The 72089-nt window shown below is 43.5% G+C and overlaps 1 protein-coding gene across 2 annotated transcripts; it reads right to left on the bottom strand.

Moving 5' to 3' along the window:
* Positions 1-30773: 30773 nt before the first annotated feature.
* On the bottom strand, positions 30774-41601 carry LOC123486382. 2 transcript variants are annotated; one of them, XM_045217697.1, is made up of 4 exons: positions 41555-41601; positions 34107-34167; positions 32300-33686; positions 30774-31117 (listed from the first exon to the last, which is right to left on the bottom strand). In XM_045217697.1, exons 1-4 carry the CDS (start codon positions 41577-41579, stop codon positions 30851-30853), a joined length of 1740 nt encoding a protein of 579 aa, XP_045073632.1. In that variant the 5' UTR covers positions 41580-41601; the 3' UTR covers positions 30774-30850. The 2 variants fall into 2 exon arrangements, with proteins under 2 accessions (XP_045073632.1, XP_045073633.1); XM_045217698.1 differs by lacking the exon at positions 30774-31117 and having other exon boundaries at positions 31449-33686.
* Between the last annotated feature and the right edge of the window lie 30488 nt (positions 41602-72089).

Raw genomic sequence — 72089 nt, 5'->3', positions numbered from 1 at the left:
CATAAAAATTGATATTTACCCAGGCAAGTCAGATAAGAACAAATTCTTATTTACAATGACAGCCTACCCCGGCCAACACTGAGCCAATTGTGCGCCGCCCTCTGGGACTCCCAATCACGGCCGGATTGTGATACAGCCTGGAATTGAACCAGGGTCTGTAGTGACGCCTCTAGCACTGAGATGCAGTGCCTCAGACCGCTGCGCCACTGGCCTGCACAGAGCCCTGACCTCAACCCCATTGAACACCTTTGGGATTAATTGGAACGCCGACTGCGAGTCAGACCTAATCGACAAACATCAGTGTCCGACCTCACTAATGCTCTTGTGGCTACATGGAAACAAGTCTCTGCATCAATGCTCCAACATCTAGTGGAAAGCATTGCCAGAAGAGTGGAGGCTGTTATAGCAGCAAAGGGGGGACCAACTCTATATTAATGCCCATGATTTTGGAATTAGATGTTCAACTAGCAGGTTTCCACATACTTTTGGTCATGTAGTGTACTTTGTAGTTTCCACAGTTCCGGAGTATGTCTTTAATTTAAAAGTCCCAAAATGTATGTACCGATCACAGATTTAACTCATACATTGACAAACCCAATAACTTTATTAGGCTGAAGGAGGGCTGGCCAAAGCAGGTTGTATGAAAGAGTTGACAATGATGACAACATCCATTTACTGTAAGAAAGCACTAATGTCATCTCTTGGATGAAAAACTAAAGTTTATTAAAAAGCACAATGCATAGAAAAAAAACACAATAAAAGTATAATACTGATAATATTCTGTAAAATTCATAAAGAAATATGTTAATCTATCATCGAATGACAGAAATAATGAATCAAAGATAATACATTTCAGACATTGATAACATAAACAATAAATACAAAATTGCCATGATGGTGCCGCTATGGAAGCCATGGATCATCGATCCCATACATTTTTTGTACATTAGTTGTTTTTAATGGTCCAATGCAGACATTTTTATCTCAATATCAAATAATTTCTGGGTAACAATTAAGTATCTTCATATGATTATTTTCAATTAAAATGATCCAAAAAAAAAACATGTTTCTAAGCAAAGCGCAATTTGACAATCAAGAATTTAGCTAGGAATGTCTGGGCGTGGTCTGAGTGGAAAGGGGAAAACTGAATATTAGGTAGGTGTTCCTAATGTTTGGTATACTCAGTGTATATAAAACACAGGAAAATCACGTTTTTGAGAGCGCTGGGACTTTAAGTCGTTTTCTTTTGCCATTTTTCTATCAGCTTTTTGTTTTTTGATTGGTAATTCAGAATCCGTAATTAATTGGTCATCCTGAATGAGTTTTAAGTTTGAATTTGCCAGTTTGGCTCACTTGCTACCTACCAAGCTAGCTTGGAGACTGTTTGGATGTGAATGGGTTAGAATGCCACAACACCGGCTTGGAGAGAAGCAGAAGAAGTGAGATGACTGCATGAGGAGATGGCTGGGACTAGTGGATAAGATACTCTGACTGATAATGTTATGCTTCTAGTGCCTTTGAGGCAGCATAATAGCATCACCCAAGTGGGTGCTACATGGAGTTAGTGGAGAGGAGTGGCTAGCCAGCTAAGCTAACTGTCACCAACCCAGAGCACGGAGGACATGGGAGGGCAGCTGCTGACTGTCTCTCTACTCTGACCGGTTCCCTCCTCCACTCATAGGATCATCAGACCATCAATGCTTCCTCAGTTCTCAATGCCATCAGATCTGCTTCCCTGATCATCCATCATCTTGTCCAGTTCCATTACTCTCACAATTTATACATTTGTTTATGTTTTTTGTTTGTTCTTCTATAAGCAACTCAGCTTTTAACTGCCATTTATGCAACATACGTCTACTGAACTAGGGCAACAGGTAGCCTAGTGGTTAGGAGCAAGCAAAAGGTTGCTGGTTCGAATACCCGGACCGACTAAGGGAAAAATCGCTCTGCGCCTTTGAGCAAGCCACTTAACCCTAATTGCTCCTATAAATCACTCTGGATTAGAGCGTCTGCTAAATGACTAAAATGTAAAAATAATAATAACTAACCAACAAACAATACAATTCTGTCACGCACAGAAGAGGACCCAAGAGCGCAAGTTCAAATTCAGAGTTCTTTATTCAAGGTTACAGGCGGGAAGAGGAGTCCCAGGGGTGTCAGGGGTCTTTCAGGGTCCTCCTGTGGGTACCTGTGCTCCGGGGGTCACCAAATGTCCGGGGGTGTCCAGTCCAAGTGCTTAGTGTGTGTGTTCCCCAGTGATGGAGCGGCGTATCGGGCTGAGGGTGGTGAAACGTCTGGGCACGCTCATCTGGTGGTCGGAGACCGGAGGGGCTGAAGATCGGAGAGTAGTCGAGGTCCAGAAGGCAGGTTGGGATAGACGGGGCAGTAGAACAAGGAGGCAGTCAAGAAAGGATCGGTATCACAAACAGGAGTCAGAGCGCAGACAGGCAGGTTACTGGTCCGGGTTTGAAGACGATCTGACAGGGCTTGGCTGAAAACCAGGGCTTGATATACTGGGAGTGGTAGTGGGGAAATGCAGTTCAGCTGGCAGAGTAATTAGAACAGAGTGAGGCAAGGTGAGGATGGTGAGTGGGAAATGCAGTGCAGCTGGCCAGGTAACAAGAGCAGAGCAGGGCAGGTGGAGCTAGTTAGGCTGAGTAGAGAGAGGGAGGTGAGCAGAGTGGAAGATAATTGAATGCAATTAATGTTGCTACCAGGGAGAGAGAGTGCTCATGACAGGACCCCCCTCCAAGGGACGGCCCCAGAAGTCCCAAGAACAACATCATGCCGGGAGGGTGGAGGGGAGCAGGCGGCGGGTCAGAACTCCTCCGAGCGGTCCGAGTGAATCTCCTCATCCTCAGAAGGAGCTGGAGGGTCACGGTCGGGAGACAGGACAGGCACTGAGACAGGAGCAGGGCGGGCCGGACGGCTAGGAACCCCTCTTGGACGGCCCCTACGGATTGCAGGCTGATCAGGATGTAGTCGGTGGAAGTCAGTGATAAGGGTCCGGTCCACTATCCTCCTGGCCGGGATCCAGGTCCTCTCCTCTGGACCATAGCCCTCCCAATCAACGAGGTACTGGAGACCCCTACCCCTTCGCCTAGAGCGGAGCAGCCGCCGGACGGTGAAGACAGGACCGCCATCTACGAGGCGCGGAGGAGGTGGCGCCGGAGCTGCAGGGACCAGGGGACTTTCATGGACCGGCTTGACCTTGGAGACGTGGAAGGTGGGGTGGACCCGCATGGAAGCGGGCAACTGAAGTCGGACCGCCGTTGGACTGATGACTTTCTGCACAGGAAAAGGACCAATGAAGCGAGGGGCCAGCTTTCGTGATACAACCCGCAGCGGCAGATCCCGGGCAGACAGCCAGACCTTCTGACCAACCCGGTAAGTAGGTGCTGGGGTCCTCCGTCGGTTGGCACCGACGGCGTAGCTGGTTCCAGACTTCAGGAGCACAGTGCGAGCCTGGGCCCAAGTGCGGCGGCAGCGGCGGGCATACGCAAGAGCAGACGGACAGGTGGCATCCGCCTCCTGGCTGGCAAACAGTGGAGGTTGATACCCGTAGACACACTGAAAGGGGGAGAGCCCGGTGGAGGAACTGGTGAGTGAATTATGGGCATATTCCACCCAGAGCAGGTGTTGAGCCCAGGCCCGGGGATTTTGGGAAGCCACACACCTCAGTGCCTTCTCCAGCTCCTGGTTCATGCGTTCAGTCTGGCCGTTTGACTGCGGGTGGAATCCAGACGATAGGCTGGCGGTGGCCCCAAGGAGATGACAGAACTCCTTCCAAAAGGTTGCTGAGAATTGCGGGCCCCGGTCTGACACTATATCCTGGGGTAGGCCATGGATACGAAACACATGTTCCAGGACCACCTGGGAGGTCTCTTTAGCAGAGGGTAGTTTGGGAAGGGGCACGAAGTGGGTCATCTTACTAAAGCGGTCAACAATGGTAAGGATGACTGTGTGTCCGTCAGAGGGCGGAAGGCCCGTAACAAAGTCCAGTGAAACGTGGGACCAGGGCCTCTTGGGTATGAGTAGGGGTTGCAGCAACCCAGCAGGAGGCTGGTTGGGAGTCTTGTTTCGGTTACAAGTGGGACAAGCTCGGATGAATTCTCGGACATCCCGTCTCATCCCCCGCCACCAGAACCGCTGGCGGACCAGATGAAGGGTGCGAGTGATGCCGGGATGACAGGCCAGACGGGATTCGTGCCCCCACTGAATCACAGGTGACCTGAGATTTGCTGGAACAAACAGACGGTTGGGGGCGCTGGTGCTTGGACCTGGCTGGTCCCGAAGAGCCTCCATGACCTGCTTCTCGATCTCCCAGGTGAGGGCCGCTACGACCAAGTGGCTGGGAAGAATGGGAGCTGTCATGGCGGTGGTCTCGTCCTTCTGAAACATCCGGGAAAGAGCATCAGGTTTGATGTTGCGAGATCCCGGGCGGTAGGAGAGCGTGAAATTGAAGCGCGTAAAGAACAGAGACCACCGCTGTTGACGGGAGTTCAGCCTCCTGGCTGTTTGGATATACTCCAGGTTCTTGTGGTCTGTCCACACTACGAATGGTTCCTTTGACCCCTCTAACCAGTGCCGCCATTCTTCAAGGGCGAGCTTGACAGCCAACAGCTCGCGGTTCCCAATGTCGTAGTTGCATTCGGCAGGGGTTAGCCGACGGGAGTAGAAGGCACAGGGGTGCATCTTGCCATCCTCAGCTGCTCTTTGAGAAAGCACTGCACCCACTCCCACGTCCGAAGCATCTACCTCCACCACAAACTGCCTTGCTGCATCTGGCATCTGGAGGATGGGAGCAGAAGTGAAACATGTCTTGAGGATATTGAAGGCCTTATCAGCAGCTGATGTCCATTGGTACGGTTGTTTAGTGCTGGTTAGCGCCGTGAGGGGTGCAGCCACTGTGCTATAGTTTCTGATGAATCTCCTATAAAAGTTGGCAAAGCCCAGGAACTGTTGCAACTTCTTCCGAGACTCAGGAACTGGCCAGGAAGTGACAGCCGACACCTTCGTGAGATCCATCTGAATGCTGCCCTCGGTCACCACATACCCCAGGAATGAAACGGTCTTGGCATGGAACTCGCACTTCTCTGCCTTCACGAAAAGAGAGTTCTCCAGCAGGCGGCGCAGGACCAACCGGACGTGGTGCGTGTGTTCTGACAGAGTCTTTGAGAATATTAAAATATCGCCAAGGTACACAAATACGAACGTATTTAGCATGTCCCTGAGGATATCATTCACTAGGGCTTGAAAAACTGCTGGGGCATTGGTGAGGCCGAAGGGCATGACGAGATATTCATAGTGGCCGGTTGGTGTGTTGAACGCTGTCTTCCATTCGTCTCCCTCCCTCATCCGCACCAGATGGTAGGCATTGCGAAGGTCCAGCTTAGTGAATACAGTGGCTCCCTGCAGCAGTTCGAAGGCAGACGAAAGTAAGGGCAGTGGGTAGCGATTCTTAACCGTGATGTCGTTCAGACCCCGGTAATCTATGCATGGACGAAGAGAACCGTCCTTCTTGCCGACAAAGAAGAATCCCGCTCCTGCGGGGGGGAAGACGACGGTCTAATTATCCCGGAGGCAAGAGAGTCATTAATGTAGTCCTCCATGGCCTTTCTTTCCGGGGCTGACAGTGAATACAGACGACCCTTGGGAGGTGCTGTGCCAGGCAGGAGATCAATCGCGCAGTCATAGGGTCTGTGTGGGGGGTAGAGATGTCGCCTTGGATTTGTTGAACACCTCTTTCAGGCTGTGGTAACAGGCCGGAACATTGGATATGTCGGAGGTAGCGCTAGATCCTTCCCGGTGAACGGGCAGGGTGGCCCCCCCTTAAACAGGTCTGGTGACAACTCCTTCCCCACTCACGGACTGTTCCTGTCTCCCAGTCGATGTGGGGGTTGTGCTGACGGAGCCACGGGTATCCAAGAATGAGTGGTTGGCCAGGTGAGTGTAGGAGGTGAAACTGGATGGACTCCTGGTGGTTTCCTGACAGCAGGATTGTCACAGGGGCGGAGATATGAGTGACAGTGCCAAGATGATGCCCATCCAGGGCTCGTGCAGGAATGGGTTGTGTCAGTTGATGATGGTTCACGCCCAGTTGCTGTGCAAGCTCAGGGTCCATGATGTTTGCTTCGGCTCCGGAATCCACAAGGGCGGCCACTGTATGAGTCTTGTCAGAAAGCTGAAGGCGGAGATGAAGCAGGGTCTTTCGGATGGAGGGAGACTGAAGGCTTGTTGAGCTCACCCGGATCTCCCCTACACCTGGTGAGCTGCGGCTTTTGCCGGACAAGTAGCGACACGGTGATTCTCGCCACCACAGTAGAGGCAAAGGTTGGAGCTTAGACGGCGCCGACGCTCCTCGGGAGTCAGAGAGGCACGGCCAATCTCCATGGGCTCAGGCTGATTGAGTTGGCTATGGGACTTGACAGGCAGGGGCTGGACAGAAGCGGTATCGACCCGAGTACGGATGGCAGGTTGACTGAGACGGCCCTTCTCCCTCCTCCGGGTCTGTATACGGCGGTCAATGCGAACGGCAAGGTCAATGGCGGCATCAAGCGTTGAGGGCGGGTCATGGGAAACAAGCTCGTCCTTGATATAGTCCGCCAGGCTATGGAGGAAGGCTTGCACCAGTGCCTCTGGGTTAAACGAGCTTTGACTGGCCAGGGTACGAAAGTCAATGGAGAAGTCTGCCACTGTCCGATTGCCCTGACGGATGGTGAGCAGAGCTTGTGACGCTTCGGCTGTTGGCGAGCCTAGGTCAAAGACCTTTAACATCTCCTCCTCAAAGGCACTGAAGGAGGCACAGGCTGGGGTTTGCCGGTCGAATTCCGCCGTTCCCCACAACCGAGCTCGACCGGTGAGATGTGTGATGACATACCCCACCTTGGCTCCCTCTGTTGAGAAAGTCCTGGGCTGTAGTGCAAACTGGATTCGGCAGCTGCTCAAGAATGGTCTTACTTGCTTCTGGTTGCCATCAAAACGTTCCGGGTTCCCAATCCTTGGTTCAGGAGCGTGGGGATCTGGTGGCAGCACTGCCGGGCCTGCAGCATTGGGACCTCCAGCGGAGGGATGAAGGAGTATCGGTGGTACAGGAACAAAAGGACCAGGGGGGGTGCAGGTGGAGTAGCCGGGCTTGAGAGTAGTTGCAGGGCTTGGGCTAGCTGTTGTTGCTGCAGTTGGAACTGTTGTTGCTGCTGGTTGAATAGCTGGAGAAGGGAAGCGATGTCGCCAGCCATCCGATTTATGTCTCCCTCAGAGCGTTCCAGTCGCTGTAGGGCAGTCCTCTCTGGCTCTTCCTCCATCGTGGTCAGGGAGTGCGCTGGGTCCATGATGGTCAGATCGTTCTGTCACGCACAGAAGAGGACCCAAGAGCGCAAGTTCAAATTCAGAGTTCTTTATTCAAGGTTACAGGCGGGAAGAGGAGTCCCAGGGGTGTCAGGGGTCTTTCAGGGTCCTCCTGTGGGTACCTGTGCTCCGGGGGTCACCAAATGTCCGGGGGTGTCCAGTCCAAGTGCTTAGTGTGTGTGTTCCCCAGTGATGGAGCGGCGTATCGGGCTGAGGGTGGTGAAACGTCTGGGCACGCTCATCTGGTGGTCGGAGACCGGAGGGGCTGAAGATCGGAGAGTAGTCGAGGTCCAGAAGGCAGGTTGGGATAGACGGGGCAGTAGAACAAGGAGGCAGTCAAGAAAGGATCGGTATCACAAACAGGAGTCAGAGCGCAGACAGGCAGGTTACTGGTCCGGGTTTGAAGACGATCTGACAGGGCTTGGCTGAAAACCAGGGCTTGATATACTGGGAGTGGTAGTGGGGAAATGCAGTTCAGCTGGCAGAGTAATTAGAACAGAGTGAGGCAAGGTGAGGATGGTGAGTGGGAAATGCAGTGCAGCTGGCCAGGTAACAAGAGCAGAGCAGGGCAGGTGGAGCTAGTTAGGCTGAGTAGAGAGAGGGAGGTGAGCAGAGTGGAAGATAATTGAATGCAATTAATGTTGCTACCAGGGAGAGAGAGTGCTCATGACACAATTCAATACAAAGCAGATTATATTGCTGTAGCTGCAGATAAGATCCATAATCATTACACCATATAACTGTTTAAAAAACTGTTACAGTAATACACAATTAAACCATGATTAATTAAAAACAATGTTTTTTTTTGTTTTTTAAAAAAAAAACACAAATCCTTCATGTAAACTCAGCAAAAAAAGAAACGTCCCTTTTTGAGGACAGTGTCTTTCAAAGATAATTCGTAAAAATCCAAATAACTTCACAGATCTTCATTGTAAAGGGTTTAAACACATGCTTGTTCAATGAACCATAAACAATTAATGAACATGCACCACGGTCGTTAAGACACTAACAGCTTACAGACGGTAGGCAATTAAGGTCACAGTTATGAAAACTTAGGACACTAAAGAGGCCTTTCTACTGACTCTGAAAAACACCAAAAGAAAGATGCCCAGGGGCCTTAGGCATGCTGCAAGGAGGCATGAGGACAGCAGATGTGGCCAGGGCAATAAATTGCAATGTCCGACTGAGAGACGCCTAAGACAGCACTACAGGGAGACACGTGTAACAACACCTGCACAGGATCGGTACATCCGAACATCACACCTGCGGGACAGGAACAGGATGGCAACAACAACTGCCCAAGTTACACCAGGAACGGACAATCCCTCCATCAGTGCTCAGACTGTCCACAATAGGCTGAGAGAGGCTGTTCTGAGGGCTTGTAGGCCTGTTGTAAGGCAGGTCCTCACCAGACATCACCGGCAACAACGTCGCCTATGGGCACAAACCCACCGTCGCTGGACCAGACAGGACTGGCAAAAAGTGCTCTTCACTGACGAGTCGCGTTTTTGTCTCATCAGGGTTGATGGTCGGATTCACGTTTATCGTCGAAGGAATGAGCGTTACACTGAGGCCTGTACTCTGGAGCGGGATCGATTTGGAGGTGGAGAGTCCGTCATTGTCTGGGGCGGTGTGTCACAGCATCATCGGACTGAGCTTGTTGTCATTGCAGGCAATATCAACGCTGCGCGTTACAGGAAGTCATCCTCCTTCCTTATCAAATCAAATCAAATCAAATGGTACACTTCCTGCAGGCTCATCCTGACATGACCCTCCAGCATGACAATGCCACCAGCCATACTGCTCGTTCTGTGCGTGATTTCCTGCAAGACAGGAATGTCAGTGTTCTGCCTTGGCCAGCGAAGAGCCCGGATCTCAATCCTATTGAGCACGTCTGGGACCTGTTGGATCGGAGGGTGAGGGCTAGGGCCATTCCCCCCAGAAATGTCCGGGAACTTGCAGGTGCCTTGGTGGAAGAGTGGGATAACGTCTCACAGCAAGAACTGGCAAATCTGGTGCAGTCCATGAGGAGGGAGATGCACTGCAGTGCTTACTGCAGCTGGTGGCCACACCAGATACTGACTGTTACTTTTGAATTTGACCCCCCTTTTGTTCAGGGACACATTATTCAATTTCTGTTTATGTCTCAGTTGTTGAATCTTGTTATGTTCATACAAATATTTACACATGTTAAGTTTGGTGAAAATAAACACAGTTGACAGTGAGATGACGTTTCTTTTTTTGCTGAGTTTGCAATGTGTTATTGTGTGTGTGTGTGTTTGTGTGTGTTTGTGTGCATAATCCATGTTCCCAGGTTTCTCCTGCTCCTCCTCTGATGGTGTGTCCCTCCAGCTCCCTCAAGGACCTGTAACAGATCACCACACAAAGTGATTTATCCCTCCAGCTCCCTCAAGGACCTGTAACAGATCACAACACAAAGAGATGTATCCCTCCATTTCCTTCAAGGACCTGTAACATATCTCCACACAAAGTGATGTATCCCTCCAGCTCCCTCAAGGACCTGTAACATATCACCACACAAAGTTATATATCCCTCCATCTCCCTCAAGGACCTGTAACATATCACCACACAAAGTTATTTATCCCTCCATCTCCCTCAAGGACCTGTAACATATCACCACACAAAGTGATATATCCCTCCACCTCCCTCAAGGACCTGAAACATATCACCACACAAAGTTATTTATCCCTCCATTTCCTTCAAGGACCTGTAACATATCACCACACAACGTTTTTTTAGAGGTATACTTTAAATAGATGCAGTATACTTTGATATCAAAGCATTAGCTCAATAAGTATAATACAGGTGTAGTATCTTAATATGATCATCCTGTTGTTGCAGGACATTTCCTGCACAGTATGAAATGCAAACTCGTAGTGTATTCAAGGTTTAAAAGAGGATTCTAAAGTTTTGTATTTCCACTTCAGAATTTCAGACTTGATTTTCCCTAAATACAGATGTATCAAGCCCTACAAAAATGTCCATGCATTCTAATACACACAATAATTTACATATCCTTTTGCTGCAGGAGTATTTTCATTCTGTGAGAAACTGGTCAAATTTAGATCCTACACCTGTATTAGTGTCAATAGCATATGGCTATTAGTCTTACCTGTGGCTTTGTGTTGCTTCACTTGAGAATAGACTGAATCTGCTACTGGTGGGGTTGCTGTTTATGTAGGAGGATAAACATCAGCATAATATAATAGTTATATCCAGAATAATATCAATAATAATATCCAGAATAATATCCAGAATAATATCCAGAATAATGTACAGAATAATATACATTTATTCAATATGGGTCAAAGAGGAGTGAGGTTCTGATAGGGGGATTATGGAGGGAGGGATGTCTAGTCTTACCTCTCTTCTTCTTGGCTTTGACCTTCTTTTGGAGGTCAACCTCAGCATAGGTCACATCAACAGGTCCAGCTGCTGCTGACAATGGACATTTCCAGTCAACAAATGAAGGAATTAGCTTAATACATATTCTACCTCTTCATTCGAAACAGAAAAACATAATCAGGTTCAGAGAGAGGTAATATAGGTGTAGAGAAGGGGTGGGCAAATTATGTTTGAGAAAATAAAATAAAACGTTTGTCCACCTCTGGAGTAGAGAGAATACAAATACAATAGTGAAATGTAGAGATTCCAATAGGCCGGCCTGAATGTTTTGACAATATTTAGGAGATAATTTGATATGGGAGTGCAAATCCAAATGTATGTTAACATCAACACTATAATCCATAGTTCATCACACTGATGATTGTCACGCCCTGGCCTATAGAACTCTAGCTAGTTTGGTCAGAGTGTGAATATATTCTAGGTTTTGTATTTCTATGTTTGGCCGGGTGTGGTTCCCAATCAGAGACAGCTGTCGCTCGTTGTCTCTGATTGGGGATCATACTTAGGCAGCCAGTTTTCCTGCCTGTGTTGTGGGATTTTGTTAGGTTCATGTTTAGGCTTGTGTGTTAGCCTTTGGACCGTCACGGTTAAGTTTGTTGTTTTGGTTACTGTTTTGTGTGTTTATTAGTTAATAAACATGTTCTCCGTTCACGCTGCACCTTGGTCCGTCCGTTCCTTAACGTACGTGACAATGATAAAAAGGTAATGTGATCAGAAATGATTTCTCACCAGTTTCTTAGGACATACTTAGATATAGTTTCATACCCTTTCAATAGATTGTTGATTAAGTCTTACCGGGGGCTGTGTATGGCTTCACTAGAGAATAGACAGGTTCTGCCTCAGGTGGGGTTGCTGTTTCTATAGGGGGTGAGGATAAAACATCAGCATAATGTTACAGTTATACAGAATAATATACAGTTATACAATACACAGTTAAAGGTATGAGGTCATGATGATCCGTTACATAGAGAATACAGCTTTTAATATGGGTCAAAGAGGAGTGAGGTTCTGATAGGGGGAATATGGAGGGAGGGATGTCTAGTCTTACCTCTCTTCTTCTTGGCTTTGACCTTCTTTTGGAGGTCAACCTCAGCATAGGTCACATCAACAGGTCCAGCTGCTGCTGACAATGGACATTTGCAGTCAACAAATGAAGGAATTAGCTTATTGCATATTCGACCTCTTCATGACAAACTCAGAAATTACGAATTAAGGTTTTAATGACTGCCAACCTGTATAATGGTTCTTACCAGTGGCTTTCCCTGTCTTCACCTCAGAGTAGACAGGATTTTCTTTTGGATAATCTCTCTTTACTGAGGAGGAAGAAGTACAGAGAACTTGTAAATATATTTATATATATTATTATATGTGTGTGTGTGTCATATATAAAGTATATATATACACTACTGTTCAAAGGTTTGGGGTCAGTTAGAAATGTCCTTGTTTTCCATGAAAACATTCATGAAATGAGTTTGAATAGGAAATATAGCAAAATGCATAGCAAATGTAGTCATTGACAAGGTTAGAAATAATGATTTTGTTATATAAATAATAATTGTGTCCTTCAAACTTTGCTTTCGTCAAATAATCCTAAATTTGCAGCAATAACAGCCTTGCTGACCTTTGGCATTCTAGTTGTCATTTTGTTGAGGTAATCTGAAGAGATTTCACCCCATGCTTCCTGAAGCACCTCCCACAAGTTGGATTGGCTTGATCACCACTTCTTACGTACCATACGGTCAAGCTGCTCCCACAACAGCTCAAAAGGGTTGAGATCCTGTGACTGTGCTGGCCACTCCATTATATACAGAATACCAGCTGACTGCTTAATAGTTTTTATATAGTTTGGAGCTGTGCTTTGGGTTATTCTCTGTTGTAGGAGGAAATTGGCTCCAATCAAGTGCCATCCACAGGGTATGGCGTTGCAAAATGGAGTGATAGCCTTCCTTCTTCAATATCCCTTTTACCCTGTACAAATCTCCCACTTTACCATCACCAAAGCACCCCCCAGACCATCACATTGCCTCCACCATGCTTGACAGATGGCATCAAGCACTCCTCCAGCATCTTTTCATTTGGTCTGCGTCTCACAAATGTTCTTCTTTGTGATCCGAACACCTCAAACTTTGATTCCTCTGTCCAGTGTCTGTGTTCTTTTGCCCATCTTATTCTTTTATTTTTATTGGCCAGTCTGAGATATGGCTTTTTCTTTGCAACTCTGCCTAGAAGGTCAGCATCCCGGAATGGCCTCTTCACTGTTGACGTTGAGACTGGTGTTTTGCGGGTACTATTTAATGAAGCTGCCAGTTGAGGACCTGTGAGGCGTCTGTTTGTCAAACTAGACACTCTAATGTATTTTTCCTCTTGCTCAGTTGTGCACCGGGGCCTCCCACTCCTCTTTCTATTCTGGTTAGAGCCAGTTTGCGCTGTTCTGTGAAGGGAGTAGTACACAGCGTTGTACGAGATCTTCAGTTTCTTGGCAATTTCTCGCATGGAATAGCCTTCATTTCTCAGAACAAGAATAGACTGACGAGTTTCAGAAGAAAGTTATTTGTTTCTGGCCATTTTGAGCCTGTAATCAAACCCACAATTGCTGATGCTCCAGATACTCAACTAGTCTCAAGAAGGCCAGTTTTATTGCTTCTTTATTCAGCACAACAGTTTTCAGCTGTGCTAACATAATTGCAAAATGGTTTTCTAATGATCAATTAGCCTTTTAAAATGATAAACTTGGATTAGCAAACACAATGTGCCATTGGAACACAGGACTGATGGTTGCTGATAATGGGCCTCTGTACGCCTATGTAGATATTTCATAAAAAATCAGCCGTTTTCAACAACAATAGCGATTTACAACCTTAACAATGTCTACACTGTATTTATGATCAATTTGATGTTATTTTAATGGACAAATAATTTGCTTTTCTTTCAAAAACAAAGACATTTCTAAGTGACCCCAAACTTTTGAACGGTAGTGTGTGTGTGTATATATGTACACATTGTAACTCATCTTAGATACACTGCTAAAAAAAAATCTCAATATATGTCACAGTTGAGAGTCACCTTTCTTTTTCTTGTCCAACTTCTTCAGTTGAATCTGGACGTAAGTCACATGACTTGGTCCAGCAGCAGAAGCACCAGCAGCATCTGAGACATAATACACAAACACCTCCACTTAGTCAAACTCTACATGTCATATTAAATGAAGAGAAGCAGGCTACTACACATTCATACGGAAAACATTACATTACACTACCATTATCATTGTTGTCTGAGGGATTGATCGTATCGTAGATGTTAGTGCCACCTGTTGGTCATAGAAGAGAGAGGCAGGTTAGTTAGGTTGATTATCCCTTAGCTTGACTAGGGACACATTGTACGGTAACATGTTGTAAACAAAGTGGATGTTGATGAGTCAGTGTATGAGGTTACAGAGAGAGGAGAGTGGTAGAGGTCTGGGCTGAGAGACTGACCATGCTGCTGATGTGTATACCCAGTATCAGGAGCCTGGCCCTGGGTAGATCCTTGGTCCTGGTGGGGGTCCTGGTTGGTGCTCTGGGGCTGAGGGGGCCTACAGGGAGAGAGATACTCAGCATAGGAAGCACAGAGAAGATGTTATACTGTACGTATCAATATAGTTGAGAGAAAGGTGTACTCACCAGAATATTGCGTTGAAATAGGAACCTGTAATGACAAACACATTGTGTTATGTACTGAACTTTCTTCAACTATGTATATTATATTTAGACATTTCTGTTCTAAACATGTAATTGAATGTTTTGTAATAAATGAGAAATAGTACAAATTTCACCTGTGCTGTTTTGATATCTCCAAAGCAGGACCAGGAGAATGACCAGTAGAACACCAGCAACAACCAGACCCACAACCACTTTCCTAGGACTGATGTAGAGGATCCAGGTGCTACGACTGGAGAGAGAGAACAGCATAACACAATCAGGCTCTGAGGTAGAAAATAAATATAGCAGTTCATGTCCTGTATGTATCTGAGTCTGATGACTTGGAGATCAGATATGTTAGGAGAGGGGATGACATGGTTTACTCTGTTCTCCTCACACACGGTCAGGGAGAGCAGCTGATCAGTAAGGTATGGCTCACTGTGACAGGTAAGGGTCTCAATCACAACCCTGCCCTGTTTTAAATGTGCACTCTGTGTTGGATTTATACAAGATTTGCCTCTAGGGGCACAAGTGAGACAAAATGCACTCATTGGACATTAGTGACCCTCCACACCCACAAGTAAAAGTTTGGGAATTTTACGTTTTGTACATTTCACTAGTTTGATAGCCTATTTATTATAGGCAAAACTGTTCTTTAAAATCATTTCAAAATGTTCCTAATTTTTATCTCTACTCTGTTCAAATTTCATTGGCAGTTTTGTTTATGTAAAATGTGTGTGTGTGTGTGTGTGTGTGTGTGTGCGTGCGTGCGTGTGAGCGAGCGAGAGAGACCTCTCAGGTATAGGTGAGAAGGAGGGGGGAGCTTCAGCATCACCAGTTGGTACCATTGTGGGCAGTGTTATTGGGGTGTTCTTCTTCGTTGGTGTGTTAGTTGTTGTAGGATGGATCATATCTGCCAAAACACCTCCATCCACTAAAGAAGAACAGCTACTGCAGATACCCTCTCTGATATTTATGAATCTATGTTTTCACAGGATAAAAAAAAGTGATAATTTACATTGTGATTTCTCATCTCCTAACAGGTTGTTGTTCTTGAAGCTGACAACCTAGTGATTGTTCCAGCAGGTGAGAGGCCAGAACCACAGCCCTCTTCCATCTCTGAAGGTGACATCAATCTACGTCACTGCAGGGAGACCAGGAGCAGCAGTACCAGCAGTAGCAGAAGAAGAAGAAGTCCATCCAGGAGACAAAGAGTACACTTCACCAGAAGAGAGGACAGAACCACAGAGGCCTTCTGAGGCAGAGCCTACATCAGTCTTCTATAGCACCTTACAGAAACCAGCTGCAGCACAGCGCCACCCAGTGGACAGAGACTGTAATAACTTTGACAAACCAGACAGTGAACTGGACAACAGGAGATACATTACCCCTCCATCCCTCTCCATAGCTAGGTTTCCATTAATTTGTCCATTGATCTTTTGTTAACATTTAGCAAGTTTGCATAGAAAATAGATGTGACAATAGAGGAGGTCCATAAAGATGGCGGCCTCCATGCACTCACCACACATTCTTTGTTTGGCTAAGTTCGGCGTATTTTACATTGCTCTCCGTTAAAATTTATTTGTATGTTAATTAGCACAATCTACATGATATCAATTTTAGCTTCAAGACGCCGCCAATTTGAAAAAGTAGATTGTGCTTCATTGGCACATTGAACCATGTCGTGCGCCGTAATTAAAAAACTCAGTGGATAATGCTAAAACAATGATGTCATATCTGAATTCTGCCATATTTATGCACGTGCGCCATTACCTACTATGGTGCATTTCCATTGAACTGACTTGAGAAGTCATTGATTGAATTGGACTTTCAGTTTACTTCTTAAATTGGACCCAATCAATTAATCAAGCATTCCAGCAACCAACCAACCAGTCAGTCAAATGAGTATATCATTATTTTTCTAATATATACTGTATGTCTAATTATTAATAAGATAAGGCATATTAAAAAATCTCAATTTCAGTAACTTCTGTCACATCCAGCAGGTTGTATGGAGACCTACAGAAGTAAGACAGTCAATTATAGCTAAAAATAGAGTGTAGGAATAATCTCAACAAACCAGACACAGTGTACTGCACAATAGGATCTAAACTACCCTACTAAACTACCCTCCATCCATCCCAAAGACTCCTACTAAACTACCCTCCATCCCTCTCAGAGACCCCCTACTAAACTACCCTCCATCCATCTCAGAGACCCCCTACTGAACTACCCTCCATCCCTCTCAGAGACTCCTACTAAACTATCCTCCATCCCTCTCAGAGACCCCTACTAAACTACCCTCCATCCCTCTCAGAGACCCCCTACTAAACTACCCTCCATCCCTCTCAGAGACCCCCTACTAAACTACCCTCCATCCCTCTCAGAGACCCCTACTAAACTACCCTCCATCCCTCTCAGAGACCCCCCTACTAAACTACCCTCCATCCCTCTCAGAGACCCCCTACTAAACTACCCTCCATCCCTCTGAGACCCCCTACTAAACTACCCTCCATACCTCTCAGAGACCCCCTACCAAACTACCCTCCATCCCTCTGAGACCCCTACTAAACTACCCTCCATCCCTCTCAGAGATCTCCTACTAAACTACCCTCCATCCCTCTCAGAGACCCCCTACTAAACTACCCTCCATCACTCTCAGAGACCCACTACTAAACTACCCTCCATCCCTCTCAGAGACCCCGTTGTTACATTGACTAAGACTTGACATAGACTCAGATACGGGAAATTGTGAACATAAAACATTTAGATCATGAAATGTATGTCTTCATGTCTAATTCCATCTAATGAATCCCCTTGTTACAAATAAATCTATAAAAACTGCCGAATTAATGAATCCCATTGTTAGAACACATCTCCAACAAACAAGTTACATTTTCCTGGAAAGAAGGTTGAGATAACAGGCTAAACCATGCAGGCTAAACCATGCAGGCTAAACCATGCAGGCTAAACCCTGCAGGCTAAACCATACAGGCTAAACCATACAGGCTAAACCATACATCCTAAACCATACAGGCTACACCATACAGGCTAAACCATACATCCTAAACCATACAGGCTAAACCATGCAGGCTAAACCATGCATCCTAAACCATGCATCCTAAACCATGCATCCTAAACCATGCATCCTAAACCAGTAAATAACATTTTTACAATAATAATTTCTCTAATACTACTGTATATCTAATTATTTACTAAAATGCACTAACTGTAAGTCACTCTGGATAAGAGCGTCTGTTAAACGAGAAAGCATATTTACAAATATCAATAGAAAGTTCAATTCAATTTAGTAGGATCTGTCACATCCAGCTGGCTATGTGGAGGAACTAATCAAAAGGTAACAATGGTGCTCTCCCAGAAGCTTGGCTGGTGTGTAAAACCCACAAATTCAGACAAACAAAAAGCTCTGAAGCTAATACTCTGCATTAACCCAAATGATTCATTATGGGTTGGTTTCCTGGACACAGATTAAACCTAGTCCTGGACTAAAAACACTCTAAATGGGGAATCTCCATTGAATATGCTTCATTGTCCAGGACTAGGTTTAATCTGTGTCTAGGCAGCTGGTCCTATATTCTACCCAATAATGTGGTGCCTGATTGTGCTGGTTACTCATTCAATACACTACATTTTGCAATACTATGGAGAGGCTGCCTGACTTTCACAGATTCTCTTAGATGGTTCGGCACATGGAAAGTCAAACCAACAATTTTCATCTCTGTGACAGTGTTGACCAATTCGGACACAGTTTTCTTTTTCACCTTTAGGCCCACGGTTATTTGGTTCGTTGGAGTCCCAGTACCAAGAGAATGGAGAAGGGAAACCATTACTCCATACAGTATGTCGCAGCAGAAGGAAAACATATATATTTAGAAAATAAAAACAAATGGCATGGACTAAATGATTAGCACCCTGGAGCTAGTACTTGGTAGCAGAGCTTTTGGCCAAGATAACTCCTGACAAATGCTTCCTATAGCCCTCAATGAACTTTCTGAACCTTTCTACTGGCAATTTTCAGCAGCACACTGCTCTAATTATTCAATGTTTGAGGGGTGCCTTCCACCAACTGCTGTTTTCAGCTCTCGCCATAGATTATGGATGTGATTCAGATCTGGACTCTTCACTGGCCACAAACAAACAAAACAAAATTTGATCTCTTTGGAAATACAGATCAGCACTGTGTTTACCGATGACCAAATGAAGCATTCAATTAAAAGAACACCATCCCTACAATCAAACATGGGGTGGTTTGATAATGCTGTGGGGTTGCTTTGCTGCCTCTAGTACTGGGGGTCTTGAACGTGCGCAAGACATCATGAAATCAGCAGATTAGTGCAGCTAGTTTGCAGTCTTTCCAGCTTCAGTTTGAAGTGATTGTGTTAGCTGTGCTGTTGGCTAGCTCCTCTGAACAACAGTGTCCTGACGAGTGAGCACATTTTCTATGCCAGGCGAAATCGCGCCTCATTAGCTAATTGTTATGGATGTATCCAAATGAACGTCTCTAGAAAACAGCTTAAACTAATGCAAATGCAGCTACTTTGCAGTTATTCTGGCTGCACTGTTTGACGTGACTGTAAGTTAACCGTAGTTAGCTAGCTAGCAAGCAAGGTGTGACACTCTGGCTCCATGGACTTTGATATTTGAGCCAGGGTTGTTCACTTTCATTTGTTTGGGTGTATTTCATTTGGTGGTGTTGGGGATGGGTGAGTTTCATTTTGTTGGTGTCTATGGTGATTGGTCTATGACTCCCAATCGGAGGTAACGAGTGTCAGCTGTCGGCTCGTTATCTCTGATTGGGAGCCATATATATTCTGTGTGTTTTCTCCTTTGTTTTGTGGGTTATTGTTTCCGTGTTGCTGTTAGTCTGTATCAGTATTTGAACTTCACGTATCGTCATTTGTTGTTTTCTTCGTGGTTGCTTTAATTAATAAAGTCATCATGTTCACTCCACGCGCTGCGCTTTGGTCCGCTTCTTCAGACGATCGTGACACAAGGGATAAGAACGTTGCCAGCCAGTATGGCAATGGAACATTTAGAATGAACGACTGGGTCGCGTCCATAGATACAGAACAAAAAGACTGAACGACTGGGTCGCGTCTCTAGCAACCGAACCGATACAACAAACGACCAGCCAACTCGGGTAGCAACCCTAGATTTGTGTCGAGACTATATCTTGTGGAAGGATGAAATAGTATGAATAAATTAATCAAAATAACGTTTTTAATGAAAATATGTCAATCATTATTTGAATATGTTGGTAACCCATTGTATAAAAGTGACAATGCCCTCGAAGCCAGTGTTTGGAGGATATATTGGCACAATTTGCCTAACAACACCAGTGCCAATATATCCCCCAAACACTGGCTTCCCAGGCATTATCACTTAAATGTATCAAATGAATCACCAGTGCACAGATACAATATAACCAAGACAATTTGTCCTGCTAAATTCCAATGCATCCTAAATATGGTCTTTTCCAATTAAAACTATGTCCCGTATTGACCACCCGAATCTGCCTCTAGCTAGCTATTGCATTGCAACAACATTTTATATCCGACTCCGAGTCCAAACTCTCGCAGTAGTTCAATGGTAAATCCATAGAAATAAGAGTCATTCTATTCCATGAATCCATGACTCATTCTATTCTATGATTCCATTCTTATTTCTATGGGTAAATCTCATCTGTAGCTGTAATCCATCTAGTCACAACCACAGAACATGGGGATGATTGAATTGACCTTGGATGGTTGCCAGGAGATCTTTGACCTTAGTCAGGTTTGCCTCACAGTCTCGAAGACCTGAGGATAACAGCTCTCTCTGGACTAAGAACAGAAAATATGTATATCAAATTAGAAGACAGTGTAGTTCTGTTGAATTAAGGCCATAACACAAAGGTATTTAGTTGGCAAACAAAACATTTGAAGTATAAAATGACTTTCCAATGCACTTCACCACACTCATATGACTAAGTTTCCATTAGGGCCAGGACTTTTCCCTGGTCAAGAAAAACCCCTCTCCTTCAGCATATACAGTACAATGATAGCATATACAATATTGAAACATGTTTTGGGGAAGCAATACTACTGCAGTGTAAATGTAATCCTAATCTTGATAACACTTTGTATTGAAATGAGAAGTTTTAGTTAAATTGGATTCAACTTCCCCTTTAACACTTCACATTAGTATGACAAATCAAATCAAGTGTTATTTGTCACATGCGCCGAATACAACTGGTGTAGACTTTACCGTGAAATGCTTGCTTATGAGCCCTTCCCTAAAATGCAGAGTTTAAAATAAAAACAAAATAGTAACACAAGAGGAATAAAATAAAATACAAAAGAATGGAGATATATACAGGGAGTACCAGTATCAGATCAATATGCTGAGGTATTTTAGGTAGATATGTACATGAAGGCAGGGTAAAGTGACTAGGCATCAGGATAGATAATAATAAGAGTAAAATGAAGAACAGAGTAGCAGCAGCAGCAAATTATGAGTATAAAAGTGTGTGTGTGTAATGTGTATGTATGTGTGTTTGTGTTGTGTTGGTCTGCGTGTGTGTGTTATGCGTGTGTGTGTGTGTGTGTGTGTGTGTAAGTGTGTGTGTGTGTGTGTGTGTATGTAGTGTATGTGAATGAGTGGTGGTTTTCTGTGGGAGTGTCAATGTAATGTAAGTGAGTGTTAATGGTTTGTATATGTAGTCTAGTGAGCGTGTGTAGCATCAGTGCAAGATAGAGTGAGTGCAGATAGTTTGGGTACCATTAAGTGACTATTTAGCAGTCATATGGATTAGGGGTTGAAGCTCTCTCGGAGCCTGTTGGTCCGAGAGCCGATGCTCCATTATCGTTTGCCAGACGGTAGCAGAGAGAACAGTCTATGACTTGGGTGGCTGGAGTCTTTGACAATTCTTCGGGCCTATCTCTGACCCGCTCCACAACAGCCCTGTCGATGTTGATGGGGGCGTGCTCTCCACTCTTTCTCCTATAGTCCACAATCAGCTCCATGGTCTTCCTGATGTTGAGGGAGAGATTTCTGTCCTGGCACCACACTGCTATGTCACTGACCTCCTCCCTGCTGACTCATCGCTTTCGGTGAACAGGCCTACCACCGTCGTTGGCAAACTTGATGATGGTGTTGGAGTCGTGTTTGGCCACACAGTCATGGGAGAACAGAGAATACAGGGGACTAAGCACACACCCCTGAGGGGGCCCCGTGTTGAGGGACAGCATGGCAAAGGTGTTGTTGCCTACCCTCACCACCTGGGGCCGGCCCGTCAGGAAGTCCAGGATCCAGTTGCAGAGGGAGGTGTTCAGTCCCAGGGTCCTTAGCTGGGTGATGATCTTTGATGGTACTATGGTGTTGAACGCTGAGCTGTAGTCTATGTACAGCATTCTCACATAGTTATTTCACCTCTTGTCCAGGTGGGAGAGGGCAGTGTGAAGTGCAATTGAGATTGCATCATCTGTGGATCTGTAGTGTATGTGAATTGGAGTGGGTCTAGGCTGTCTGGGATGATGGTGTTAATGTGTGTCATGACCAGCCTTTAAAAGCACTTCAATAATTACAGATATGTTATGACAATATTCTGATATGAATAGGATAACAGCAGCTAGTCAGTCCCATGTCAGTAGAGTCCTGCTCTAGACTACCTACCTGTTATGTTGTGGCTCTCATTCTGCAGTCTCTTATAGTTGTCTTGCAGTTCATGCAGTTTCCCTGTTATGAAAGAGCAAATAATATGGATGAATAACATTCATTTATTTACATATCTAACAATAAAGTAAGAAAGTAAACCTTGTCCAAGCTAGAATGACCTATTATCTAACCATAGTCCTATTAAAATTAAACAATATTTTATTTATCTATTACAGTGAAATGGCAGTATTTTAATCCGAACCAGTCCCCCATTGACAAACTGCACCTTAATAATTTATATGAAGGATTCTCTCAAACATTTACAGTGGGGGAAAAAAAGTATTTAGTCAGCCACCAATTGTGCAAGTTCTCCCACTTAAAAAGATGAGAGAGGCCTGTAATTTTCATCATAGGTACATGTCAACTGTGACAGATAAATTGAGGGAAAAAAATCCAGAAAATCACATTGTAGGATTTTTTATGAATTTATTTGCAAATTATGGTGGAAAATAAGTATTTGGTCACCTAGAAACAAGCAAGATTTCTGGCTCTCACAGACCTGTAACTTCTTCTTTAAGAGGCTCCTCTGTCCTCCACTCGTTACCTGTATTAATGGCACCTGTTTGAACTTGTTATCAGTATAAAAGACACCTGTCCACAACCTCAAACAGTCACACTCCAAACTCCACTATGGCCAAGACCAAAGAGCTGTCAAAGGACACCAGAAACAAAATTGTAGACCTGCACCAGGCTGGGAAGACTGAATGTGCAATAGGTAAGCAGCTTGGTTTGAAGAAATCAACTGTGGGAGCAATTATTAGGAAATGGAAGATATAAAAGACCACTGATAATCTCCCTCGATCTGGGGCTCCACGCAAGATTTCACCCCGTGGGGTCAAAATGATCACAAGAACGGTGAGCAAAAATCCCAGAACCACACGGGGGGACCTAGTGAATGACCTGCAGAGAGCTGGGACCAAAGTAACAAAGCCTACCATCAGTAACACACTACGCTGCCAGGGACTCAAATCCTGCAGTGTCCCCCTGCTTAAGCCAGTACATGTCCAGGCCTGTCTGATGTTTGCTAGAGTGCATTTGGATGATCCAGAAGAGGATTGGGAGAATGTCATATGGTCAGGTGAAACCAAAATATAACTTTTTGGTAAAAACTCAACTCGTCGTGTTTGGAGGACAAAGAATGCTGAGTTGCATCCAAAGAACACCATACCTACTGTGAAGCATGGGGGTGGAAACATCATGCTTTGGGGCTGTTTGTCTGCAAAGGGACCAGGACGACTGATCCGTGTAAAGAAAAGAATGAATGGGGCCATGTATCGTGAGATTTTGAGTGAAAACCTCCTTCCATCAGCAAGGGCATTGAAGATGAAACATGGCTGGGTCTTTCAGCATGTCAATGATCCCAAACACACCGCCCGGGCAACGAAGGAGTGGCTTCGTAAGAAGCATTTCAAGGTTCTGGAGTGGCCTAGCCAGTCTCCAGATCTCAACCCCATAGAAAATCTTTGAAGGGATTTGAAAGTCTGTGTTGCCCAGCAACAGCCCCAAAACATCACTGCTCTAGAGGAGATCTGCATGGAGGAATGGACCTAAATACCAGCAACAGTGTGTGATAACCTTGTGAAGACTTACAGAAAACGTTTGACCTCTGTCATTGCCAACAAAGGGTACATAACAAAGTATTGAGAAACTTTTGTTATTGACCAAATACTTATTTTCCACCATAATTTGCAAATAAATTCATTAAAAATCCTACAATGTGATTTTCTGGATTTTTTTTTCTCATTTTGTCTGTCATAGTTGAAAATTACAGGCCTCTCTCATCTTTTTAAGTGGGAGATCTTGCACAATTGGTGGCTGACTAAATACTTTTTTTCCCCACTGTATATAAGGGGTTGATAATGGTAAAGGCCTCTGGATCATTGATATTCTCACCTGTTAGATTCTCTTTCATCTGGGCAAAGTGAGCCTCCTCAGCTTGAAGCCTAGTCATGTTGGAAGCATCTAGAACAGAGACAAGGAGACAAGATGGATGGAATTTCTTTTTCTCTTCTGTCTCAGACTATGGTACCAACCTGAAATGTACTGGTCTGGGCTGGCTTGGATATTTTCTCTGCACATTGTCCTTTTCAGCAGAGTTCCAGGCCAGCAACTATGGCAGATATGTAGTGTAAAAGGGTTCATTAAGGTAAAAGGGTTCAGTAGTGTAAAAGGGTTCAGTAGTGTAAAAAGTTCAGGGTTCAGTAAAATGTTTCTATACTCACAGAGGACTCCCAGAGTGATAGCCAGAACCAGCAGTAGAACACAGAGACACACCAGGGTCACCACGGGAACGCTCCCAGACCCTCCCTCAGGGAATGCAGCCTTTGACCCCACTGAGGGAGAGGGGTCACTAGTGCCAGGTTCACTTCCTGGGAAAGGAGTGAGGGTCAGAGTTTATAAGGTCATAATGGTAAATAAGGCGTTCTTAAAGTAAACCCTAGCTACCTGTAACACACACACACACACACACACCTCACCTTTCCCAGGATCCTCCTGCTCACTAGCTCCACCTCCTGGTCTTCTGACCTCAGAGTATGTGACATCCTCTTCAGGTTCGGCTACTCCTATAGTTACAGAGATATAAAGAAAGAGATGGTTCCTTTTTTTCATTTATTTTATATATATTGCACCCCATGCGTGATTAAATGATTTCCCTAAAACCAACCTCATGGTGATTACCCCCCATTAGAAATATACCATTCTAGTTCCTCTCTCACACATTCCACTATCTCAACATTCTATTAGAAATGTACCATATGGGCAGTCATAAGCTACGGACAACGTACACGATTGCATTTTATCGATTTGCAATTTGAATGCACTAAATTCCGTAACGAGTTTGATTTAGCCTACATCATGATAAATATTTGGGAGAAGCAGAAAGCCATAGAGGTAAACCACAATTTGTGATGATGAGTGAGTGTTGTGTGAAGGTGCGCTAGGCATGTCTCTCTCCACAAATGCGCACTGACTCATTGTTTCATTGTGTCAATTGTTTGTAAGCTAAATGTTTATCAATTCCCCACAATATATATCACATAATATATTTAGTCTTGATGTTACCATTAATCCCTTCAAGTAATCTTGAATGTTTTATGTTCATTCAGACAATATATTTACAGTTGAAGTTGGAAGTTTACATACACTTAGGTTGGAATCATTAAAACTAGTTTTTCAACCACTCCACACATTTCTTGATAACAAACTATAATTTCGGCAAGTCGGTTAGGACATCTACTTTGTGAATGACACAAGTAATTTTTCCAACAATTGTTTACAGATAGATTATTTCACTTATATCTCACTGTATCACAATTCCAGTGGGTCAGAAGTTTACATACGCTAAGTTGACTGTGCCTTTAAATAGCTTGGACAATTTCAGAAAATGATGTCATGGCTTTAGAAGGTCTGCTGATAGGCTAATTGACATCATTTGAGTCAATTGGAGGTGTACCTGTGGATGTATTTCAAGGTATACCTTCAAACTCAGTGCCTCTTTGCTTGACATCATGGGAAAATCTAAAGAAATCAGCCAAGACCTCAAGTCTGGTTCATCCTTGGGAACAATTTCCAAACGCCTGAAGGTACCACGTTCATCTGTACAAACAATAGTACGCAAGTATAAACACCATGGGACTACGCAGCCATCATACCGCTCAGGAAGGAGACGCGTTCTGTCTCCTAGAGATTAACGTAATTTGGTGCGAAAAGTGCAAATCAATCCCAGAACAACAGCAAAGGACCTTGTGAAGATGCTGGAGGAAACAGGTACAAAAGTATCTATATCTACAGTAAAACGAGTCCTATATCGACATAACCTGAAAGGCTGCTCAGCAAGGAAGAAGCCACTGCTCCAAAACCGGCATAAAAAAGCCAGACTACAGTTTGCAACTGCACATGGGGACGAAGATCGTAAATGTCCTCTGGTCTGATGAAACAAAAATAGAACTGTTTGGCCATAATGACCATCGTTATGTTTGGAGGAAAAAGGGGGTGCTTGCAAGCTGAAGAACACCATTCCCAACCGTGAAGCACGGGGGTGGCAGCATCATGCTGTGTTGGTGCTTTGCTGCAGCAGGGACTGGTGCACTTCACAAAATAGATGGCATCATGAGGAAGGACAATTACGTGGATATATTGAAGCAACATCTCAAGACATCAGTCAGGAAGTTAAAGCTAGGTCGCAAATGGGTCTTCCAAATGGACAATGACCCCAAGCATACTTCCAAAGTTATGGCAAAATGGCTTAAGGACAACAAAGTCAAGGTATTGGAGTGGCCATCACAAAGCCCTAACCTCAATCCTATAGAACATTTGTGGGCAGAACTAAAAAAGCGGGTGCGAGCAAGGAGGCCTACAAACCTGACTCAGTTACACCAGCTCTGTCAGGAGGAATGGGCCAAAATGTACCCAACTTATTGTGGGAAGCTTCTGGAAGGCTACCCGAAACATTTGACCCAAGTTAAACAATTTAAAGGCAATGCTACCAAATACTAATTGAGTGTATGTAAACTTCTGACCCTCTGGGAATTTGATGAAAGAAATAAAAGCTGAAATAAATCATTCTCTCTACTATTATTCTGACATTTCACATTCTTAAAATAAAGTGGTGATCCTAACTGATTTTTACTAGGATTAACTGTCAAGAATTGTGAAAAACTGAGTTGAAATGTATTTGGCTAAGGTGTATGTTACCTTCCGACTTCAACTGTATATCCCCTGTCGCAGGCTGAAAAGGAGGCGATGGAGATATACGTCTCCGAGTCCCTGCGCCAGGGGTTCATACGTCCCTCCACTTCGCCCGCCTCCTCGAGTTTTGTGAAGAAGAAAGACGGAGGTCTGCGCCCTTGCATTGATTACCGAGCACTTAACAAGGGGACAATTCGTTATAGTTATCCTCTACCCCTCATTCCATCTGTAATTTAGTCAATGCATGGGGCGTGCTTTTTCACAAAATTAGATCTCGGTGAGGGATATCCTCGACCCCTCCCTGTTGCGGGATTTCCACTGTCGCCGTCCGGCTCGCCCTGCTCCACATCCTCCTGGTCGTCCCTGAGGCAGGTGTCGGCGTGTTGCTGGAGCTGTGCGTCAAGGGGGGGGGGGGGGTACGGTAACGACACCCGTGTGCCTTGTTGTTCTCCAGTGCGCATTGCTGCGTACCGCTGTGTTACGGAATAAACCATTTATTCTGTGATTTACCCTCCTGGGCCTGAATCAGTTCAATTGCCCTGGGGGGTGCGAACAAAGGATCCGCTTCGGGAAAGTCGTGTTCCTGGTCGTGATGCTGGCAGTGCTGGTGAGTTACCGCATCTCTGATATCCAATAGTTCTTCCCGACTGTATGTAATAACACAAAAACCTTGGAAAAGAGACCCTTAAACCCAGACTTCGTACCACACAGCAACTCCACTGAATAGCAGGCTAGTGATTGCTTTGCCATGCTTGCAGTTAGCCACTGATTCCTTCCAAACCACTCATTGTTGAATTTGCGATTTCCAACTTGTTGTGCAATGTTTATGTCCAATGGCCGATGAGCACTGATACATTTTATCTATAATTTCTCTTAATTATTTCTCTTCATATGACAAGGATGAAAAAGGATTTGCAAGTAGATGTCGACTTGATTTATGATGATAACTGCTAGCTAAGATTTTGAAAATATGATGTTGACATTATCAGTCCAATCAAAGCTACTGTAGATATAACGAGATTTGAAGTCATTTTATCTGTGGCCAATGCCCTTGAGCCTTCTTGGATGGGCACTTCTAATGTAACTCCATGGCAGCACCCAAGGGCTTGAATTTTCGAGCTCTAGCCTTAGATTTGGCGGTGACATAGTGTCCCCATGAGTGACAGAACACTGAGCCAATCACGTCGCAACTACAGAACATTACCAACCCCTACGCTCTGCTGGCTACCCCACAACCACATAAAGCACTGAGCTAAGCTGAAACACCTGCATGTTGGAGCTGCCTTACTCAAGAAAGCAAAAAAGAGACCATGTTTGTATATGGCTTTATTAACTCAATGATTATTATTTATTTATTTTACATTGTTTGCAAACTGATATGTGACACATATTAATGGCAAAATAACATGCAAAACAGGCAACCCCCCCCAAACAAAAAAGTTTATTTTATTTTATTGTATTTCTTAGCTACAAATGTGGGCCCAGAATGACGGGTGGCCAATGCAAACAATACCCCATAATGACAAAGCAAAAACAGGTTTTTAGAAATTGTTGCAAAAAGTATATACAAAATAATGAAATATCACTTTTACATATGCTACTCACATACAACAAGTGCATGAGTGGTGTGAAATAAACCATTCTCTAGTCTATTCCTTGAATCCCCTTATGGGTTAAAATAATTTCCTTATGAATTTATCAGGGGTTGTAATTCTAATTTTGTTTGTTATTCTGATTCAGTTTCTAGTTTAATAAAAATTTTCCTTCCGAAGACAATATTGGGAAGCCTAAGTGTTGTTGTCCATTAGTTTACTCCAATTAGGGGAGGGGTGGTAGGGTTAGGGGGAAATAATAAAGTAAAATACATTATAAAAGAAATATAAAACTCAGCAAAAAAAGAAACGTCCTCTCACTGTCAACTGTGTATATTTTCAGAAAACTTAACATGTTTAAATATTTGTATGAACATAACAAGATTCAACAACTGAGACATAAACTGAACAAGTTCCACAGACATGTGACTAACAGAAATTTAATAATATGTCCCTGAATAAAGGGGGGGAGGGTCAAAATCAAAAGTAACAGTCAGTATCTGGTGTGGCCACCAGCTGCATTAAGTACTGCAGTGCATCTCCTCCTCATGGACTGCACCAGATTTGCCAGTTCTTGCTGTGAGATGTTACCCCACTCTTCCACCAAGGCACCTGCAAGTTCCCAGACAGCCTGAAGGTGTGTTGGGTCATTGTCCTGTTGAAAAACAATTGATAGTCCCACTAAGCCCAAACCAGAATGGATAGCGTATCGCTACAGAATGCTGTGGTAGCCATGCTGGTTAAGTGTGCCTTGAATTCTAAATAAATCACAGACAGTGTCACCAGCAAAGCACCCCCACACCATAACACCTCCTCCTCCATGCTTTACGGTGGGAAATACACATGCGGAGATTATCTGTTCACCCACACCGCATCTCACAAAGACATTGCGGTTGGAACCAAAAATCTCAAATTTGGACTTCAGACCAAAGGACAAATTTCACTGGTCTAATGTCCATTGCTCATGTTTCTTGGCCCAAGCAGGTCTCTTCTTCTTACTGGTGTCCTTTAGTAGTGGTTTCTTTGCAGCAATTTGACCATGAAGGCCTGATTCACACAGTCCCCTCTGAACAGTTGATGTTGAGATGTGTCTGTGACTTGAACTCTGTGAAGCATTTATTTGGGCTGCAATTTCTGAGGCTGGTAACTCTAATGAAGTTATCCTCTGCAGCAGAGGTAACTCTGGGTCTTCCATTCCTGTGGCAGTCCTCATGAGAGCCAGTTTCATCATAGATCTTGATGGTTTTTGCAACTGCACTTGAAGAAACGTTCAACGTTTTTTAAATCTTCCGGATTGACTGCCCTTCATGTCTTAAAGTAATGATGGACTGTCGTTTCTCTTTGCTTATTCGAGCTGTTCGTGCCATAATATGTACTTGGTCTTTTACCAAATAGGGCTATCTTCTGTATACCACCCCCTACCTTGTCACAACACAACTGATTGGCTCAAACGCATTAAGAAGGAAATAAATTCCACAAATTAACTTTGAAGTAGGCACACCTGTTAATTGAAATGCATTCCAGGTGACTACCTCATGAAGCTGGTTGAGAGAATGCCAAGACTGTGCAAAGCTGTCATCAAGGCAAAGGGTGGCAATTTGAAGAATCTCAAATAGAAAATATATTTTGATTTGTTTAACACTTTTTGGTTACTGCATGATTCCATATTTGTTATTTCATAGTTTTATGTCTTCACTATTATTCTACAATGTAGAACATAGTACAAATAAAGAAAAACCCTTGAATGAGTAGGTGTTCTAAAACTTTTGACCGGTGGTGTATTTTTTATATATTTACAAAAAAATATATGGGGGATTGGAAATGATGCAGACAATTCCGATGATGGAAGCCACAATCTATCCGCGATATTAAAGCTGATCTACCCCCTAAAAAATGAAAAATAATAATTGTTTAAAATAGAATTACATTAATGGAATCCAGTGTTCTTTCTTTGTATTATTTTTTTACCAGCTAAGTTGAGTGGGAACACGTTCTCATTTACAGCAACAACCTGGGGAATAGTTACAGGGCAGATGAATGAGCCAATTAAAAGCTGGGGAGAATTAGTTGGCCATGAAGGCCAGATTTTGAATTTAGCCAGGACACCGGCGTTAACACCCCTTCACCCATACTCTTACGATAAGTGTCATGGGATTTTTAATGCCCACACAGAGTCAGGACACCCATTTAACTACCCAGCCGAAAGACAGGGCAATGTCCCCAATCACTGCCCTGGGGCATTGGGATATATATATTTTTAGACCAGAGGAAAGAGTGCCTCCTACTGGCCCTCCAACACCACTTCCAGCAGCATCTGGTCTCTCATCCAGGGACCGACCAGGACCAACCCTGCTTAGCTTCAGACCAAAGCCAGCAATGGCATGCAGGTATGGTGCTAGCTATTATATGTCTGGCAGCTTATCTTTTAAAGTATTCAATACTTTACCTCCTAACCCTTTACCCCATTTCAATCCAGTTCTGAAGTAACTCATTGCTCCCTTGTGTTCCTCAGCTCTCTTCTTCATCTCCTCCAGTTTCTGAACCTTCTCTGTGTATCCTGTCTCCTTCATCTTGTCAATCAGGAAGTCCAGATGCTGAGCAGTGGACAGTGAGACGGCCTTTAGGGCTTTCTCTTCCAGGTTCATGACACACTGGTAGGATTCCTCCACCTGTTTGGCCTTCTGAGTGGCCAAACAGGTGGCGCAGTGTTCTAAGGCTGCGATGCAGTGCTAGCTGTGCCACTAGAGATCCTGGTTCGTATCCATGCTCTGTCGTAGCCGGCCGCGACTGGGAGACCCATGGGGTGGTGCACAATTGGCCCAGCGTCGTCTAGGGTAGGGGAGGGAATGGCCGGTAGGGGATGTAGCTCAGTTGGTAGAGCATGGCGTTTGCAACGCCAGGGTTGTGGGTTCGATTCCCACGGGGGGTATGAAAAATAATTTAAAAAATGAAAAAATAAATAAAAATAATTCTAAACAATAATGTATGCACTCACTCTGGATAAGTTGCTCTGGATAAGAGCTTCTGCTAATTGACTAAAATGTAAATGTAAGTCTGCTGATCAGAGTCTCTTTCTTCCCAGCTGCTTTCATATTGATTTCATACTTCTTTTTCAAATCCTCATGTCCTGAGAATCGGTCTGGTCTTGGTAACATACATTTTGTGTTCTTTGACCTGCTTTTCGTATTGACATTTGTCTTTGCACACAGTGCAGTGGTTGTTCTTTGTCACACTACATGATGAGAGATCATTAACCTACATTCTAAACACAATGAGATTTCAGTGACACTTTTTTTTGTCTTTACTAAAATGAATTTACAAAGAATGTCATTTATACAAGCTATTGACAAAAGTGTTTTATTAATATGGGCAATTATTTATCATCTGAGGTTATGATTAACAAACAAAACATATCATTGGTGAAATTAAAAGATAAATATGGTCCATCTATATTAATCTCATACAACATATTATTTGGTTAACTTTAAATGTACAGTATTTCTTGAAGAGAAAGTGGATTAAGAAGAACAGCTTTCATTCCCCCAAATATCTATTTTCTATTCTATGTTCATGTGTTTTTTCCACATAATGTTTTTTCTTTACTATATGTCTCAGTTTTACTTTCCCCAGGAACTATTCCACCCTTCACTCACACCAGCTTTAAAGTAATCTAAAGCTCCCTTGTGTTCCTCAGCTCTCTTCTTCATCTCCTCCAGTTTCTGAACCTTCTCTGTGTTTCCTGTCTCCTTCATCTTGTCAATCAGGAAGTCCAGATGCTGAGCAGTGGACAGTGAGACGGCCTTTAGGGCTTTCTCTTCCAGGTTCATGACACACTGGTAGGATTCCTCCACCAGTTTGGCCTTCTGTAGTGTGAACTGCTCCAACTCTGACTGAAGTCTGCTGATCACATGCACTTTCTCCTCAGCTGCTTTCTCATTGATTTCATACTTCTTTTTCAAATCTTCATATGTCCTTGTAACCTTCCTGGTCTTGAGAACATACATTGTATTTTCTTTGACATGCTTGGTGTAGTGACATTTACCAGTACACACAGTGCAGTGGTAGTTCTTCATCTTATGGCACCATGAGAGATCTTTGACCCACCAGCAGCCTGGATAGTGACAGTTCTCCTCACACACTGTGCAGGTGGTAGCCCCCCCTTGTTTTGTAGGATCCTTTCCTTTATATTTCTCTTCAACTTCATAAGAAAAGTCCTTGCTTTCCTCCATGTATTTCTTGTGATTCTCCAGGGCTCTTTCAGTCTGCTTGATTTCATCCTGTTTCAGATCAATCATGTGGATCCGATTGCGCACATTGCTGACACACGCCTCCAGTTGTTTGCGCACTCTCAGAACGCCTTCAATCATCTTTACATTTTGAGGTATTTTTCCACCCAGGAATTCTGTGAAATCCTTCATGCCCTCTTCTGATCGGTCCCATAAAGTCTTCAAGATAAGTTCTTCTTTCTTGGCCCGAGTTGCTTTTGCTGAGGTAACACTCTTTCTTTGAGAGTTGTTGAATAGGAAATAAAGGTATTGATCGCTGTCATCTTTTGCACAGGGGACTTGAGAATATTTTAAGGCCTGCAGAGCATTGGTAGGTTCCAAACCATCTGAGTGTGTAATGAGGGCCACAATGGTCTTCTTCACGTCTTTGCCAAATAAAGACAAAACTGCATCAAATATGTACTTCTGTTCAAAGGTGAGTATATTTGCACTTGCCTTCATCACTAAACATACAGCATCAATTAGATGGACTCCACATTCAGATCTAAACAACTCCAACAATTTTTCAGAGATCAGTTGGTCGACTTGAATCCCTCTGGTGCCTCCATACCCAGGAGTGTCGATGATGGTGAGAGAGTAGGGGACTCGCCCGTCCTCAAACCCAAAGATATCATAAACAGTGACCCCTGTAGTTTGAGTTTCAGTCTGACTTCTTTTTTCCTCCTCTTTTTCCTCCTCCACAATCTCAAACCAGACTTTTTCCTCCTGATTTACGCCCAGGACATAATTGACCATGGCATTGATCAGAGTTGACTTCCCTGTGCCTGTTTCTCCCACCATCAGAATGGTTCTGTTGACCTTGGTGGGATCTCTCTCTCCAAAGGTCCATCTTCTGAGTTTATCATCCTGGTCCAGACTCTGTTTCTTTGTTACTAGTTCATACCGTTCAGGAGGTCCTTGGTCGATAAGGATACTTTTTGAAATAATGTCTTGCATTTTTGACGATGTGACACTAATCATGGGAAATAAATGAACATATGTTATCCATTTGAATAAAATGTAACTTACAATTGTGTTTTACTTTATAGAAAGAATTATATGTTCTCTCAGAGATCTGAGGGCAAAAATATTAAAACCAATAAGGCACATTTTTCTGCTAAAAATGTTATATAGCTTTCAACCAATCGCATGATTACTTATCAAATCAAGAGGACTGTGGGGACTAGTTTTCCGCACCTAGATTAAGCCTTTTCCTGGACTAAAAAGCACTTTCAATTGAGATTCTCCATTCAGCATGCATTGTAGTCCAGATGTAGGTTTAATCTGGGTCTGAAAAAACTGCATATACATGTTTTATTTGCATACAGTATGTCAATAGTCTGTTAAACATTCAATAACAAATAAAATAACAATGAAATATGTTGACACTCACTTGCATGCCATGATGATCTTATAGTTGTGTGATCCAGAAGAAGTTGACAGGGGTTTAAGATCTGTAAATGGAGAACATAGTATCAATCATTGGACGACTCAGGAATGTTAGTCATTTAAAAAATACACTGAGTGTAAAACATATAGTGAGCACCTGCTCTTTCCATGACATAGACTGACCAGATAAATCCAGGTGAAAGCTATGATCCCTTATTGATATCACTAGGTAAATCCACTTCAATCAGTGTAGATGAATGAGAGGAGACAGGTTGAAGAAGGATTTTTACATTTTGAGACATGGATTGTGTATGTGTGCCATTCAGAGGGTGAACCGGCTAGATAAAATATTTAAGCGCCTTTTAAATGGGGTACGGTAGTAGGTGCCAGGCGCACCGGTTTGTGTCAAAAACTGCAACACTGCTGGGTTTTTCATGCTCAACAGTTTCCTGTGTGTATCAAGAACTGTTACATGACCTATATCCATCCTGCCCTGTCTTTCGAAAGTATTTGAAAGCCAAGTTAACAAACAGATCACCGACCATTTCGAATCCCACCGTACCTTCTCCGCTATGCAATCTGGTTTCCGAGCTGGTCATGGGTGCACCTCAGCCACGCTCAAGGTCCTAAACGATATTATAACCAGGATCGATAAAGACAGTACTGTGCAGCCGTCTTCATCGACCTGGCCAAGGTTTTCGACTCTGTCAATCACTGCATTCTTATTGGCAGACTAAATAGCCTTGGTTTCTCAAATGACTGCCTCGCCTGGTTCACCAACTACTTCCCAGAGTTCAATGTGTCAAATCGGAGGTCCTGTTGTCTGGACCTCTGGCAGTCTCTATGGTGGTGCCACAGGGTTCAATTCTCGGGCAGACTCTATTCTCTGTGTATATCAATGATGTCACGCTTGCTGCTGCTCAGATCCACCTCTACGCAGACTACACCATTTTGATACATCTGGCCCTTCATTGGACACTGTGTTAACACACCTCCAAACGAGCTTCAATGCCATACAACACTCCTTCCATAGTCTCCAACTGCTCTTAAACGCTAGTAAAACTAAATGCATGCTCTTCAATCGAACGCTGCTTGCACCCGCCCGCCCGACTAGAATCACTACTCTCGGCGGGTCTGACTTAGAATATGTGGACAACTACAAATACCTAGGTGTCTGGTTACACCGTAAACTCTCCTTCCAGACTCACATTAAGCTTCTCCAATCCAAAGTTAAATCTAGAATCGGCTTCCTATTTCATAACAAAGCCTACTTCACTCATGCTGCCAAACATGCCCTCATAAAACTGACTATCCTACCGATCCTTGACTTTGGCGATGTCATTTACAAAATAGCCTCCAACACTCTACTCAGCAAATTGGATGTAGTCTGTCACAGTGCCATCCGTTTTGTCACCAAAGCCTCATATACTACCCACCATTGTGACCTGTACGCTCTCGTTGGCTGGCCCTCACTACATATTTGTCGCCAAACCTACTGGCTCCAGGTCATCTATAAATCACTGCTAGGCAAATCCCTGCCTTATCTTAGCTCATTGGTCACCATAGCAACACCCACCCGTAGGCTACGCTCCAGTAGGTATATCTCACTGGTCATCCCCAAAGCCAACACCTCCTTTGGCCGCCATTCCTTCCAGTTCTCTGCTGCCAATGACTGGAACGAACTGCAAACATCTCTGAAGCTGGAGACTCTTATCTCCCTCACTAACTTTAAGCATCAGTTGTCAGAGCAGCTTACCGATCACTGCACCTGTACACAGCCCATCTGTAATTAGCCCACCCAACCTACTCATCCCCATATTGTTATTTATTTTGCTCAATTGCACCCCAGTATCTCTATTTGCACATCATCTAATTCCTATTTAAATTCATATTTAATTCCAAGATGGCGTAGTGTGCAGTTGTGTTTTTATCGTATGTCTGTAAATAGCCTGTAAATACCCTATTTTTCGTACATATTTCCCTATCAGACTTTTCATCCTTCTACAAGATATACTTTCCTGCAACCCGCCTCACTCAATGTGGAACGGATTCTATTATTGACTTACCTTTATCTAGAATCTAGAATCTCCAGTTGAAACTAGCTAGCCAGCTAACTAGCTACTTGCTATTAGCCACAGCTAGCGGTGTTTCACCCAGAACATTGGATTTTTTTTCTGCGGGATTAATTTTAATCACTGGACATTGATCACCGGATATTCGGCCAGTCTGCACAGCGCGTTATCGACCCAGAACATATCAGTTTTTCCGCCGGAATCACTGAATCACTGGACCTTTAACTCCGGATTCATCGCTACCAGCTAGCTACAACAAAACGGACGCTGTGGTCTGGCTAATCATCCTGAGCTAGGCCCATCTCCCGGCTATCTACCTCTCTGTCAACCGGACGGGACCACCTAGTGTTGACACGGAGCCCCGCCGATCCTACACGACTGGTCTGCCGACGAAATCGTCTGATGTGGTTACGACGTTAACCACGAAGATTCCATCCATCTGCTAGCCCTGGCCCGCTAGCACACGCTAGCCGTGGCCTCTTACTCACTAGTGCTTCACCACCGGACCTTATGATAACTCAGCTATACAGCTGATATCTGCTGGACTGTTCCTTTTTACGGTACTACATCCTGTTTATGTTTAGCCTCAGCCCAAACATGGTTAGTTTATTGTTGTTTCGGTTATTTCTAATTGTACTATATCACTGTAGACCCCCAGCCTAGCTAAACCTGCCTTAGATAGCTCCCTTTGCCCCTCCCCCCTATACACGCGGAGACCGACTCAATTGATGCCTCCAGCGATGCTATCTCTTTCATTGTTACCCAACGCTTAGGTTTACCTCCACTTTACTCATATCCTTCCATATCCTTGTCTGTACATAATGCCCTGAATCTTTTCTATAACACCCGGAAATCTGCCCCCCTTTATTCTATGTACCCAACGCACTAGAAGACCAGTTCTTAAAGCCTTTAGCCGTATCCTTATTCTAGTCCTCCTCTGTTCCTCTGGTGATGTAGAGGCTAACCCAGGCCCTGCAGCCCTCAGTATCACTCCTACTCCCCAGGCGCTATCATTTGATGACTTCTGTAATCGCAAAAGTCTTGGTTTCTTGCACATAAATATCAGAAGTCTACTTCCTAAGTTTGAGTTATTCACTGCGTTAGCACACTCTGCCAACCCTGATGTTCTAGCAGTGTCTGAATCCTGGCTCAGGAAGGCCACCAAAAATTCTGAAATTTCCATCCCCAACTATAACATTTTCCGTCTAGATAGAACTGCCAAAGGGGGGTGGAGTTGCAATCTACTGTAGAGATAGCCTGCAGAGCTCTATCATACTATCCAGGTCTGTGCCCAAACAGTTTGAGCTTCTACTTCTAAAAATCCACCTTTCCAGAAATAAGTCTCTCACTGTTGCCGCTTGCTACAGACCCCCCTCAGCCCCCAGCTGTGCCCCGGACACCATATGTGAATTGATTGCCCCCCTTTATCCTCAGAGTTTGTACTGCTTGGTGACCTAAATTGGGATATGCTTAATACCCCAGCCATCCTACAATCCAAGCTAGATGCCCTCAACCTCACGCAAATTATCAACGAACCTACCAGGTACAACCCTAAATCCGTAAACATGGGTACCCTCATAGATATCATCCTGACTAACATACCCTCTAAATACACCTCAGCTGTCTTCAACCAGGATCTCAGCGATTACTGCCTTATTGCCTGCGTCCGTAACGGGTCCGCGGTCAAACGACCACGCCTCATCACTGTCAAACGCTCCCTAAAACACTTTAGCGAGGAGGCCTTCCTAATTGACCTGGCCCAGGTATCCTGGATGGATATAGATCTCATTCCGTCAGTAGAGGATGCCTGGTTGTTCCTTAAAAGTAATTTCCTCTCAATCTTAAATAAACATGCCCCATTCAAAAAATACAGAACTAAGAACCGATATAGCCCCTGGTTCTCCTCAGACTTGACTGCCCTTGACCAGCACAAAAACATCCTGTGGCGTACAGCATTAGCATCAAATAGCCCCCGCGATATGCAACTTTTCAGGGAAGTTAGGAACCAATATACACAAGCAGTCAGGAAAGCAAAGGCTAACTTTTTTCAAACAGAAATTTGCATCCTGTAGCACTAACTCCAAAAAGTTTTGGGACACTGTAAAGTCCATGGAGAATAAGAGCACTTCCTCCCAGCTGCCCACTGCACTGAGGCTAGGAAACACTATCACCACCGATAAATCTACAATAATCGAGAATTTCAACAAGCATTTTGCTACAGCTGGCCATGCTTTCCATCTGGCTACCACTAACCCGGCCACCAACTCTGCACCCTCTGCTGCAACTTGCCCATGCCTCCCCCGCTTCTCCTTCACACAAATTCAGACAGCTGATGTTTTGAAAGCGCTGCAAAATCTGGACCCCTACAAATTAGCTGGGCTAGACAATCTGGACACTTTCTTTCTAAAACTAGCCGCCGAAATTGTCGCAACCCCTATTACTAGTCTGTTCAACCTCTCTTTCATAACGTCTGAGATCCCCAGAGATTGGAAAGCTGCCGCGGTCATCCCCCTCTTCAAAGGGGGTGACACTCTTGATCCAAACTGCTACAGACCTATATCCATCCTGCCCTGCCTTTCGAAAGTATTCGAAAGCCAAGTTAACAAACAGATCATCGACCATTTCGAATACCACCGTACCTTCTCCGCTATGCAATCTGGTTTCCGAGCTGGTCACGGGTGCACTTCAGCCACGCTCAAGGTCCTAAACGATATTATAACCGCGATTGATAATAGACAGTACTGTGAAGCCGTCTTCATCGACCTGGCCAAGGCTTTCGACTCTGTCAACCACCGCATTCTTATTGGCAGACTAAATAGCCTTGGTTTCTCAAATGACTGCCTCGCCTGGTTCACCAACTACTTCTCAGATAGAGTTCAGTGTGTCAAATCGGAGGGCCTGTTGTCTGGACCTATGGCAGTCTCTATGGGGGTGCCACAGGGTTCAATTCTTGGGCCGACACTTTTCTCCGTGTATATCAATGATGTCGCTCTTGCTGCTGGTGACTCTCAGATCCACCTCTCGCAGACGACACCATTTTGTATACATCTGGCCCTTCATTGGACACTGTGTTAACAAACCTCCAAACGAGCTTCAATGCCATACAACAATCCTTCAGTAGCCTCCAACTGCTCTTAAACACTAGTAAAACTAAATGCATGCTTTTCAATCGAACGCTGCTTGCACCCGCCCACCCGACTAGAATCACCACTCTCGACGGGTCTGACCTAGAGTATGTGGACAACTACAAATACCTAGGTGTCTGGTTAGACTGTAAACTCAACTTCCAGACTCACATAAAGAATCTCCAATCCAAAGTTAAATCTAGAATCGGCTTCCTAATTCGCAACAAAGCCTCCTTCACTCATGCTGCCAAACATGCCCTCGTAAAACTGACTATCCTACCGATCCTTGACTTCGGCGATGTCATTTACAAAATAGCCTCCAACACTCTACTCAGCAAATTGGATGTAGTCTATCACAGTGCCATCCGTTTTGTCTCCAAAGCCCCATACACTACCCACCACTGTGACCTGTACGCTCTTGTTGGCTGGTCCTCACTACATGTTCGTCGTCAAACCCACTGGCTCCAGGCCATCTATAAATCACTGCTAGGCAAATCCCCGCCTTATCTTAGCTCATTGGTCACCATAGCAGCACCCACCCGTAGTCTGCGCTCCAGCAGGTATATCTCACTGGTCATTCCCAAAGCCAACACCTCCTTTGGCCGCCATTCCTTCCAGTTCTCTGCTGCCAATGACTGGAACGAATTGCAAAAATCTCTGAAGCTGGAGACTCTTATCTCCCTCAATAACTTTAAGCATCAGTTGTCAGAGCACCTTACCGATCACTGCACCTGTACACAGCCCATCTGAAATTAGCCCACCCAACTACCTCATCCCTATATTGTTATTTATTTTGCTCTTTTGCACCCCAGTATCTCTATTTGCACATAATCTCTTGCACATCTAGCATTCCAGTGTTAATACTATTGTAATTATTCTGCACTATAGCCTATTTATTGCCTTACCTCCATAACTTGCTACATTTGCACACACTGTATATATATTTTCTGTTGTATTTCTGACTTTATGTTTTTTACCCCATATGTAACTCTGTGTTGTTTTTATTGCACTACTTTGCTTTATCTTGGCCAGGTCGCAGTTGTAAATGAGAACCTGTTCTCAACTGGCTTACCTGGTTAAATAAAGGTGAAATAAAATAAAAATAAAAATCTTTTGCACATCTATCTCTCCAGTGTTAATACTAAATTGTAATTATTTTGCACTATGGCCTATTTATTGCCTTACCTCCATAACTTACTACATTTGCACACACTGTATATAGATGTTCTATTGTGTTATTGACTGTATGTTTTGTTTACCCCATATGTAACTCTGTGTTGTTGTTGTTTTTATCGCACTGCTTTGCTTTACCTTGGCCAGTTGTAAATGAGAACCTGTTCTCAACTGGCTTACCTGGTTAAATAAAGGTGAAATAAAAGATAAATAATAAATAAACAGAATGGTCCACCACCCATAGGGCATTCAGCCAACTTGACACAACTGTATGAAGCACTGGAGTCTACATGGGCCAGCATCCCTGTGGAACGCTTCGACACCTTGTAGAGTCCATGCCTCGATTAATTAAGGCTGTTCTGAGGGCAAAAGGGGGGGATGCAACTCAATATTAGGAAGGTTTTCTTAATGTTTTGTACACTCAGTGTATAAGGTAAATGGTTCCACAGGATTTAAAAGTTTACTGTTGGCAACTTGGCAGGAAAATATTACGCACATTAGGCAAATGTGTTTTTTAACTTGAGATCAATTATGATTTCTAGTACCATACATTTTAAGATTGATTAACTATAATATGGTACAATTAAAGTAATTTATGTTGAAAGAAGGCTGCTATAAAACACATTTCTTGCTATCAGAAAACAAATCTGAATTCAGCATCAATATTCACTGAAATGTGTTAGAAATGTATTTACTGGCGAATAAAATCAATAAATAAAATACAATTTTCCAAAAAGGGAACCCTGGTCAATATGTTAATGATCCCCGCCAGCACAATTTAAATTGCTGCAAGGTTGAGGGTCTCGATAAATTCAGCAAACTAAACTCATTGTACAAATCTACCTAGCTATTTGAGATGAAATGCAAAATATAAATATCAAAGTTTACACAACATAATTGTTTTTTTAGTGAGTAAAATGTATAGAGAGTAATAAATGAACTATTAATAAAGAATGTGTATATGAGCATGCTACCTGAACATATAAAATAACCCAATTACAACAATACATGGAATGATAGCAACAAGCGCTAACAGAAGTAAAAACACAAACCCAAGCATAACAACAATAACAACTACTCACTTTCACCTAGGCATTCCATGAACATACATCCAGAAATCCACCCGTGATCTGCACTGTAACAAACAGCTAGGTGGGAGAAGGTATTTTTTTTATAGCTGTTCACGAGCATGGGCCTGGTCCAGCCTGCCAGTGAAAGAGCAGCTAATAGTCCTTGGCCAATCAGAGGATGCATGCACAGCTCATGTACAGTGTGTGGGGCGAGTGGGTATCTGCTGATTGGCTGAGACCATGAGCTGTGTGCTGATTGATATCTGCTCAGGTCAAGACAGGAGAGACAGATTCAGTGGCGCCAGCCAGATGTAAACAAATGCACACGGAAATAATGTCCTTTGTCTTCCTTGGAAGAGGAATTCTCTACAGATACATCCCTGCCAACTAGGTGTTGCATAGAGTGAAACAGCCCAACCCTCTCAGGTGTAGGGTGATTCTCCTCCCACCTCACTAGTAGCCTACACCTCCCTCTCACAAAGTCAGCTGATTTCAGAGAAGAGAGATCATGGTTGAAATTTTACTGGTTCAGACAGTCTGCCCATCTGAAAAGCCATAGAGGCTTGTGTCCGGAGCCCTATGTGGCCAGCAGTGCTGTGAGGGCTTGATGGTCTGTGCAGAGTTTGAATGGTCTGCCGTACAAGTACAAGTGCCAGTGCTCGCACGCCCACATGAAAGCCAGGGCCTCAGAGTACTTTTGTTCAGTCGGAGACAAGGCTCATTTAGGCAAAAGTCACTGGCTGTTCCACGCCTCCATGCAGTTGAGACAAAACAGCTCCAAGGGCGAGTGCCGAGGCATCACAGGTGACAATCGTTTGTGCAGAGTGTAATTGAGCAATCTTTTAAAATCTTGTCGGCCTTCTCTCAGGCTCCAGTTTCACTCTGGTACTGCTCAGCTACAACCCTTGGGCATGCTCTGCCTAGAATATTTTGTTTCCATTATCAAATGTTTTTTTATTAGGCAATTATTTAGCCTAATTCATTGTAATTATTTAGCCTACCCCACCCACAGTAGCCTATATCTAGTTTATATTCTACTTTTAACATTAGGATATGTATTTTCTATTTTGAAGGACTTGAAATGTACACTGAACAAAAATATAAACGCAACTTTTAAAGTGTTGGTCCCATATTTCATGAGCTGAAAATGTTTGTTTTTTAAAATCCATTGATTATGGCCTAATGAATGTATTTCAATTGACTGATTTCCTTATATGAACTGTAACTCAGTAAAACCTTTGAAACTGTTGCATGTTGAATTTATATTTTTGTTCAGTATATTAATGGATGTTTTAGGTACTGTAAAATCTATTTTAGTTTTTCTTAGAATAGAAACACCATAATATAAATCAATTTAATTAAGCTAAATCATAAATAATAAAGGCCAGTATCAGCTTATTTTCATATATAAAAGGGAATAAATAAGCTCAAACTGCAGCCGTGAAATGAGTTGCACACAGAAGTAAGCCCCAACAAGCTTCACATGTGCATTGAGCGTGGGAAATGCGCTCTACAAATTCAATATTATTATTATTAAAAAGACAGAAAAATACACACGTAAAAGCTGAATTACATAAAGGAAAATTAGTGGGAAGATAGCCATGAGATAAGCAAGAGAAAGGAGAATGGAAATCGAAAAGCCTGAAATGTAAAAAATACATTGAGATGAAGCCGCACCAGTGTGTGGATACTATTTCACAAAAATGTCTTGCAGTGTTTATTGTGCTATTTTTGCGGGGGATTGGAGAAAGAAAACAAGTAGGCTGCCAGTAAACTTATTTGGTAATCTTCGAAAGAGAGCCCTGCTGGGCCCTCACAACAATGAGAACTATGTGTTCTTATCTAGAGCAGAAATGGTTGCTAATCTTACATCTGGACAAAAAGAGTATTGGGTGTGGGTTGGGGCCAGTTAAGGTAGGAGCAGGTTTACCGCTGTGGGAGTTCCTATAGAGGTAAATATGACTATGCAAATGGACTTACCATTCTTAGTGGAGATACCATGAAACCTTGACCCCATGACGTTCTCTGTATTACAGGCCCACCATCGTTTGCTAGGCCAGATAATACTGGGTTTGGAGGGTGGATCATGCAACTGTGTCTGACCGTAGTTTTAGTCATTGTACTGATTCTGCTGCTTGTTCTAAAACTGGTAACGAATTCCAGGCCGAATGTAATGTTCAATGTTGCCATGACCCAGGGCAAGAATGCAGGTTGTGAAGGATTAGCTGAGCTACCCTTTACTGCTGAAGACAGTGCTGTCTGGCCTGACCTTTACCCAGTGCCCAGTTTGGCTCCAACCCCTCACCCTTCAGCTCTTGAAGAATAATAATAATTTGAATATTTATATTAAAATTGAACCTAATCATCAGCAGAAACTGGCAAGTTAGAACTGTATATGGTGTGTGCAAAGGGTTAAAGGTTTTAAACTCAGTCTCACAACGGATGACACTTACAGGGAAGAATTGGTGGACTACAGGACATTATGCCTTGAGAAGCTTGCTACATTTAAAATTGATTAAACAATTGTTAAGGGATTAACAAAGGAGAGGAGTGTAATGGGAAATTGTAATTGTATGTCTCCACATAACTGAGTATGTGACTAACCTTGTGAAACTGTGTGAAACTGTCCTATTATAATCTCATTTTTTTCGGGAGTATCATCCAGTGTTGCAAACCAGCTTGCTCCTGTGTCCTTGCATAGTTAAAAGGAAAACTGAAAGTCCAGCCCAAGAACAGCAAACTGTAAAGGTATGTGCTTATCAAACAATGCTTCGGAATTCAGACTGTCTACACCGCGCTGTGTAACTCTGTTGTTCCCTCTGAGATCAGAAATAAAGAATCTTAGTTTGACTTGGACTTCAGCAAATCCTTATTTTATAATATAAACGACAATATCAGGACGCACAACTGCAACGCGTTTCAACTACTAATTCATACACACATTGCATTTTATTTAACTAGGCAAGTCAGTTAAGAACAAATTCTTATTTACAATGATGGCCTACCCCAGTGACGCTGGGCCAATTGTGTGCCACCCTATGGGACTCCCAATCACATCTGTTTGTGATACAGCCTGGGTTCGAACCAGGGTCTGTTGTGACGCCTCTAGCACTGAGATTCAGTGCCTTAGACTGCTACGCCTCTCAGGAGCCCAGTTTATGTCACTTCACTGACATTGTTTACATTCTCTATTATTCTAAGGGGGAACCTTTGACAGAACTTATGCTCCATAATGCTGCAGTCTGCACACCTTCTCTCAGAAAGTCAGCTAATTTCAGAGAAAAGTTCAGGCGAAATCAGCTGACTAAATGAAGGGAGTTGCTTCAGAGGTTAAGGACAGGGTGGGAAAATAGAGCATGTCTCCTTTCTCCATTATGAATGAGCTGTCTGGAACTTTAGATCGTCTTTGGCTCCCATGGACTCCCATGGTCCCTTTTGTTGGAATTAACTCCATGACCATGGCCCACAGGAGGTTGGTGGCACCTTAATTCGGGAGTACGGGCTCGTGGTAATAGCTGTGAGGAGTAGGTGGAATGGTATCAAATACCATTCCATTCACTCCATCCAGCCATTGTCATGAGCTGTCCTCCCCTCAGCAGCCTCCACTGCTATGGCCCCAATACAATACATCGAAAGGAAACGAATACTGCATCTAAACCCTTCAATTTCACTTATAGGTCATTGAAGTCTGTTGCTGACTGGACAGATTGAGAAGTGAGGAGTCATTGTTAGATCTAACAGCAATGGGTCATCGACTGAGTTCCTAAGAGGGCAGTGGCCGTGTCCGAATAACCATACTTGCATCTTTCTAGTAGGCCATTTGATTATGAAAAAATGTAAATTATAGTATGCAACGTTTAAAAAATCTAGAATACTTTAAATGCCCGGATGTCATACAAATTTCATCTTTGACAACAGTTGATAATCAGATATGGGGATGTGTTACAAAAATTAACCAGTAATGCGAAACAACGCAATCGGGCATGACACATTCTCACCATGTGAAAAAAGAAAGTTTTTCTAGTACCTGAATTTATTAAAATCAAGTATGGTTTAAATGCTAGGACGTTATACAATACTGAACAAAAATATTAACACAACATGGAACAACTTCAAAGATTTTACTGTGTTACAATTCATATAAGGAAATCAGTCAATTCAAATAAATAAATTAGGCACTAATCTATGGATTTCACATGACTAGGAATACAGATAGGCATCAGTTGAACACAGATACTGTACCTATAAAAAAAAGGTAGGCGCGTGGATCAGAAAACCAGTCAGTATCTGGTGTGACCACCATTTGCCTCATGCAGCGCAACACATCTCCTTCGCGTAGAGTTGATCAGGCTACTGATTGTGGCCTGAGGAATGTTGTCCCACTCCTCTTCAATGGCTGTGCGAAGTTGCAGGATATTGGCAGGAACTGGAACACGCTGTCGTACATGTCAATCCAGAGCATCCCAAACATGCTCAATGGGTGACATGTCTGGTGAGTATGCAGGCCTGGGACTGGGACATTTTCAGCTTCCAGGAATTGTGTACAGATCCTTGCGACATGGGACCGTGCATTATCATGCTAAAACATTAGTTGATGGCGGTGGATGAATGGCACGACAATGGGCCTCAGGATCTTGTTACGGTATCTCTGTGCATTCAAATTGCATTAAATAAAATGCAATTGTGTTCATTATCCGTAGCTTATGACTGCCCATACCATAACCCCACCATAACCATGGGGCACTCTGGTCTGCGGTTGTGAGGCCGGTTTGACGTACTGCCAAATTCTCACTAACAGGGATGTAAAAAATGTGGGCACAAAATTTGAGAGAAATAAGATTTTCTCTGAAAGGAAAATTTCTGGGCTCTTTTATGACTGCCCATGAAACATAGGACAAACACTTTACATGAAGCGTTTTTATTTTTGTTCAGTATAGTTTTTCGTTCTCCTTAAAATGATCACAATTATTGTATCGTAGGCTAAATCTTTGAAAACAGAACCCTTACAAAAATGAATTTGTTGCTGCAAACTTCCCTCAAGTTTGTGGCAAATTTGCTGCAAACTAAACAGTTTGCCACAAAATGTTGCCAAAAGTGGTGAATCTGCGACAAACCTTTGGCAACAATAATATTTATTGGCACTAGTGGCAAACGTTTCGGCAGAGTTTTTTTTCTGGCAGACAATTCTCTTAGGATTCAATTTGAACCTATGGCAAACCTGTGGCAAGAAGTTCCAAGATCAGTAACAATTGATGACCAATCAGGGGGACTAGAAACATCTGTTGGAAAATGGAAAACTAGCTAGCTACCTACCAAAAGTTGTCTGGTGGAAGGATCGGAGGGTCACAGTGAGGGACAAATTGTGAAAGATAGCGCTCTCTAAAAAAAATGGCGGCCTTGCACCTAGCTAACTTTGCAGTATTTTGTTTTTTGATGTGTTATTTCTTACATTCTTAGCCCAGAAATGGTTTGTTGTTATCACATACAGCCAGGAAGAACTTTTGAATATTAGAGAGGCGGTAACTCACCAGCATTACCAGCATTACGACCAGGAATACGACTTTCCCGAATCGGATCTTTTGTTCGTACCCCCCAGGGCAATTTAACTGATTCCAGAGGCTGATCCAAAACATCGCCGGCGTTGAGAGGTATTCGGAGTGGTCTCCTAGTCCGACTCAGGAGGCGTGCACACCACCCACCGCTTCAGAGTGTATTACTCGCTAATGTTCAGTCTCTGGATAATAAAGTTGATGAGCTCAGGGTGAGGATTTTCTTCCAGAGAGACATCAGGGATTGTAACATACTCTGTTTAACGGAAACATGGCTTTCTCAGGATATACTGTCTGAGTCCGTACAGCAAGTTGGGTTCTCAGTTCATCGCGCAGACAGGAATAGATTTCTCCCGGGAAGAAGAAGGGTGGGGGTGTTTGTTTCATGATTAACTACTCATGGTGTGATTGTGATAACTCACGTCTTGCTTCCGGTCAAGCTAAACACCTTCTTTGCCCACTTTGAGGATAACACAGTGCCACCGACACAGCCCGGGCTACCAAGGACTGTGGGCTCTCCTTCTCCGTCGATGTGAGTAAGACATTGCCGCAAGCGTGTTAACCCTTGCAAGGCTGCTGGCCCAGATGACATCCCTAGCCGTGTCCTCAGAGCATGCGAGACCAGCTGGCTTGAGTGTTTACTGACATATTCAATCTCTCCCTATCCCAGTCTGCTGTCCCCACATGTTTCAAGATGTCCACCATTGTTCCTGTACCCAAGAAATCAAAGGTAACTGAACTAAATTACTATCACCCCATAGCACTCACTTCTGTCATCATGAAGTGCTTTGAGAGACTACTCAAGGATCATATCCCCTCTACCTTACCTGACAACCTAGACCCACTTAAATTTGCTTACTGCCCCAATAGATCCACAGACGATGCAATCGCATCTGCATACTGCCCTATCCCATCTGGACAAGATAAATACCTATGTAAGAATGCTGTTCATTGACTATAGCTCAGCATTCAACACCATAGTACCCTCCAAGCTCATCATTAAGCTCGAGGCCCTGGGTCTGAACCCCACCCACACTGGGTCCTGTACTTCCTGACGGGTCGCCCCCAGGTGGTGAAGGTAGGAAACAACACCTCCACTTCGCTGAACCTCAATACTGGGGCCCCCTAAAGGGTGCGTGCTCAGCCCCCTCCTGACTCCCTGTTCACCCATGACTGCGTGGCCACATACGCCTCCAACTCAATCATCAAGTTTGCAGACGACACAACAGTAGTTGGCCTGATTACCAACAATGACGAGACAGCCTAGAGGGAGGAGGTGAGGGCGCTGGGAGTGTGGGGCCAGGAAAATAACCTCTCCCTCAACGTCAACAAAACAAAGGAGCTGTTCGATTTGAAATCACTGGCCACTTTAATAATGGAACACTAGTCACTTTAATAATGGAACACTAGTCACTTTAATAATGTTTACATAATTTGCATTACTCATCTCATATGTATATACTGTATTCTATACTATTCTACTGGATCTTAGTCTATGCCGCTCTGACATAGCTCGTCCAAATATTTTTATAGTCTTAGTTCCTTTCCTTTACTCTAGATTAGTTGTGTATTGTGTGTATTGTTGTGAATTTGTTAGATATTACTTGTTAGATATTACTAAGCGCTGTTGGAGCTAGAAACACAAGCATTTCGCTTAACATCTCCTAAACACGTGTATGTGACCAATACAATTGTATTTTATTTGAAGTGGATGCTGAGTTCGAATCAAGCAGGGGCGTCGAGCAAAGTTGGTGAAGACTAATGTTCTGAATGGAAAACAGTAGTATCGAAAACTGGAACAAAAAGGAAATCCGAGACACCCCATTTAGTATGATATGTTACGTTTGGTATGGTATGTATCCATTTGTGGATGTCCATCACCCATTTTGCATGATATGTTCCGAATTACAATTAGTATTATATGTTACGAATTTGCAAAATGTAAATTATGTTACAAATTTGCAAATGTACAATCTGTTCCCCCAAATGTACAAACGTATGATATGCTATTAATTATAGCTAGGTGGCTAACGTTAGCTACTTGGCTAACGTTAGATAGGCTAAGGATTAGGGTTAAGTTTAGGAGTTATAGGTTAAGTTTAGGTTGGGGAAGGGTTAGCTAAAATGGTTAGGGTTAGGGAACGGGTTAGCTAACATGCTAAGTAGTTGCAAAGTAGTAAGTAGTTAAAGTTGCTAATTAGCTAAAATGCTAAAGTTGTCAGTGATAAGATTCAAACTCACAACCTTTGGGTTGCTAGAAGTTTTGCTTTTAAGTAACCATCTGTCTTCTGCAACCATACCAAATGTAACATATCATACTAATGAGTAACCCAGATTTACATTTACTATGTTACAGTACGTCTATTCTACGAGACCAGGCTGTTTAGCAAGGAGTCGATGGACAGTCTGAAGAGTGGACACCATTTTCATTGGTAGGAGGGACATCCCAGATTCAAGTGGTGTCAGATTTCACACCCTATGTCCCAACAGATATACTGTCCTGTCCATGAGAACCAGGGCTATCACTCAGTGCAAGCCGCTAGATCTACAGTGTCTACAGATCAATATATAAGCGAATATGTCAAAACCAGTAACAAAACCACGCACCTCCCCTAAACAGGAGACTTTACATCTTAGATGATTTATTAAGGACTAATGCACTGATACAGGAAAACAAATACAAATGTTAATATGTATTCAAAATTACAAGTGTTGATGTCTTCACATCTAGTTTTGAGTCTTGGGCATCTGGTGACTACTGTTCATCTGTCTAATAGAGAGAAAAGCTTCAATAATATGACAATGCTGTTTTCATTCAATATAAATTCCTGTTTGATATGCATTTATATAATTATATTGGTCCTCTGTAGCTCAATTGGTCCTCTGTAGCTCAATTGGTAGAGCATGGCGCTTGTAACACCAGGGTAGTGAGTTCGATCCCCGGGACCACCCTTACGTAAAAATGTATGCACGCATGACTGTATGTCGCTTTGGATAAAAGCGTCTGCTAAATGGCATATTATATTGGACATGTTATCCTTTATCACATGCCAGTATTTGTTTTGTATTCAATGAATTTAGCTTACATTAGGATGTATTAGCCTAGGCCTCCTAATCTAGTTAGATTGTGTCATATCACCGTTCAATATTAGTTATCAACTAATACAAAACCATGTTATCTTGAACATCGGTGTAATTTAATAATATACATGGGTGTGATAGTTGTATGAATTAATCACAATGCAAAAGCCTACTCATTACAAAAACAGCAGCTCTAATGCAATATTAGCTTCACAGTGAAACACCACTATTCTGGCTATTAATCATTCTTAAACAGTCAATAAAATAGCTTAATTTAGTTATCTCAAAAAATCATAGCCTGTAGATATCATGCATGCAAGCTCACCTGCCTTACACAATGATGGAGCAGCAGACCAAGCAATATGGGAGAGGAGGATCCTACACCGTTCGAAAATGATTCTGGTTGGTGTGAACTTCTTTACATTTACAGGTACAGAGGAGATCGATTCTGTTACTTGTTAGTCGTGTCAGACATGTTTATTTTGGGATAGTTGCTCACTGAATTTCTAGCACTAGTTGCTCATGCTGCTACATTGGCAACAATGTGGCTACAAACTTCTCGCTCTCGGTGGAATGTGAAATCACGTGATGCTGCCTTCGAATCCCGTCCCAAATGTCAATAACCAACTGGAAAAGGGCTATCAACATTTACATTTTAGTCATTTAGCAGACGCTCTTATCCAGAGCGACTTACAGTTAGTGAGTGCATACATTTTTATACTGGTCCCCTGTGGGAATCGAACCCACAACCCCTGGCATTGCAAGCGCCATGCTCTACCAACTGAGCTACAAGGGACTATCAACTAAGGTAAGTGCCTTTGAAGTCAGATACGCAGCAGGCAGCTGCTTCTGGGCTGGTTAAAATCCATGAGAATCTATTGACGCACCCGGTGTCAATCTAAGTAACATAATAAAAAATTCCCATCAAAATCCATCAGTTTAAGTTAGAGATATACTTTTTTGCATGGGCTGCGTCTCAATCCAACTTCTGAATCTGTTTTTGTCAGACTATGAGACATCCTGAAAATTGGTCTTCTCAAGAAAACGTCCTGTAGAGTCCGAATGGGCCTTCAAACTAAAACCACTCTATGGAAAGAGGAGACTCTCACGTTTTGCTCTAGACCCCCCTCAAGTGTTACATTTAGTCATTTAGCAGACACTCTTATCCAGAGCGACTTACAGTTAGTGAATACATTTTTTTTATTTTTATACTGGCCCCCCGTGTGAATCAAACCCACAACCCTGGCGTTGCAAACGCCATGATCTATCAACTGAGCTACATCCCTGCCGGCCATTCCATCCCCTACCCTGGACCAATTGTGCGCACCCATGAGTCTCCCGGTCGCGGCCGGCTGCGACAGAGCCTGGATTTGAACCAGGTTCTCTAGTGGCACAGTTAGCACTGCGATGCAGTGCCTTAGACCACTGCACCACTCAGGACTCATCTGAAAGTAACCCATACAAAGAAATTGAAGTATGGAGGTTGTGGCCAAAAAAATATAGGGTTAAATATGTGTGAAAATATATATATTCATACTGTATATTTCCTGAGCTTTCTTATATCCCCTAGATATGACAGACCCTTCCAAACCTTGTTCCTTATAACACATTGTTTTACTATCTATTTTGCCATCTATGAATGTGTTAGTCTATGGGCTATAGTTGTAAAGGCAAAATTAAATATTTTATCAAATAATGTTTTTATATATATTTTGTATACCTAAAGTGGTCCTAAAATTCAAATAGCTAAATGATCAATGGCATAAACATTTTAAAACAATTACACATGTTAGCTTAGTCCTTCCCCAACGGTTTAGACTTTTAAAGGTTACACGTAAAACATTATACTACACGAACATTGGTTTCCATTCATAAACAGTAGACTGGCTCTGTTGCTATGTGAGGAAGTAGTTACAGACACAGTTCTGAGGGGGCGCTAAAAGAAAAGGAAGAATGTTGCTTTATGGCTTTTCCTGAAACCCACTTACTGGTTATAGGTTTTGAATGAATATAATCATTCTCTTGGAGCCGCCGGTCTGATAGTGACCTCGAAACAGCTCTGCCGGCGACGTACATACGCACGCACACGTCCCAGGAGATTGCTGAGTAAGGGCGGTGTGGCGGTGAGGTGCAATACAGAACTCATATTCAGTTCCTATTTTCCCCTGGACTTCATTTGAATAATATGTGATAAATACCATCTCTAATGGCAGTACCCAGACAGTTGGCTTGTCATGCTCATTCAAAATGGTCTGTAGAATTGACTGTAGGTTAGGGTTCTAGCTAGCTGTAATTACAGTGTGTCCATCATCTTACATAGGACAACACAAGGACTGAAGACTGCTTATTAAATATGTCATTCTATTAATGTCGTTCATAATAAGTGAGCCAGCGGATAATACATTATTTCCATAATCATTAAACTAATATAATATATAACATAATTAATCTAATATTATATAGGTTAATAAAAATAATTTCATAATGACAGCACCTGTCACATTTTGACTCTTTATTTGGTATAATCTTGAGTGGGATCTCTTTGGCCCAATGCTGACGGCTATAGAAGCAACTGTTGTTAAAGGGGAAAGAATGGGGTTTTGGGATGAATTAGAAAAGAATGTTAACACAGGCTTAGGAGATCTTATATGTTTTGTTCCATGAGGTAATATCAATCAGTTAAAATGACCTTTATGAATTATGAAGCCTTTATGTGATGTGCTTTATGTGCTTTTTTTCATTACATAAAGCTTTAAAATGTCCCCAAAATGACGTTAGCTGATGAAGATGATCTTATAAAACAAAACGTATAAGATCTCCTAAGCCTGTGTTTACCATGGACGTTATTTTCTGTGTTTGTCCCCAATTTTTTAAAAAAATAATATTTCCCCATATAGACTTTGGACAATGACAGAGTTAGTGCCTACAAAAATACATTTATTATTGCTCTCTATTGGCTATCCAAGAATAATATCCAAAACATTTGGTGAATCGTTGCTGTAAAATGATTATCCTCAGTGTCACGGATTCAGCAAGGCTGCCCCCTCCTCCTTGCTCGGGCAGGCTTCGGCGTTCGTCGTCCCCGAGTACTAGCTGCTACCGATCTATGTTTCGGTGTTTGTCTGTTTTGGTCTTGATTGTGTACACCTGTTCCCAATGATGTTGTATTGTCTTCCCTATATAACCCTCTGTCTTTCATTTTGTATTGTGTGTGATTGTTTTCGTCATTCGGCAGTAGCTTATTGTGCGGGTTATTTTCCTCCTGTTTGGAGGTTGTTTGTACTCTGGTTACTTTTGAGTAAAGTACGTTTCCAGTAGCTCGGTGTCCTGCGTTTGACTTCGCCTACCGATTCACGTCGCACATGACAGAATCACACACCACTGACATGGAGTCAGCAGGAGCAGCGGTGCCAGCTGGATCAATGGAAGAACGCGTACAACTGCAAGCGGCCATGATCCAGGCTCTCGGCACCGCCATGGAACGGCTAGTGAACACCATGGAGCGATGGGAGAGAGGAGGTTTACCTACACCTCCTCTGACTACACCACCACCATCAGCGATGCCCATCGCTTCACCTCCGGGGTCCAGTGGGATTCGGCTCTCCCCCCGAGGGCTTCATGATGGCACAGCTGCCGGGTGTCAGGGTTTCCTGCTCCAGGTCTGAACTCTACCTGGCAACCATCCACCCGGTACCCTCGGGATACGAGAGCGTGTCCGCCCTCATCTCCTGTCTGTCCGGCAAGGCGCTGGAGTGGGCCAACGCGCCGAGTGGGGAATGACGCCCTACTGTCAACTATGCAGAGTTCACCCCCGCTTCAGAGCAGTATTCGATCATCCACCAGTGGGTAAGGCGGCGGCTGAGCGTCTATTCCACCTCAGACAGGGGAGGAGGAGCGCACAGGAGCTCGCACTGGACTTCCGGACGCTGGCTGCCAACGCGGGATGGAATGAGAGGGCCCTCATCGACCACTACCGATGTAGCCTGAGGGAGACGTGCGTCTGGAATTGGCCTGCCGGGACACCAACCTAAGCTTAGACCAACTGATGGACATGTCGATTCGCCTGGATACCCTGTTGGCTACCCGCGGGACGTCCGGATTTGGGGCCGTCCATTCCATCCCCAGCACTTCGAGCCGACCCCTATGGAGCTCGGAGGTGCTGTACGAGGGAGACCAGGAGAGGGGCCGTCCCCTGCACCAACTGTGGCTGCAGAGGACACACTGCTGATCGGTGCTGGTGAGGGTCTCCTAGGAATCAAGGCAGTAGGCAGCGCACTGATGAGTCATTCCAGGTGAGTAGGCACCCAACTCACCCAGAGCTCCTTGTTGCGCATATGTGCATAAAAGTTGTGTTTCCCGAGGTTTCTCCTCATTCCCAGCATAAGGCGCTAGTAGATTCAGGCGCAGCTGGGAATTTTATCGATCGCCAGTTTACCTATAAGTTAGGGATTCCTATTGTTCCAGTTGATGTGCCCTTCCCTATCCATGCCCTAGATAGCCGCCCTTTGGGGGTCAGGGTTGATTAGGGAGGTCACAGAGCCTCTCAGGATGAAAACGCAGGGAGGGCCATGAGGAGATAATTTGTTTGTATCTGATTGATTCTCCTCTTTGCGTTTCCCGTGGTGTTGGGGCTTCCCTGGTTAACTTCTCATGACCCCAACATTTCATGGCAACAGAGGGCTCTCAAGGGATGGTCTGATCAGTGTTTGGGGAGGTGTGTAGGTGTTTCCCGTAGGGGCAATGACGGTGGAAAGTCCGAACCAAGTTCCCACCATGCACATTCCGCCTGAATATGCCGATTTGGCTCTCGCCTTCTGTAAAAGAAGGAGACTCAATTACCACCCCATCGACAGGGGGATTGTGCGATAAACCTCCGAGTAGGCGCTGCGCTTCCCGAAGTCATGTGTATCCTCTGTCTCAGGAGGAGATGGCGGCTGTGGAGACATATGTCACCGAATCTCTGAGACAGGGATACACGGCCGTCCACTTCCTGCATCATCAAGTTTATTTTTTGTGAAGAAGAAGGGATGGGGGTTTACGCCCCGTGCATTGACTACCGTTGTCTCAATCAGATCACAATCAAATACAGCTATCCTCTCCCTCTGATTGCTAGTATGACGGAGTCATTACACGGGGCGCGATTCTTCACAAAATTGGACAGCATTTAGTACCACCTCGGGTCACTATGAGTACCTCGTCATGCCATACGGTTTAATGAATGCTCCTTCAGTCTTCCAATCGTTTGTGGATGAGATTTTCCAGGACTTGCATGGACAGGGTGTAGTGGTGTATATTGATGACATTCTAATATACTCCGCTACACGAGCCGAGCATGTGTCCCTGGTTCGTCGGGTGCTTGGTAGACTGTTGGAGCATGACCTGTATGTGAAGGCGGAGAAATGTCTGTTCTTCCAGGAGTCCATCTCCTTCCTGGGACACCGCCTGTCCGCGTCAGGTGTGGAGATGGAGATTGACCGCTTTTCGTGGCCGTGCGCAATTGGCAGACTCTCCCACCACGGTGAAGGAGGTGCAGCGGTTCTTGGGTTTTGCAAATTACACCGGAGGTTTATCCGGGCTTTGGGCAGGTAGCAGCTCCTATTACCTCCCTGCTAAAGGGAGGTCCGGTGCATCTGCAGTGGTCGGGTGAGGTGGACAGGGGCCATTAGGCATCTGAAGGACCTGTTTACCTGGCTCCGGTGCTGGCACATCCGAACCCTCTTTGTCATTCCAAGTTGAGGTGGATGCGTCCGAGGCTGGGAGCGGTGCTGTACTGTCTCAGCGGTCGGGTATGCCACCAAAACTCTGTCCCTGTGCTTTTTTTTAAAGAAGCTCAGTCCGGCGGAGCGCAATTATGATGTGGGGGACAGGGAGCTGTTAGCTGTGGTTCAAGCGCTGAAGGTGTGGAGGCATTGGCTTGAGGGGGCTAAACACCCTTTTCTCATTTTGACTGACCATCGTAACCTGGAGTACATCCGGGCGGCGAGGAGGCTGAACCCTGCCAGGCAAGGTGGGCTATGTTTTCACCCGATTCGTGTTTACGCTCACCTACAGACCAGGTTCCCAGAACGCTAAGGCAGACGCCCTGTCCCGACTATATGACACAGAGGAGAGGTCCATTGAGCCCACTCCCATACTTCCGGAGTCTTGTCTGGTGGCACCGGTGGTGTGGGAGGTTGATGCGGACATCGAGCAGGCGTTATGTACCGATCCTACTCCCCCACAGTGTCCAGAGGGTCAGAAGTACGTGCCGCTCGAGGTTCATGATCGATTGATATATTGGGCTCACATGTCACCCTCCTCTGGTCATCCTGGTATTGGTCGGACAGTGCACTGCCTTAGTGGGAAGTACTGGTGGCCCACTTTAGCTAAGGACGTGAGGGTTTATGTTTCCTCCTGCTCGGTGTGAGCCCAGTGTAAGGCACCTAGACACCTGCCCAGAGGGAAATTACAACCCCTACCCGTTCCAAACGGCCGTGGTCTCATCTATCGGTGGACTTTTGTCACGGACCTTCCCCCCCTCACAGGGGAACACTCGATCTTGGTCGTTGTGGACCGGTTTTCGAAGGCCTGCCGTCTCATTCCCTATGCCAGGTCTCCCTACAGCCCTACAAGCTGCTGACGCCCTGTTTACACACGTCTTCCGGCACTACGGGGTACCTGAGGATATACTGTCTGATCGGGATCCCCAGTTCACCTCTAGAGTCTGGAGGGTGTTTGTGGAACGTCTGGGGGTCTCGATTAGCCTTACCTCAGGTTTTCACCCCAAGAGTAATGGGCAGATGGAGAGAGTGAACCAGGATGTGGGTAGGTTTCTGAGGTCCTATTGCCCGGACCAGCAGGGGGTGGTCGGGATATATCCCCTGGGCAGAGATAGCCCAAAACTCACTCCGCCACTCCTCATCTAACCTTACGCCTTTTCAGTGTGTGTTAGGTTATCAGCCGGGTCCTGGCACCTTGGCATCAGAGCCAGATCGAAGCACCTGCGTAGACGAGTGGTTTCGGCGCTCGGAAGAAACCTGGAACGCTGCGCATGTCCACCTGCAGCGGGCTATCAGGCGACAAAGGCGAGCGCCGATCGCCACCGCAGTGAGGCTCCAGTGTATGCACCGGGAGATCGGGTCTGCTCCCGACCGAAACCTGCCCCTCGCCTGCCCCTGCCGGAAGCTGGGTTGGCGGTTTGTGGGCATTTAAAGTCCTGAGGAGATTGGAACAAGGTGTGTATAGGTTACAACTGCCCATTAACTACCGCATTAACCCCTCGTTCCATGTGTCTCTCCTCAGGCCGGTAGTAGCTGGTCCACTCCAGGAGAGTGAGGTACGAGAGGTTCCCCTCCGCCCCCCACTGGACATCGAGGGGGCTCCAGCGTACTCAGTCCGTTCTATCTTGGATTCCGAGGCGTCGGGTGGGGGGCCTGCAGTATCTCGTGGATTGGGAGGGGTACGGTCCGGAGGAACGGTGCTGGGTCCCTAGGAGGAACATCCTAGATCCCTCCATGTTGAGGGATTTCCACCAGAATCATCCGACTCGCCCTGCTCAGTGTCCTCCTGGCCGTCCCCGAGGCCAGGGTCAGCGCACAGCTGGAGCCGTGCATCAAGGGGGTACTGTCACGGATTCAGCCGAGGCTGCCCCTCCTCCTTGCTCGGGCAGGCTTTGGCGTTCGTCGTCCCGGAGTACTAGCTGCTACCGATCTATGTTTCGTGGTTTGTCTTGTTTGGTCTTGATTGTGTACACCTGTTCCCAATTATGTTGTATTGTAATCCCTATATAACCCTCTGTCTTTCATTGTGTGTGATTGTTTTCGTCATCGGCAGTAGCTTATTGTGCGGGTTATTTTCCTCCCTGTTTGGAGGTTGTTTGTACTCTGGTTACTTTTGAGTAAAGTCGTTTCCAGTAGCTCGATGTCCTGCATTTGACTTCGCCTACCGCATTCACGTCACACATGACACTCAGGCTATCTAAATATGTCAAACAAGCAAGTGAAACTTTGTGTAACCACAGATTGTTTCTGTTTGTGACAATATTGTAAAAGATGAAGTTTGTTTCAAGACTTATTCATCAGCATGGTAAGAGTCAGTGTGCTTGTTTGATTAACTCCAAGACATATTCTATTAAATCCACTTTATTGTCCTGGTGTTGTTGTTCCTGTTCATTCTACATGGACCTTTCTCTATGTTAACCAGCATAGCCTTATAAACTATTCACATTTATTCATCCTCTCACATGGACCAACCGGACAACGCGCACGGACCGACCAAGCGGACAGCAAGTGCAGGACAACAGGTGTAGTCCAACAAAGCCTCCTTCAATCATGCTGCCAAACATGCCCTCGTAAAACGCCTATCCTACCGATCCTTGACTTCGGCGATGTAATTTACAAAATAGCCTCCAACACTCTACTCAGCAAATTGGATGTAGTCTTTCACAGTGCCATCCGTTTTGTCACCAAAGCCCATATACTACCCACCATTGTGACCTGTACGCTCTTGTTGGCTGGCCCTCACTACATATTCGTCGCCAAACCCACTGGCTCCAGGTCATCTACTAAATCACTGCTAGGCAAATCCCCACCTTATCTTAGCTCACTGGTCACCATAGCAACATCCACCCATAGTCGGCGCTCCAGCAGGTATATCTCACTGGTCATCCCCAAAGCCAACACCTCCTTTGGGCGCCATTCCTTCCAGTTCTCTGCTGCCAATGACTGGAACAAATTGCAAAAATCTCTGAAGCTGGAGACTCTTATCTCCCTCACTAACTTTAAGCATCAGTTGTCAGAGCAGCTTACCGATCACTGCACCTGTACACAGCTAGTCTGAAAATAGCCCACCCATCTACCTCATCCCCATATTGTTTATTTATTTTGCTCATTTGCACCCCAGTATCTCTATTTGCACATCATCTTTTGCACATCTATCATTCCAGTGTTAATACGAAATTGTAACTATTTTTGCACTATGGCCTATTTATTGCCCTACCACCACAACTTACTACATTCGCACACACTGTTTATATATATTTTCTGTTGTATTTTGACTCTGTTTTGTTTTGTTTACCCCATATGTAACTCTGTGTTGTTGTTTTTATCGCGACTGCTTTGCTTTATCTTGGCCAGGTCGCAGTTGTAAATGAGAACTTGTTCTCAACTGGCTTACATGGTTAAATAAAGGTTAAATAAAAAATTAAAATGAGGGTATGAGGCCATTTCATATGAGTGTGTGTAACTAGGTTAAAGTTAGTAGGGGTGAGTGATTGTTGCCTCTAAGTCTGGGGTAGAAAATTCCAATCTGTCCAAGGAAGATAGTTGGGTTTATATTAGAATGATTGATGGATGGAACGTCCTGCTTGGGTGTACGAGGTCATGACATAGAAGGGATAGTGCTCATTGATGATGGCCAGATGTGGTTGAAGAAACGTGTAACCGAGAGAGTGAATAAAATCTGACAGATTTCGTTGTGTGGCAGTTCAACTGACAAAGGGCAAGGCTATGTCCGTTTGTTAGAGTGAACCCACGGGCTAGTGATCAAATAAATACTTGAGTATAAAATCTCACAGAATGTCTAAGTAAATTCTTGCATCTTCAACTTCTCAATACCAGAAACTCATCATAACACCAACCAAGGACATAGCCTGGAACAACTGAACTGGCCTCAGTGCAGGACTTAAACCCTTTCTTCTTATCTTTTTACTACAGAATGTAGAAAAACCTGTTTTTCACAAGTAGACACTATGGTGCTGGGAGATAATGAATATAAGGTTAAATAGTGTCCCTTTAGTCTTACCTCTGTGCCAGGAAAATGCTTTGCCTCAGTTCTGCAGTCAGAGGAATAGAGAAGGAGAGAGAGAAAGAGCCGGTGTGTGTTGCAGGTCTTATAGTGGAACAGCCCAGCATTCTCCTCCCACCTCACCTCACCAGTACAGTACTCCACCTCTCACCAATTCACCTGATTTCAGAAGCAATCATTTCTTCTGGAGTTGTTACCATATACATAGGTGGCAAATTCCAAACAAATAAAGGAGGATGATTATGGATAAGCAAGGGCGTAACTTTGTGTTACATATTGGGGGTCAGGGTCAATCGATTCTGGGGTTAACACGGAACCCATTCCTCGTGACCCCCCTCTTGCGGGTCTCTGTTCTACTGAACATTTCCTCCCTCCACAAACCATGGCTCCTGTGGACCAGCCCAAACCAAACATTTGGGGCGGGGGATTCAATCATAAAATGAGGAAATGAGCAGCACTGTATTGTGTAAAGACACATAAAGCTAGTTGCTGCCTTGTCCTTTACCCCCAATTTAGAATATGTAATTATACCATATTGCGATTCATAATGTGATTATGAATGGTATTATTAAAGTAAGGAATTATTAACTTAACTTGGAATGTACTATGTTTATGTCTCAGCCACACACACCTTTTTTTCTCCCATGCACGCTTTACTTATGCCATATAGGGGGTTGGTAATATGGGCAAGCTAAGTCCTAGGCACTTCTGCAACCAGTTTTTTGACCACAACCATTTCTGCTTTTTGTTATCCGATTGCTTAGTTTTTTTTGGATTTCATACCCGTAAGAGAACAAGGGACCAACATGTTATGTCAATCTCAGTTTCATTATAATAAATGTTGATTACTGTTTTTGCACAAGCGGAGCCTCGGATCATTTTTGGTTGCATGCTGAACCGGTAGCTTACATCTAAAGTTGAGAACATATAGCTCAACAATATGTAAACAATGTATGAGTTAAGCTATTCTCTGCTTCAGATGTACAATGTCATGGGTGAATTGCAAATGCCCATAAAGCTAATGCCATCATACTGTAGGGCCAGTGGTTCCCAACTCCTGTCCTCGAGTTGCCCAACAGTATACATTGTAGCCCTGGACAAGCACACCTGATTCAACGTGTCAACTAACCATCAGGCCCTCAACATATTTGTCTGGGGCTACATCAAAATGTGTGCTTTTAGGGGTACTCAAGGAACGGAGTTTGGAACCACTGCTGTAGGCCTATGGTTGCATTGGCGTTGCATGCCAAGCTGCAGAATGAGTTCACATGGCTAATATCCTGAGAAAGAGTCACAATCAAATAAAACTAATTGGAGAGCTTACAATTGAACAAAAATGTAATGTTCATTTGAGAATACAACACAGAAAACACAGACCAATTACAGCCAAATTCCTTTCCTCGCTTTATTACAGTATTGTGATCTGTGATTAATCGACATTGACACTAGTTAATCTTGAATAATATTTTTAAGGGACTGATTTAGACCTGGGACTCCAGATTTTCAAATTTAATTATCAGGTAGAACAGAAAACCATGCAGTCTCTAGACCTCGTAGGGGTAAACGTTTTAATAGCTCTTAAGTAGGCTATTACTAAAGCATAATTTCAGGCCAACAATAAAAAGTCCATACCAGAGGTGGCCAACCTCACTCCACTGATCCCTGATCTACTTAGTGACAGACTTCTATTCAGCCCAGCAATAGCACACTTGATTACCAACTAATTAGGTTTGATAAGTTAAATCAGGTGTGTTAGTGCTGGGCTGGAATAGAAGCAAGCATGTAATAGGTTTCTACATTGTGTGTGACTTTTAAACTGTATTTTTGTTCACAACATTTGCTAACATACAGTGAGGGAAAAAAGTATTTGATCCCCTGCTGATTTTGTACGTTTGCCCACTGACAAAGACATGATCAGTCTATAATTTTAATGGTAGGTTTATTTGAACAGTGAGAGACAGAATAACAACAGAAAAATCCAGAAAAACCCATGTCAAAAATGTCATAAAACTGATTTGCATTTTAATGAGGAAAATTATTATTTGACCCCTCTGCAAAACATGACTTAGTACTTGGTGGCAAAACCCTTGTTGGCAAACACAGAGGTCAGACGTTTCTTGTAGTTGGCCACCAGGTTTGCACACATCTCAGGAGGGATTTTGTTCCACTCCACTTTGCAGATCTTCTCCAAGCCATTAAGGTTTCGAGGCTGACGTTTGGCAACTCCGAACCTTCAGCAACTCCCCCTCCACAGATTTTCTATTGGATTAAGGTCTGGAGACTGGCTAGTTCCTTACTCCAGGACCTTAATGTGCTTCTTCTTGAGCCACTCCTTTGTTGCCTTGGCTGTGTGTTTTGGGTCATTGTCATGCTGGAATACCCATCCACGACCCATTTTCAATGCCCTGGCTGAGGGAAGGAGGTTCTCACCCAAGATTTGATGGTACATGGCCCCGTCCATCGTCCCTTTGATGCGGTGAAGTTGTCCTGTCCCCTTAGCAGAAAAACACCCCCAAAGCATAATGTTTCCCCACCTCCATGTTTGACGGTGGGGATGGTGTTCTTGGGGTCATAGGCAGCATTCCTCCTCCTCCAAACACGGCGAGTCGGAGTTGATGCCAAAGAGCTCGATTTTGGTCTCATCGACCACAATCACTTTCACCCAGTTCACCTCTGAATCATTCAGATGTTAATTGGCAAACTCAGACGGCCCTGTTATGTGCTTTCTTGAGCAGGGACCTTGCGGGCGCTGCAGGATTTCAGTCCTTCACGGTGTAGTCGTCGTGTTACCAATTGTTTTCTTGACTATGGTCCCAGCTACCTTGAGATCTATTGGGACAATATCCTCCCGTGTAGTTTTGGGCTGATTCCTCACCGTTCTCATGATCATTGTGACTCCCACGAGGTGAGATCTTGCAGGGAGCCCCAGGCCGAGGGAGATTGACAGTTATTTTGTGTTCCATTTGCGAATAATCGCACCAACTGTTGTCACCTTCTCACCAAGCTGCTTAGCGATGGTCTTGTAGCCCATTCCAGCCTTGTGTAGGTCTCACAATCTTGTCCCTGGACATCACTGGAGAGCTCTTTGGTCTTGGCCATGGTGGAGAGTTTGGAATCTGATTGATTGATTGCTTCGACAGGTGTTTATACGGTAACAAGCTGAATTAGGAGCACTCCCTTTTGGAGATGTGCTCAAATCTCAGCTCGTTACTTGTATAAGCACCTGGGAGCTCAGAAAATCTTTCTGATTGAGGGGGGTCAAATACTTATTTCCCTCATTAAAATGCAAATCAATTTACTACATTTTTGACATGCGTTTTTCTGAATTTTGTTGTTGTTATTCTGTCTCTCACTGTTCAAATAAACCTACCATTAAAAATTATACGACTGAGTCAATTTTTTTGTCAGTCAACACGTACAAAATCAGCAAGTTGGCAAGGGATCAATTACTTTTTCCCTCACTGTAGGTACACATATAACTCATGTTATACAAGGATGTACCTTTATTCTCTTGTGGACATTCATAAGGACCTTTTCATCTGCAGAAAGGGTTTGAAACTCCTCTGTATCGGAGGACAGAAAACATCACAAAGAAACGGGCTTCATTATACTAAAAATTAGATCGAACTGGCGTTTAGGGACCCAGCCTGGTCTCATAGACTAGGACGTAACATAGAAAACGTGAATCTGGGACAATCAAATTTGTATGATATGCTTCGTAAACATCAGGTGTAGACTAACATTGAAATGCTTACTTACCGGAACCCTCCCCAGCAATGGAGAAATAATAGAAAAGTAATAACATCGTAATATTATATTACAATAAATACACAATGAGTAATGCTAACTTGGCTATGTGCACAGGATACCAGTACTGGTCGATGTGCAGGGGTACAAGGTAGTTGACGTAGGTATGTGTACATACAACTAGGAATAGAGTGACTAGGTAACAGAATAGATAATAAACATTAGCAGCAGCATATGTGATGAGTCAAAAAAAAGTGCAATGCAAATAGTCTGGGTAGCTATTTGGTTAACTATTTACCTAACTATTTAGAGTCTTATTGCTTGGGGTAGAAGCTGTTCAATGTCCTATCGGTTCCTAGACTTTGGTGAATCGATACCGCCTGCCGTACGGTAGCAGAGAGAGAACAGTCTATGACTTGGGCGGCTGGGTCTTTGACTATTTTTAGGGCCTTTCTTTGTCACCATCTGGTATAGAGGTCCTGGATGGCGGGAGCTCGGCCCCAGTGATGTACTGGGCTGTACGACATTACCCTCTGTAGCGCCTTGCAGTCGGATGCCGGTGAAGTTGCCACACCGCGGGGATGCAGCCAGTCAGGATGATGTCAATGGTGCAGGTGAAGAACTTTGATGAGATTAACTTGACATGATGAGAGATACATAATAATGTGTGCTGTTGTTAAAATATGGGATGGGTGGCATTTCATATGAAAAAGCATACATGTTAATTAAATATAACATTTGATATTCTGGTAGTCAGACATGAAGGTTGATGTTTTTTCCAGAGGAAGCAAAAACCAGTAGCAATTATGGGGGAAAAACTGGCAAAAGTCTTGCCTGACCTCTTTTTACAATGTGGTGTATTAACATTATGACTGTTTTAGAGGAACAGAAGAGGGAATGTTTATGATCTTTATTTCAAATGTAGCGTTTGGAGGGTGAGCCCTAGGGGAGACTGGTGATTGGCCAGAAGAGGGAGCCACCCATCTTTTTGCATTGTTTATAAATAGGGACTAGACAAAGAGAGGTCAGAGCAGCCATTAGAATTGGAGGACACTGCTCTCCAGACCTCGCGAGTCTGTAAACTTATGCTGTAAGCTTGTGATAATGAATAAAGACTTCTAATCAAGGTATAGCTTAAGCGGACTCCTTTGTTTATCAGCAATAATTACCACCACTCACTCGATTCTGACAAATGGCGCCCAACGTGGGGCTGGTCTGCACCTCCCTCCTTTGTTTCAGTCAGCCCCGCCAGGCTAACTTCAGCTGAAGCATGGCCAGACAAGGGTGAGTTTTTCTTACCGCTTCGGAGCTTATTAGATTGGATACGACTTGTGTACACTGGAGAGATGTACCATTACGACCGTGCCTCGGGTGGCGTTATTGCTGTTGACTAGGAGGCTGGTAAAATATTCTAAATTTGGATTTGATGTGTAAGCGGTAAAGTCTAGAACAAATGGATTGTGTAGAGAATAAAGGCTGGAATACGTATGCATATTTAGGGCACGTGAATCTGGTAAAGACCTAAGCGGGCGGTATTTCTTTAGGAATGGGCCATAAAATCCTTGCACCGCGTTCGGTGGGGTGAGGTTGATTCTGGGAATTATAAGCTGGACGGATTATATGTATGTTATGCTCATCTTATAGTTGACTAAGTATATGTGTGGGATAACCTCTCTGTGATTATCCAGAACTACGGCAGCATAATGTTAGACGGGGATAATTGGACAATGATTTGGCCACGGTGCAGTTACTTAGGCTGGGTAGGGCGCAGTTAGCTAAAGGCTAAGGCTAATGTTAATGCTAAATGGGGAGTGTGTTTCATGCTACATGGTACATGGCAGCTAATGCTAATTGTGTTGTGTGCTACATGCTAATGTATCCTAAGGTCCCATTGCGATGGACTGGGCCTCTTAAAATATGTATAGTGTGTGTAGAAAATTTAAAGTTCTCACGCAAATGTGAGCTCTATTGTGTGTAATTGTGGAGTATAGGGTATAAAATAGTGAAGCTGTAGCTAAATTGTCTATCGTTCTATTGTCCGAATCGCATTGAATGCAATTGCGATGCGTTTAATTTTGCGGCACTACACTATGTTAGAAAAGGGGAGTTTATGTACGAGATTAGAGCACGTTTTGGTTTACGGCACTAAACTACACCACGAGGGGATCAAAACTACAACAAAGGGGGATTGTGGGTGCAGGATCATGTCTCTGTGGGGCCTGCGTGTCGCAAGGGAGAGAAATAGACAGACAGAGGAGAAATTTTAACACGAATCTTCTAGTTGTTGGCATCGGCGGATGGTTAAAGATGAAACTTGTTTGTGACCTATTGAATTTATAAATTAGATATATGTGTAACGGATTATAATAAAATTGAATTAAATAATTAAAAAGATGATTAAAATTAAATAAAATGTTTTTTGAGGCGATCGATAATTATTCCTGAGTTAATTCTTAGAGCGAATGTAGAACGAAGGAATAATGAATATGCTTGGAAATAACCCAGTGATTGCATTAACTACTAAAATCTTTTCCTGCTGTCTCTGTTCTTTGTAATCTGAGAGGAACCAGGAGGAGAGAGGGGAGATACAGGAAGTGCTGACGTGACAAGGTGTGACGCAGGCAGAGGATCAGATATCAGGCTAGTTCACAAAATCATCCCTTACAAAATCTTCTTTTGATGTTTTGACGAATTTTATATAGCTTTGCAAACTGATTCATTAAAAAATTGCATTTTGGAGGCTATGTGCATCACTTGGGTTAATTACGATGTGTTGGGAATCAAGGAGTGACATTATTATAGAGCAAGGGGGTTTATGGGAATTGTAGTAATGGTAGGGTTACGAGGCTTTGTTTTTGGATTGAGCTTTGAAGTTGACTAACTACATTTGCATTTTATGGGTTGGTTGGTAAGATAGCCAACACTAATTGATAAATTGGTGATATAGGAATACAAATTGGTTTTAATTATTCATGATTTTTTAATTGATTTATTTAAAAAAATAATTACAGGGGAAGCCATAGGCTGGTATAGTCTAAAATAAGATAATTCATAATAAAGGAATATAAAAGAGTATTAGCAATGGGGAGAAAGGACAGCAAGGCTATATGAAGGTGATTACATCGGTTGATATAGTTTAACTAAAGTATTGCTAGGTTATCCGGCAAATGAAACAAAAGTTACCCCTTCATTCTCAAACAAAAACTGATAAAAGATTCCAGGCGATAACATAAACAAAGCTATAGAGAGATAAGGCTAAAGGGAAGGGAGAGCTTAGGGATGTTTATCCCTCAGCTTCCGGTGATCATCCAGGAGGGCGATTGTTGCATCAGAGATGAAGACGAATAATAGATAGAGGACAAGCAGAAACTACCAGGAAAGATGAATCCAAAACTCCAGAAGGAAGAAAAACCGAGATGTCTGGAAACTAAGAGAAGAATGAGGTTCGAAGTTCAGATGAAGAAAGCGATGAAGATTTGGAGATTAAAGGTGCTTTATGTTCAAAAGAGGATTTATCCTTCACAATGACTAGCAAGAAGAAATAGAGATATAGACCGATGTTTATCATACCTGGATAAAGCAAATAGTTTAGAAGAAGTAACACAGCTGAAGATACAGAAGAGGAGAGAAACTGCTGAGAAAAGGATCCCAAGAATTGGAGAAGGAGAAGGAGAAGAGAAGCTTTAGGTTATGAAGAATCAGAGTGAACCAAATCAACAATCACACTGTTACAGCTTCAACTGAACAATATCAAATGCAATTGTACCAGCCAAGGGGGTACCAAATGTTCCATGTCCACAGCCAGTTTCTGGACAGACAGGAATTGGAGAGGAAGAGAGGACGGGAGAAGGCTTAGGAAGGAGGAGGAAGATTTCAGCTACACTTCCAGCAACTTTCAGAAGACTGTTATAATTATGGACAGGTTGGTCCCTTTACCTGTGATGGTAAATCGTCAGGAGAAAACAACAGAGGAAGATAAAGGAGGCGTGAAGATCACCTGTTAGTGCCTAGGAAGATCCGGAAGGGGTGTCACTGATAGCATCAATTAGAGAAGAAGAGAAAATAGCTAATAATTGAAGTAAAACCAGAGGACTATGAGAAATAATGAGTGAAGTAAATAGTGAAAAAAACTTATCTGTGTTCCAGCCTAAAAAGGGTTAAACATCTCACTATGTCAAATTAACTAATTAGGATAGGGATTTGAGGTAGTAAAACAGTTAATTACTCTTAAGATACTAATATTTGAGCATATACCCTATTGCAGTGTTGGGAAGAGATGCATTGTTTAAATTAATTTACAATCATACCTGTGTAAGATTTTAAAAAGTAGGGTTTTTTATCTATTTGCTTAAAAAATAATATCATAGGAAGGATGATAATCTATTATTCTGCCCATTAACAATCTGTCTAAAAATAAAGTTAAAAGAGTACTGTTCACTTATGATTATGTCTTACAGAGAAAGGTCAGGAGAATATATGTGTACTTATCTAGTCATTAGAATTTGGTCTGGTTAAAATTTTTAAAAGCTACATATAATTCATAAAGTAACGCTTATAATGGAGGAAGTTGAGGGTCTGTTGTACTCCCACAGTCATTGAGGAGTTCAGGAAGAATAAATATAGATTCAATCTTAAATAGTAGAAGGAAACTATCATGGAAGTACGGATCTTTTTGATTTTAATGACAGACAGGAGTATCTGATCAGTATTCGAATTAGGGAAGACTAAGTGGTTTTATTCTTCTTTTTAAAATTAAGATATATGGGCAATTCCACCCATTCTGCCCAAGATCAGTGAGGAATCTTGAAATCCATGTCTGTGAAATTCCACCACCCAAAACTGTTAGAGGTCTTACTCTATCAAATATGTGTCAATCTTATGCTTTGTTGTAGCTGTGGTATCATGCAACAGTCAGTAACAGATAAAATAATGTAGTTGTCAAAACATTTGTTTTAAGTCTAGAGTTAGGTGTTATTGGGTTAAGTAAATTACTTGTATTGCATTTTGTTAAATGGGAAGGAAACTCAGGTAACAGCAAACCCTGAAGCATTAAGTTGTAACCATTGAGGGCTAAAAAGTTGTTTTTTTTCTAATAAAACATATATATGGTTGTTTATGAATATCTTATTATTTATTTTTTCATACTTAAGTTTTAATTTTCTTTTTATTACCAGGTAGCAAGAACAATGTCAGACTTTGATGGTTAAAAGATTAGCTTTTGCCTGACAATGTGACTATGGGGAGTTTTAGAGGGATTTGGAGGGTTTTTGTGTTGATAAAGCATATATATTCTTACATTATGATGACGGATGTTGTTACATGTCAAACGTTAAAGCTTCCATATAAGTTTCTACCATTATTTTCTCCGAACACAGAAATCTGAAGCTATATTTGAAGAATGGATAAAAGAGACATGGCTACATGTCATAGTCTTCAAGCCTATCATTGAAGGGATAAATCTAAGGGGGAGACTTTTTCCATGGTGTGGTGCAACATTTGGAAAGATCATATTGATAATATTAGTATATTTGATCCAGATAGTTCGATCAATATCCGCAAGTGTTATATATGCATTGAAAATTAGGGATGCGTTTGGGAGACCTGAGAGACTTGGTTACAAGATCAGTTAGGCCAGTAGGGGCAGTGATGGAGTTACATTTAATGGCAGCTTTGATAACACTGTGTGATGTTTGTAATTTGTTACTGACAACTTTGAAAAGCTATGATATTGAGATAGGTTGGAAGAGTTGATGCCTGAACAACACTCAGATCGGTGTTGACTGTTTTCCACAATCTGGATGAAAATGGACAGAAGTGAACTGATGATAAATATCATTTTTGATGTTTTATAATTTTTCATTTTTTTTCTCAATATTGTGCATTTGTAGTATGATTATGATCGGGAGATTTCATGTATTCATACATCATTTATATATCATTTTTATATTCTTAGTTATATTATGTCATTTAAGTGTTTGTTTTGCAAAAGATATGTTTGAACTTTTCTTTTCTTTCAGAAGCATTTTGGGAACATATGAGGGAGATTGACATACTCAAACAACACAATATGAAGGAACAACCATGACTGGAGGAATAAACAAAGGAGAATTGTGACCGATTCCATCTCACAATCCATTGGAAGAGAGGAGACTACGGAATTCTTTACATTTTAGTCATTTAGCACGCTCTTATCGGGGTAGATTTTCCTATCCCAGTAATCCTTAAAAGAGAGAGGGTTTCAAATGTCTCCGGAAGGTGGTGCAACTCCGCTATCCATAGTGATCCGTGAGGGAGCTTGTTCCACCATTGGGGTGCCAGAGCCAACAGTTTTACTGGGCTATCGGAACTAATGCTTCCGCATGAAGGTGAGGGGAGCCACCAGGCCAGAGGTGGATAGCAATGCCCTCGTTTGGGTGTAGGGACTGATCCTACTGCCGTTCCCCTCACTGCTCCATGAAGCAAGCACCATGGTCTTGTAATGGATGCGAGCTTCAACTGGAAGCCAGTGGAGTGTCTGCGGGGGGGGGGGGTGACGTGAGAGAACTTGGAGGTTAACCCAACGGACTGCGGCATTCTGATGATATGTAGGGGTTTTAATGGCACAGGCAGGGAGGCCCAGCCAACGCGAGTTGCAGCTAGTCCCAGGCGGGAATACAGGAGTGCCTGGATTACCTGTGCCCTTCCTGTGCAGGGCAGTTCGTACTCTCCATGTTGTAAAGCATAACCTGCAGGAGGCCAGGTCACCATGCCTTGATGTTGGCGGGAGAGCACGGGGTGTTATCAGGGGTCACGCCAAGGCTCTTCGCACTCTGGGAGGAGGTCACAATGAGTTGTCAACCGTATGCAGATCATGAGCGCAGTCCTTCCCGGGGGCCTCCGTCTTGCTTCAGCTTGAGGTGGTGATCCGTCATCCATACTGATATGTCTGCCAGACATGCAGAAATGCGATTCGCCACCTGGTTATCAAAGATTAGTTGTTATCGTCAGCGTAATGATAGGAGAGGCCATGTGAGGATATAACAGAGCCAGATACTTGGTGTATAGGGAGAAGAGGCCTAAACTGAGCCCTGGGGGACATCAGTGGTGAGACACGTGGTGCGGAGGAACAGCTTCTCGCCACGCCACTAGTTTGATTTATTGAATACATGTGAGGATCTTGATGTTTTTGTTTATTTCGTGAATGTTTAGGACAGGGAATTTAGGCAGGGAGGGGTTCACTTCGGTCCAATGTACCAACCTTACAATGATATTTATTGGATGGGGATTTTGTTTGCAGGGCTTTTGTGTATTTAATTGCATCATAGTTTCAAATGCATTTACATGGTTTTGGTTTATCTGGAGTACCGAAGGTGGTTGCCTGGGGCAGAGGGACCGTGAGATAATTTTACTGTCTTGATTGATGGATGGAAGGTTGCCGACAGTTTTTCGCTCTTACACTCATAAAGATTTGTTCATTATTCATATAATGTATTCACACTTCATAAACAGTTGTTCATATTTCATAGAAAGGTATTTACACTCTAGAGGAGAATGTTTTTTGGTTTAATGTTAAAGATACTCAATATATTTTACTAGTCATAATCCTATTCTGTTTTTTACTTTTAATTTGTCTCGGGGGATATGTGGTGTATTAACATTATGACTGTTTTAGAACGGTTTATGATCTTATTTCATTAGCGTTTGGAGGTTACCCCCAGGGGAACTTATTGGCCAGAACCACCCATCTTTTTGCATTGTTTATAAATAGGACTAACGAGAGGTCAGAGCAGCCATTAGAGTTGTAGACTGCTCTCCAACCTCGTGAGTCTGTAACTTATGCTGTAAGCTTGTGATAATGAATAGCTTCTAATCAGTTACACTTACGCACTCCCTTTGTTTATCAGCAATAATTACCACCACTCACTCGATACGACAACAGGGCATCTCTAAAATACACACACTAATTACTAGTTGTGTGTGTGTGTGTGTGTGTGTGTGTGTGTGTGTGTGTGTGTGTTACTTTGGTAAGTGTTATGTATGTCGGTCTGTATCTTTCTTTTATGTTTGCGACAGTGTGCTGCTTTACGTATGAATGGGTTGTCAGAATGAGTATCACGTTTAAATGCGTCAGAGTGGCGTTACAATGTGAACCCATGCAGATGTGCGTTCTTCTACAGCTAAGCCAATACACTGAAGCATTACTGCAAACAAAGTAACAAGAAGCAAGACAATAAATTTAAGAAATCAAATCAGTTATGAAATCATATGTGCAACTTGACATGAGAACATAAGTACAGTGTGCTGGTGTTACAATATGATGGTGGCATTGCATACATGTTAACCTCTTAAGGATCAACCCCTTCGTTTCATTTCCTCCTAAAATGACATACCCAAATCTAACTGCCTGT

Source organism: Coregonus clupeaformis, unplaced genomic scaffold, assembly GCF_020615455.1.
Source record: "Coregonus clupeaformis isolate EN_2021a unplaced genomic scaffold, ASM2061545v1 scaf1186, whole genome shotgun sequence".
Taxonomy (NCBI): domain Eukaryota; kingdom Metazoa; phylum Chordata; class Actinopteri; order Salmoniformes; family Salmonidae; genus Coregonus; species Coregonus clupeaformis.
This window is presented reverse-complemented; position numbering and strand designations above follow the sequence as displayed.

Coding starts and splice junctions, on each gene's coding strand:
- LOC123486382 (XM_045217697.1), bottom strand. CDS start 41,579: ATGTTCATGGAATGCCTAGGTGAAA. Junction 34,168..41,554: donor CATGGAATGCCTAGGTGAAA/GTGAGTAGTTGT, acceptor CTCCATTTACAG/ATCTTAAACCCCTGTCAACT. Junction 31,118..32,299: donor CACTACAGAAGGCCAAACTG/GTGGAGGAATCC, acceptor AAGGCCAAACAG/GTGGAGGAATCCTACCAGTG.